At 33.8% G+C, this 72,089-nt stretch overlaps 1 pseudogene; it reads right to left on the bottom strand.

The window, feature by feature from the left end:
* Window positions 1–33,605: 33,605 nt before the first annotated feature.
* Window positions 33,606–56,212, bottom strand: LOC127546663 (group 10 secretory phospholipase A2-like; annotated as a pseudogene).
* Between the last annotated feature and the right edge of the window lie 15,877 nt (window positions 56,213–72,089).

Below are 72,089 nucleotides of genomic sequence, written 5' to 3'. Positions count from 1 at the left end.
TACCTTCCATTTTGTCAAATGGCAGTGTAAGGATATTGTACTGTATATCCTACTGTTGTAAATCTTTGTACTTTGGTCACCCTCTGAAAACCAAGGAAGAGGTTGCTGGAACTTTGGTTGCTGTTATCAGAAGATGCCTAGACTGTTGAAATCTCAACATCACCTCTAACACTCTGTCTCTCATTCATGGTGGATGACACTAGAGATGGGGAAAGAAGAACCAGTTTGAAATAATCCATCAGCAGTGTTTGCTTTATGAGTTGTTTGTGATCCTTAAAGGTCTTAAGAGTGGGAGCAAAGCAGAGATGAATCGTTTAAAGTTGAGGCTGTGATTCATGATAGGATCAGCAACCTCAATGTCTCTAGCCAAAGGTCGATTAGGCCTGTAATAGAGGCAGACATTCTGGCACAAAATTTATCTAATAACCTTTTTTTCTCACTAAGCCACATCACTAACTTTGCATGTTTGGGCTTAGAGCCCAAAGGATTACACTAGAGATGTACATAATTGCAACACAAAATAAGTTGTTGGTTTTTTTCTTGGTATTTAGTTATCCCCAATTAACATGTAAAAACAAATTTTAGCATTCATTTTTAAAACTTTGAGTTTTAAATTAATTTCTTTCCATTCATTTCCTTCATTTGCTCCCCACCATCCTCAGTGAGAAGGCAAAGAATTCAATGTAGGTTATACATGTGTACCCATGCAAAACCTATTTCCATATTAGTCACATTGTGAAAGAAAGTAGACCAAAGATTTTTAAAACCTCAAAAAAAATTAAGAAAAAATTTTAAAAATATACTTGCATCTCTAATCAGATACTATTAGTTTTTCTCTGGAACTGGATGGCCTTTTTAATCATAACTTGTTATTATTATCTTGGATCAATGTATTGTTGAAAATTGCTGTTATTTATAATTGATTATCTTACATATTGCCATTACTTTGGATGCAGCACATTTTACTTTGTATAAGCTTGTGAAAGTCTTCTCGAGTTTTTCTGAGGGCATTCTGCTTATCATTTCTTATAGCACAATTCTATCACAATCACATACTGCAATTTGTTCAGCCATTCCTCAATTGATGGGAATCCCCTTAATTTCTAATTCTTTGCCCCCAGAAAAGAGCTGCTATAAATATTTTTGTGTTTATAGGCAATTTTACTTTTTGTTTTTTTTTTTTTTTATCTCTTTTAGGATACAGACTTAGAAGTAGTATTACTACATCAAAGGATATGCATTGTTTTATAACTCTTTGGACATAGCTCCAAAATGCCCTACAGAATGGTTAAACTAGTTCACAGCTCTATCAATAATATATTGCTGTTTCATTTTCCCCACACCACTTCCACCATTTGACATTTTTCTTTCTGTACTATTAGCCTATCTAATAGGTATGAAATAGTACCTTAGAATTGTTTTAAGTTGCATTTCTTCAATCAATAATGATTTAGATTATTTCGTTATTAGACTGAAGTTAGCTTTGATTACTTCATTTGAAAACCATTTGTTATCTTTTGATCATTTATCAATTAGGGAATGTTTCTGTTTAGTCTATGCTCTCTTTCCTTTTACCCTGTCCCTCCTCAAAAGCATTTTGCTTCTGACCACTAGCTTTCTCAATTTGTCTTTCCTTCTATCATCTTCCCCTCCCTTCCAGCAATAGCTTTTTCTTGCCTTTTTGATGGGAAATAATTTACCCCATTATATCTCTCCTTTTCCTTTCTTACAGTGAATTCTCTTCTCACCATTTAATTGTTTTTTTTTTTTTTTAAGATAGCATCCTTTCATATGCAACTCAGACTCATGCCCTCTAATTGCCCTAATAATAAGAAAATTCTTATGAGTTGTAAACATCATTTTCCCATGCAGGAACATAAATGGTATAACCTTATAAAGTCCTTTATGATTTCCCTTTCCTAGTTGCTTTTTTATACTTCTCTTGAGTCTTGTATTTGAAAGACAGATTTTTCTATTCAGCTCTGGTCTTTCAATCGACAATACTTGAAAGTCCTTGATTTCATTGAATATCCATTTTTTCTCTTGAAGCATTATACTCAGTTTTACTGGGTAGGTCATTCTTGATTGTAATCCTTGCTCCATTACTCTCCAGAATGTCACACTTCAAGCTCTCTAATTCTTTAATATAGTAGCTACTAAATCTGTGTTACCCTGACTATGGCTCCAGAATATGGGAATTGTTTCTTTCTGGCTGCTTGCAATATTTTCTCCTTAATCTGGAATTTGGCTATAATATTCCTGGAAGTCTTCATTTGGGGATATCTTTCAAAGATGATTGGTGAATTCTTTCAATTTCTATTTTACCTTCTGATTCTAGAATATCAGGGAGTTTTCTTTGATAATTCCTTGAAAGATGACATGCTAGACTTTTTTTTTTTTTGGAGTATGCCTTTCAGGCAGTACAATAATTTTAAAACTTAACTCTCCTGAACTTATTTTACAGATCAATTGTTTTTTTTTTTCAGTAAGATGTTTCATATTGTCTTCATTTTTTTTTCAATCTTTTGGTTTCATTTTCTTACTTCTTGATTTCTCATAAAATCATGAGCTTCCATTTGTTCAATTTTTAAGGACTTATTTTCTTCAGTTAGCTTTTGTACTTCTGTTTCCCATTTGGTGAATTCTACTTCTTAAGGAGTTTTTCTTTTTCCTTCAGTGAATTTTTGTAAATAATACTGGGATCTGTACCATCTGATATTTGATATTATTTACAAAAACAAAACAAAACAAGAAAACTACCAAATCAAATTTAAAAAAAACAAACAAAAAAGAAAGTATAAAATAATGTAAATGTCTTCTTATTGGTAGGAAGCAATATAAGTCGGGACTCTTCTTAACTCAAGAACCTTGGAAATAACAATGCTTCCATCCTAGTGGCCCTAGACTTTATCCTGAAAAGCAATTTCTATGGAGATATAGCCTGGCAACTGTTTCTGCAGATCCTACGGTCAAAACTATTAAAGATTTCCAAAAGGAAGGCCACTGAACTGTCAAATATTTCAATATTAGAAACTGATATAATTTTATCAGCTGAAATGACATTAAAGAAGATATTGGGAAGGAGGGATACACAATGAGAGAGTAGAAGAAGCACTCAGCTGAGATATCCCAACATTTTCCCCTAGACAATCAAACACTTCAAAATTGAATTCTAAAGTGGCAGAGCACTTCACTTAGGTCAGGATGGTACATTATTCCAGGCTACAAAAACTTTGGGATAAGAAGAAGAAATGTGTGATACTTAACCCAGAGACCATGTGGATGAAGTACCAGTGGTAGAACTAGTTGGTAGTGATAAAAGCAGAGCAGATTTGAATACTTTAAAGCCAGAAATGGTAAGGGGACCTATCAACTTTATTGTCCCCAACCACCAGCTTAGTTCTGGCACAGCTCAGAAGCTGGGAAAGAACACTTATAGACAAGAGAGAGTATGGTCCCTGAAGAGTAGTATTATCTCTGGCCCCATGGAATTAGGGATCCTAAGGAACAGCAATTTTTTTCAGACCCAAAGAACTAGGGACCCTAAGAACCAATATTAAAAATTATAATCTCAAGGAATCAAGGACCCTTCCTGAGTAAGGATCAAAGTATGGATAAAGAGAATGACCACATCTCTTCTTACATCACACAATGTTGGAAGCACCCAAAACTTCCAAACCTCCAGAAGTAACTCTTAAAAACAAGCATGAAAAAGCCTAAAGCTGGGAACCATGCCCTCTCCCTTACCCCATGCCAAAGTCAGTCTGTTTTTAAGGTTCAAAATCAAGAAACAGAATGTAAATATGATCATGCAACAAAAAATATACACAAAAAAGAACCTAACCATAAAAAGTACTGTAAGGAGAGGGAAAATCAAGACACAAAATCAGAAGGCAATGAAGTCAAAACAATTACAAGCAAAGCCTTGAAGAAAAAAATGTGAATTTTACACAAGGTCAAAAAGAATTCATGGAAGATCTAAAAATTGATTTTCAAAAATAAATAAGCCTGGTAGAGAAACAAAGTAGGTAAAAATGGGAAGAAATTATGAAATTATGAAAAAACAGTTAACAGTTTGGTAAATGAGCTATCTTAAAAAACAGAATTGGCTAAATGGAAAGCAGGTTTAAGACTACACTGATGAAAATAACTCCTCAAAAAGCAAAAATAGCAGAAGGGTTATGGGAAGATAGTGAAGTAGGTCAGTGAATTTCAATCTCTTCAGATTTTGCCCACAAGCAAAACAAATTTATACTTCAGGACAAACAAAGACTGATGAAAAATCAAGAAAACTTGAGGCAGAAATAGGGGTCTTCCTGGAACAATCCAAGAAGAACCCAAAAGATCCCATCCTGGGGATATGATATGCAAACACCTCCAGGCTAGCTCCACAGAAACACCAAGTAGGAAACCCTGGGGCTAGTCAGTTTGACTAGAGCTGAGCAAGAATCACATAAACTCACTTCCCAGACTGCATGAAGAGTCAGAGGTATGAATTCTAGAAGACAGAAGGATTCTCTCTCCTGATTAGGAATGACAGATCCAGATTTCTGCAGAGATGCAACGGAATGAACAAAGGCAAGAAGGAACTAACACACCTGGATGAGTACAGAAGTAGTGGGATACTTTTTGTAGTGGCAAGAAACTGGAAACTGATTGGATACCCATCAGTTGGAGAATGGCTAAATAAGTTATTGGTATGTGAATGTTATGGAATATTATTGTTCTATAAGAAACAATCAACAGGATCATTTTAGAGAGACCTTGAGAGACTTATATGAACTGATGCTAAGTGAAATGAGCAGAACCAGGAGATCATTGTAAATAGCAACAGCAATATTATACAATGATAAATTCTTATGGACGTGACTCTTTCCAAAAATAAGATGATTGAGGCCAGTTCCAATGATTTTGTGATGAAGAGAGCCATCTACTCCCATAGGGAGGACTGTGGGAACTAAGTGGGTATCACAACATAACATTCTCACTTTTTTGTTGTTGTTAACTTGCATTTTGTTTTCTTACTCATTTTCTTTCCTTTTTGATCTGATTTTTCTTATGCAATAAGATAATTGTATAAATGTGTTTATATATATTGGATTTAACATATATTTTAACATGTGTAACATATATTGAGTTGCTTGCCATCTAGAGGAGGGGGTTGGGGGAAGAAGGGGAAAATTTAGAACACAAGGCTATGCAAGAGTCAGTGTTGAAAAAATATCCATCCATATGTTTTGAAAATTAAAAGCTTTAATAAAAAAGAAGAAAAAAGGAAACAGTGGGACAGGGATGCTGCTGGTTATTGGCAGTTGCAAGAGGGTAGAACTTTTGGTTTGGGTTTCCAGATTAAAGGAGAGAGCTGAAGTGAATGTAAAGGCACTATTCCTGCCATCCCATGGTTAGAAGTGCTTACACTAAATAGTTTTCATTTTAAAAAAATGAATTGGCAAAGAAGAAATAAATCAACCATTTAAATTTACTATGAGAAAAGGGAAAGTCGGGGTTCATTTCAGAGGCCAGTGAAGTGAAAAAAGCTCCTTCTACCCCAAAGACTAATGTTAAATGGCTCCTGTCCAGAAATAATTTATACATGAATGCAAAAAAGACTTTAAAAATCAAATGAGAGAGATTGAGGGAAAAAATAAAAATAAAAACCATTCAAAAAACCAATAAGATTATGGGGGAAAAGTTAACCAACTAGAAAGGGAGATACAAAATCTTAAAGAAACTAATTCTTTGAAAATTAGAATTGGGCAATGGGAAGCCTGTGAAGCAACAAAAGACCAAGAAATAACAAAATAAAATATAAAGAATGAAAAAATATAACAGAATGTGAAACATCTTATAAGAAAAACAACAGACCTGAAGAAGAAATCAAGAAAAAATATAAGAATAATTGGACTATCTGAAAGCTGTGACCAAAAATAAAGAACCCTGACATAATAATGCAAGAAATAATCAAAGAAAAATGTCCTGGAGTGAACATAGGAATATTATTGCCAAATTTCTTTTTTTCCCCAAATTTATTTTATTTGAAGAAACAGAATAAGCAACAAGAAAAACAGAAAAGCAATTCAAAACAAAATGAAATAAAACAAAAGAGAACATTATCATGTGCCCAGCAGAATATCAGGGAGGATTCAAAATATATAACAATAAATGAAAATTTAAGAAAGTATATATATGTGTGTGTGTGTAAAAGAAATTCTATTTATGAGTATTTCCTTATAAACTGTACTTCTGTTCTCTGCTATATATCTTATTTACTTTATTCTTTTTCCTCCCTTTCACCCCTCCCCCATCCCAGCAGGCTATAGTGAAGAAATTATATATTTATATATAAAAATGTAGATATATACACACATACACAAAGATACACATATCTCCTTTTCATCACCTCCACCCCCCAAGCAAATTACAATTAAGAAAAAATATATTTATGTATACATAGATAGATACACACACACACACACACACACATACACACACACACATCCCAGATACACACGTTTTTTCTGTCCCTAATAACTCTTTCATTAAATTCTGCTCCATAACTTGGCTTACTATTACTTAACCTCCTCCTACTCAGGGATCCCTCCCTTGTCTTCTTCCCTCATCCTTTGCTTCCCCATCTACCTATTCCTCCCTCCTTATGTTTTTATAGATTTTGGAGGATCCTATACCCTTTAAGGTATATATGTAGTGTTGCCCATTGAACTCATTCCTGATGTAAGTAGGTTGTCAGAACTATGAGTCCTTGTCCCACCTCTAATGCCTCTTTGTCTATCCTTCCTCTGTATCTCATTTGTATGATTACTCTTTTTCCTTCGCTCAGCCAGTCTTTCTTTTGAGCTTATCCTATTGTTGATATAAATCTTAAACATCAAATATACATTTCTCATGTAGAAAAACATAAACAATATATCCATATTTAAACAGTTTGTTCATGCTAAGTTTCTTAAAGTTGCTCTTTGATATTGGCTCTTATATGTTAAATTTTCTGTTAAGTTTGGTAGTCTTGAAAATCTGCAAGTTCATTGAATGTCCTTTTTGTCTCATTGAAAACTTTAGATAATTTTGCTGGATATGGTATTTTTTGTCACAAGCCTAGTTCTTTTGCTTGCCTATAGATATAATTATTGCCAAATTTCAAAAACCCCAGAGCAAGGAAAAAATTTTGCAAAAAAAAACCCAGAAAAAACAATTCAAATATTCTGGAGCTACAATTAGAATTATATATGACTTATTAGCAGCCACAATAAAAGACTTCTGGTTTTTGGAGTCATACATACCAACCATCAAAAGACTTAGAACTGTAGCCAAAAATATTATATCTAGAAAAAAAAATCCATAAAATTAAATGAAAAAAAAATGGACATTCAAAGAACTTGCAGATTTTCAAGACTTTCTCTCAACACATCTCAAACTTAATGGAAAATTTAATATATAAGAATCAATATCAAAGATTAATTTAAAAGAACTTAACATGGACAAATTGTTTATGGTTTTTACATGGAAATACTATTCGTTTAAGATTGACATCAGTAATTGGGTAGCTCAAAAGGAAGATTGGGACAAAGTTGAGTATAATCTGACTCTAAAAAGCAAAACTGTTCTAGGAAGAGGTAAAAAATAATAATTATGTTATACAAATGAAGTGTGGAGGAAGAATAGACACAGAGGAATTAGAAGAGGAGAGGAGAGCTCATAGTTCGAAACCTACTCACATCAGGAATAGATTGAATAGGCAATATAACATACATATTGCGAAGGGTATAGCACCCTCCAAAATCTATTAAGAAATAAGAGGAGATGTGGGATGGGGGAAAGGAATAAGACAAGGAAAGCATCCAGGGTTAGAAGTGGGTTAAATAATAGCAAGGCAAATTAAAGAGCAAAAAAGAAGAGTAAGTAGAAATAGGAAAGAAAAGATATGCATACATACTATAACAAGGACCAGGAGTAGAATTTATTAGAAAAAAAAGTAGGGCTAGTAATCACTGATTTTAGACAAAGTTAAACTTAAAGAGTCAATCAAGAAATAACTCTACATTATATCTCAGCCACACTAATATTAATTTAGATGCATGTTTATATATTGGTAAATGCAAGTGTATATAGATATGTGTATGTATGGATATGGGTGAGAATACATATACAGGTATAGAGGCAGGTAGCTCTATGTATGTATGTATATATATATAGATATAGGTATATATGTGTGGGTCATTGGGTGTGAATATATAAAGTAAAAAATGTATTCAGCAGAGAACAAAAGAAACAACATACAAGAAAGCATAGAAAGGATAGAAAGGAAGAAATATAATTTCTTCTATTATTATATATACTTTATTAAAGTGCAAATTTATTGTTACAAATTTTGAATCCTTCCTGATATTCTGCTAGGTACATGACAATGTTCTGTTTTGTTTTGTTTTGTTAATTTCCGTTTTATGCCTTTCTTTTTTCTGTCCCATATTTTGTATTTAGTGCAATAAATAGCTTTGTTTGCTTTTTTTTTTTTAAGCAAAAATGGGAAGTAAAAGGGGAGGTACAAAAATTCACTGAAGAAAATCATCCTTAAAAATTAGAATTAGGCAAATAGAAGCTAATGATTCCATGAGACATCAGGAAACAATAAAACAAGATCAAAAAAATGAAAAAAATGGAAGAAAATATGAAGTATCTCACTGGAAAAATAACTGACCTAGAAAATAGATACAGGAGAGGTTAAGAATTATTGGAAGACATGATCCAAAATTAAAAAAAAAAATAAGAGCTTAAACTTCATTTCAAAGGAAAAGTTAGATGAATTATAAAAGGAAGTATCCAGCAAAACTATATTAGTGGAGGACTTCAAGTTGTCCCTCTCAGAATTAGAAAAATCTAACCATGAAATTAATAAGAAAGAAGGCACAGAGATAAATAGAATCTTAGAAGAATTCAATACGATAGACCTCTAGATAAAACTGAATGGGAATAGAAAAAAGTATGCCTTTTTCTGAGCTGTATACAGCACCTTTACAAAAATTGACTATATTTTAGGGCCTTAAAAATCTTACTAACAAATCCCAAAAAGGCAAAAGTATAAACTGCATCCTCTTCAGATTATAGTGCAATAAAAATTACACTCAAAGGGCTGTTGAAGCATAGATTAAAAATTAATTGGAAACTAATTCATACTAAAGAATGAATGGGTCAAAGAATAAGTCATAGAAACAATTTAGAAGATTTCATTTAGAAGAATGATAACAATGAAACAACATGTAAAGCAGCATTTAAAGTGCCTAGGTCAATGAAAGAGAGAAAGATCAGAACAATGGATTGGGTGTACAACCAGAAAAAAAAAAAGCAAATTTCAAATCTCCAATTAAACAACAAAATTGAAAGCCTGAAAATCCAAGCAGAGATGAATAAAATTGAAAGGAAAAAAACATTAAACTCATAAATAAAACTAGGATTTGGTTTTATGAAGAAACCAATAAAACAGATAAACCATTGATTAATTTGATTTTAACAACAATAACAACAAAAAATTACCAGCATCAAAAACAACAACAACAAAAAAGAGTATACAGCAATGAAGATGAAATTGATGCATTTATTAGTCTGTTTTGCCCAATTATTGGCCAGTAAGACTGAGAATCTAAGTGAATTGGATGAATATTTTACAAAACAGCAAACTACCCAGATTAAGAGAAAAGGAAATAGAAAACTTAAATAACCCTATCTTAGAAAAAGAAATTGAATAAGATATAAATGATTGCCTAAGAAAAAAATTTTTAGGACCAAATGAATTTACAAGTGAATTATACCAAAATTTAGGGAATAATTAATCCCAATACTATCTGAAAATAAGATAAAGAAGGAGTCCTACCAAATTTCTTTTGTGACACAAATATGGTTTTGATATCTAAATCAAAGGAAGCAAAAAAATAAAAAAATCTATAAACCAATTGTTTTAATGGTGATGCAAAAAATTTAAATAAAATGCTAACAAGGAGATTTTATCAATATTTCCCAAAGATCCCAAAGCTATTACCAGGTAGGATTTATGTAAGGAATGCAGAACTAGTTTAATGTTAGGAACATTATCAACATAATTGACCCTATCAATAATAAAAATGACAAAAATTGTATGATTATCTTAATAGACACAGAAAAGCTTTTGAAAAAATATAACATCCATTCCTATAAAACACACACACACACACACACACACACACACACACACACACACAGCACAGGAATAAAGAAAATTAGAAAGCTTTCTAAAGCTATAACTACCCTTTGACCCAGAAAACTATAGAAGTATTAGTTCTATATCCCAAGGAGACAAAAAAAAAGAGGGGGAAATGTGTATATGTAAATATATAGAGAGATATTTCTATATCTATATGTGAAAGATATCCACATCTATTTTCCTAAAGATTATGAGACTTTTTCCATATGATTTGATAGATGGTATCTTCCCACTTGAATGGAAGCTCCTTGAAAGTTGGGATTGACTTACTTTTCTAATTGCATTGCCAGCACTTATAAGCACAGTACTTTATAAACAATAAGCATTATTGTCACTCTTTCATTATCTTTTTTTCCCCAATCCTTCATTTCTTTCTAATTTTTCTTTTACTGTCAAAGGCACTATCATTTTGCCATTCACTCAGGTTTCGCAATTAGGTGTAATCCTCAACTCCACACTCTCTCTCTCTTTCTCTCTCTCTCTCTCTCTCTCTCTCTCTCTCTGTGTATGATCTTGTCTCTCTCACATACACACCTCCTATATCCAACCTATGATCATTTCTACCTTTGCAACATCTCTTCTATAAGATCCCTTCTCTTCTCTGATGCTTCCAACACAGTAGTGTAAGCTATCTTCATCTCCAACTTGGGATATGGCAACAGCCTTCTGGTTAGTTTACTTCTCTAACATTTCTCTTTATTCCAGGCCATCTTCACCTCAGCTATCAATTTCTTCTTCCTAAAATACAGATATGACCACGTCCATCCACCACCACCACCTCTATTCAATAAGCTTTAGTAGTCCATTATTGCATCCAGGATCAAATATAAAATTTTTGTTTGATTTTTAAATTTCTCCAAAACCTACCCCCCTCCTACCTTTCTAGTATTCTTATACCTACTCCCCTCCATGTCCTTCATACTAGCATCCTTACTATTCCTTGCAGTAGGTATTCTATCTACTGACTCCAGTACAATTTCATTAATTATACCCCATGCCTGGACAGTACCCAATCCCTACCCATCTCTATCTTCTGATTTCCCTGGCTTCCTTAACATCTTAGATAAAATCCTACCCTCTTCAAGAAGCCTTCCCCAATCCCTCTTAATGATAATGCTTTCCTTCTCAAATTATGTCCAATTTGTCCTAATGTAACGTGTTTGATGTTTTCAAATTATTTCTTCCATTAGATTGTAAATTTCTGGAGGGCAGAAACTGCCTTTTTTTGTATCTTTAGTATGTAATATGTAGCACAGTGCCTGGGTCATAGTAGGTGCTTAGTATTTGTTGACTTCACACATGTACACACACACATACACACACACACACACACACACACACACACACACACTAAGATAATATACACATACCACATCACTGCCTCTCTCAAATTTTTAATTTGGGAAAGTGACTGTCTTGTTAGATGTTTCAAAATCAGTAAGCTATGTTTTTATGTCCTTAGAGGTAACTGCTAACTGGCTCTTATTAGGACACAGGAATCTTGTGCTACCAGTTCAGACAATGATAGTTCAGGACTTTTGAATTGTTTGCCAGACAAACAGATGTTAAACATGTCTGGATTCCCACTATTTGGCTGACAAATAAATCAACTGAAGTTAGAAGAACTTAAGCATATGGAAAGATGAAAAAAGAAATCTCTTTCAGAGAATTAGAGTAATGGTAACCAGGGAAAGTTATAGCAATGTAGATGATGGGAATCAGTATTCTAATAATGATGCAAATTACCACAGCTGTCAGGCAGAACACACAGCTGACTGGGAAGCTGCAGAGTACTATGAACATACATTACAGGTAACTGGGGCAGTTAAATGCACAAGTGGGGCATGCAGTCACCTCTGCAATATTACATGAGACACTAGAAAAGATTCCTGCCACAAAATCTCCACTAAAAATCTAGTAAATTTTCACACCTGAAATTAATATAAAAATAATTCTTGGCCTCCTGACTTGTCAGTCATTAAGCACTGCAGGAGGGACCTAGAACCAAATAGTAGCCAAATAGACATTTTCCCAAAAGACATGAATAATTTCACTTAAACATGAACTTGAGAATCTAGAAGGGGGAAAAGAGAAAGAGAATTCATATTGATGAGCCAGGCAGAGGAGGTAGAAGGTAAGGAAGAGAATGTGTGTTTGATTCTAGAAATCCCTGTTATTTTCTTCACAACAACTGCCATTTGCTACTGGGGAGGATGGTTATGAGAAGTTGAGAAGCAATTCCTTGGTCAAGAATGGATAGAAATGCTGAATGAAACTGTTACTTAGCAGAAAGGAGAAATTGTTTTATTCTTATGTCTTCAAGATCCTAACTCCCAGTTAAAAGATGGTGAATTGCTTCTGAAACCCACTCTTCCTGGGGAAGAGAAAAAGAGGCACAGGGAAAAAGAAAGGGGAGAGACTAGCATTTTCTTCTTCGATTTCTCTCTCCCCTTCTCTCCTTCTCTCCTTCTCCCCTTTCTTTCTTCCCCTCTTCCCCTTCCTTCTCCCTCCCCTTCTCCTCCTTTCCCCTTCCCTCCCTGTTTCCCTTTCTTTCCTCCCTTTCCCTTCTTTAACCATGTCTCCTCCTCTCCCTTTGTCTCTCCCTCTCCTCTCTTCCCCTCTAGACCCCATGTCTCCCTCTCTTTCCTCCCTCTCTTCCTTTTTTCCCCCTCCTCTCTCTGTCTTTCTCTATCTCCCTCTCTGTCTCCGTCTCTGTCTCTCTCTCTCTCTCTCTCTCTCTCACACACACACACACACACACACACACACACACACACACACAGCTTGATAGCATAGTGAATAGAGTGCTGGGGCTAAAGTCAGAAAGACCTGAGTTCAAATATGACCTTGGACATTTATGAGTTGTGTGACCTTGGATAAGTTAAAACCTTCCTTGCCTCAATTTCTTCATCTATAAAATGAGCTAGAGAAGGAAATATGAAACAACTACATTTTTTTTTTATTTTTGCCAAGAAAACCCTAAATTGGAGTCACAAAGAGTTGGATATGACAAAAATTTCTGGACAACAAAATAGATAGATAAATGCATATGGTTAAAGATGGCAATCGGTGAATTAAGGAAAGGAAGAGATTCTTTTGTTCATTTATTAAAGAGACAGGAAATGCTATTTCTTTACAGCATAACAGTATAAACTGAAAAAAAAAAAAAACTAATCACAAAGTAGGAGATTCCCCCTCATCTCTTTTGTCCACCATACATATCTTTTTAGCATAAATTCTTCTCTCTTTAGTCATTCTATTCCTGAAAAAGGTAACATATTAAGGAATTAATTATAAAGTGCTTTATAACTACTCAAGTGCTACACAAACATTAACTATTGTGACCAGATTGTTTTTACATTTCCACAAATACTCAAAGTTATAATGAAATGAAAACAATAATTTTGTCCATTTCCAGGAAAGGGTTATTAATAATCATAAACATTAATATTTGTTAAATACTACCATGTTTGCTAAGCAAGCAAGTTTTATGAAAGACTTGCCTGCCCAGCAAAAGTTTAGCAAAATGCTTTGAGCATAATACATGGTTTATAAAGTAGGAAATATTGGCAAGAACATTCTGATTATTTCCTTTCCTCTAAATTAGTTGGCAGTTCCCAACTCCAGATGTACTAGAATTTTGAACTGGACTCAGGGGCAGTGAGTAATTTCTGGATGCTTATCCAAGAAATGGTCTTATGGTACTAAAATCCTTCAGTTCTTGAACTGCATGTTAGATAGATATACATGGTGATTAGTGCTTTGCCATGTCTTTGATATTTTAGAATCAGTTAAGTCATAGAGTGGATAGAATGTTGAAGTTGGAGTTGAAAAGAACACAAATTCAAATCAACTTCAGAACTTATTAGCTGTATGATCCTGGGTAAGTCATTGAACTTCTGTCTACCTCAACTTCCTCATCTATAAAAAGTGATAATGACAGCACCTACTATCCACAGTTGTTGTAAGGATAAAATGAAATAGTATTTATAAAATACTTTTTAAACTTTGAAACTTTATAAAAATGTCAGTTGTCAACATTGTCCCCCTTCCAGTGATGTAAATAATCCCTCCAGGGAAACAGACCACAACTCCTCCACACATTCTTGTTCTGTACAATTCTTTTCCATTTTTTCTGATAAATCCTTCACCAAGGACAGGTTACTCTGGAGGGCCTCTAGATTTCTTGATGCTGTATAGATCAATGGAACATTCAAACTGCCTTTCCTCTATTTCTTACTTACATTATATGACTGACCCACAATCTGTTCCAGCCATACATTTCTCTGATGACAGTCTTTATGCTCCTTTACAAATATAGTACTGATTGGTATTATGTAATAGCACAGTCACAACCAACATGGATTTCTAAAATGCTATACAGATAATCTATACTTTTAGTTCTTCAGACATTATGGTATTTCATGACTTATTTCCATATAGCACTACCTGAAGAGGACTGATATTCAAAAGGCTAGACCTCACAAGGAGAGATATGAGCTCAGTGAAAACAGTACATGGTTTCCCAAAAGCAAAAAGCCTATTTGCCTTATCTAGTTCAATAATAAGCCCTGGCTTGCTGTCTATAGATGGAGGAGTACCAAGACAGCACAGTTTTACATAGCTTCTAGAAGAGAGAGTAGATGATGCTCAATAGTGTCAGATTGTTAAGAGAAAGTAAAGTGGATAAGGGTTGATATTTGATTTGGTGATTAAAAAATCATTTGTGATCTTAGAAAGAAGAGTGGTGACAAAAACCAAATCAAACGGAGTTGGAGAATGAGGGAGGTAAGCTATACTTGAAAAAGTAAGTTTAGCAGAGAAGAGAGATATAAGATGATACTTGAGAGGATAGCAAGTAAAAAAAAGGTAATTGTGTTTTGTTTAGTTTGGTTTTTGAATGAATGAAAAAAATAATTATTAATCACTTAATATTCTAGAACTATGCTAATTAAGCCCTTGGAGTAAAAATTGAAAAATGTGACCATCCCTGTTCTCACTAAGTTCAAATTCTAATTAAGAAAGAAAATACATGTCATAGATTGTATAGCAGGGTTCAGAGATCCTTCAGCTGAATAAACATGGCAAATGGCAATATCCAGGTCTCTGTAAAGTACTGAAGTCCAGATGATAATATACAGTTATCTTTTATCTTATGAGCAGAGTTATAACCACTAAGTCCCTGTTTATTGAATCAGTGAGAGTATCTATCCTGTTCTCTCCTAGTTGATGGACTAGTGTTCCAGACCCATATCCACTCAAAAGAAAGTAAACTAAAGGTCAAATTGGAACATATGCTCTGAGTTCTCTGAAGAGGATGAAGAAGAGAATATGGTTGAGAAATAATGGTGGGAGAGAGATTACAAATACAATCCAAAGAAGAGGTGAGCTGTGGTAAGATTTCTCATGGCTTGCACCTCAACCCTCAGCATCAAGATCTGAGCAGAGAGCAGGTGAGGGGTTGCCTCAAATAAGGGGGAAGAGAATTTATCACTTAAAAGGAATAAGATGATTTCTTCCTCTAACTGGAGGGATGGCGAAGAAAATCAGTGATGATTCCAAGAATATTTGAGGATTGGGATAAAGAGAACAAACTGCTCAGATTGCCACAATTTTGTCAGTGAATAGTTTTACGTGTCAATGTGAGGACAAGGGGGAGGGAAGTTGCCTGGGAACTCAAGGAGAGGAGATGTTTGGAACAGTCTCTGTGGGAAACTGAAAAGGGACTTGCTTCACAATTTCCCGTTAGTTTGAATTCTCTGAATTTCAGAATGTGCTCTGGATGAAATTATTCTTCATATTCATTACCTTCAAAAGGCCATTTCAGTTAAAGCTTTTACTTCAGTATGAACTCTCTTATATTGGATAAATATAGTTTCCTTGGAGTAGGCCTTCCCATATTCATTACATATATAGTGTTTCTCACCAATATGAATACTCTGATATACTATAAGCAGTGAGTTCTCTTGGAAAATCTAATTTCCTTACATTCATAAAAATTTTTCTCCAAAATAAGTTGTTTTGGCATTTGTTATCTTGTATTCCAACTGCAGTCTTTTTTGTCTTCCTTTTTTTTCTCCAAGTCTCCAAAGGATTAAAACCTAAGCATTAATGTCTTTAATCATATGCTTCCTTTCCCTTTCAACAGATAACTTGTTCCACCAATTCTGTGCATAATCAATTTTAGTCTCTCCCTCCTTTCTTAACAAACAAGCTTTGGGATACTAGAGAAAAACCTTATTAATGTAATAAGTATAAAAAGAAAATTATATATACTAGAAAGGAAACCAAAGAAGGTCTGTTGATGGATCTGTGAATGGCATAACCCTTCTGAAAAGCAATTTGAAATTTTATCCAAAAATACTAATAGTTTACTATTTGGTTTACTAAACTGTTAGTTTACTCAATAGTTTGACCATCTTTGACCCAAGCTCTGCCACTATTAGGCCAAAATAAAAAAGATAAGAGAAGATTTGAAATATGAAAAATAGAAGATTAGGAACTTCACTATGGTTAACCTCAAAGTATAACACAGCAAGTAGAATAGCATGACACAGAGTCAGGAAGACCTGGACTCAGTCATGCTTTATTTACAAAACAAATTACATTTACTAGACTTGTGAACTTGGATAACTTCCTCCTATTAATCTTTTAAAGCCCAGCCACTCTTAATATTAAGGTTACCATTGTAACCTCAATTTATCAATCTATCCTTAGATTACCCTCTTCTCATTTCTTGGCTAAATCGGTTTCTTTTCTGTCATATTGTCTTTTATGGCATTTCTTACACTCAAGTCTTTGTGGGTAATATGCAGCAATCTACTTATACTCATCATGTATATTTTTATTTCCTTTTAGATCCCCAGCAATTTTTATTCTTCTGACATCATGACATTCCATGATTCACAGGCATATTGCATCACAGGGAGAATATTCATGTTAAAAAGGTGATTTTTTTTTTTGTATAGTGCTTTATAAATCTTAAAGTTTATAAATGAAGTTATTATTATCAAATAAAAGCTCACTTTTTCTGGCTATTTACACAATAACACAATGAAGTAAATAACATAAATAAAATAAGTTATTCTCATTTCTTGAATGTTGAAACCAAGTCTTAAAAGAAATTAGGTGGCATGTCTACAGCTAAAAAGCTAACAAATGATAAACAGAGTTGGGATTCCAACCCAGATGCTTCCAAATTCAAGTCCATTGGTCTTTCTATTACAATGTACTTCCTTTACAAATACATTACTACTTGTATTGAAAATGTGAATATAATTTCATTTGTAGTAGTTCTGATAACAACATTGGGCATCATTCCTCCTGGCACACAAATAGCACAGGCCTGAAGGCTGACCACAAGTGAAAGCTAAAGAATGACATGGGGACTTGGCATCTATCGCTTGACCTCTTGATTGGATATAGTAACTGCGGGGTCAAGATAATACAGTCAATGCAGGGAATTCAACAAGGGCCCACGGCAACAAAGGCCCACTTGAGAACAATATAATCCTGTAAATTGCCTTCCTTGCTTCCTTCAGGGACTAATAGCATCTGTAATTTGGCCTCAGATGTTAAACAGTAATTGTATATTCAACAAAGTCCCACTTAAATTCAACAATTTGAATTTTCTTCTGTCAATTGGCCCACCTCCATATGGCCCACCTTGCTACAAATCATTCTTTAATTATTAGAGGGTCTACTCACTTATTATGAAGTGAGAAATTCCTAAGGCTACTTTTCCCCTATAAAAGATCAATTTATGATGAAGAACTTTGCTAAGCTCTCTTCAGGATTAAGCCCACTTTGAAGTAGTCTCTTTCTCTCCCTCTCTCCTGGTTAATTATGAGTTTCCCCAGGGGAACTTATCTTTTTTTCTTGTCTCTCCTGGTGTGCCTGCTGAGGGGAGCCCCAAAACTCTCTAAATTTCCTTAAAGGAGAGATTCGCCTTGAACCCTGTCTCTGTGAGACCCGCCCCAGGGAATCAAGATAAAAGTGGTTTGTCTTGGTGGGATTAGTTGAAGTAATCTCATTTATCTGGGGATTTAGATTTCTATGGCCCCTACTGTTGGTTCAAAACCATTCCCAGTAAGTGATATCATCTAGACTGGGGACAGTGACAGTATTGAGGGAATCTCATTCAATTGAAACTTCTGTCTCAGATTTCCTTATAAAAATGGCAACCTGGGGCTCAATCCTTGCAGAGGACCTAACATACCGTGCCAAGAAACTTTCCACCCACTGAAATGATATTATCTTTCAGCGTTCCTCTCTCTTTATCTCCTTCACCTATTTCCCTAACAAGACTTTATACATCTCTGTCCAGATTTCTCCACTAGAAACTTTACTTCTCTGTCAGACCTTGCCACTAAGGAATTCAGTCTATTCATGCATAGCAAAGGCTGACTTCCCAATGACAATAATAAACCTCTTTTTACCAGTCCAGCTTTTTGGGTTTGTAAATACCTTTATAAAGGACCTCTGTGCCACCAAAAAGGGTTTCCCACAACTCCCTACCTTGCATCGAATCCTAAGGGGATTTAGGGGAGCCAAACTCCTTCATTTGGTTCCCTGAACCCCAAACCTAACACTAACCTCATCATCTAACTCCCTGACCACCAGGAACCCTAATCTTATCATTTGGTTCCCCAAATCTAATCTCATCATGCCTATTTTATCTCTGATTTTTGTTTGTAAACTTTTCTCCTAAATAAAACTTTCTTTCTTCTTAAAATAAACCTTTTGGCAAAGCCATTGTGAATTTGTCACTTGTTTATTTTGAACTGGGTTTTGCTATCTTGACCTCACCAACAGAACATAAGAGAGGGAAGTGGCTTAAAAGGGACAATTTATTTTCCTTTAGGAGAAGCAAAGAACTTTCAAGAAAAAAAGAAAGGAAAGGGGAAAAAAGCTAAAAACTGTCAAAAAGCAAATTATTGATAGATAATTGCCTTGTCTTCAAAGGCTGTATGTTCTTAGAGGCAACTGAAGCCTAGAAATAGTTTGAAGCATACTGCAAAAAGCACTGGATTTGGAATTTAAGATCTTGATCAGATTTCACCTTTCTTCTTTCCTCTCTGTGTGACTTTTGGAAATTCCCTTAACTGCTCTGGTCTTCCATTTCCTCAACTACAATGAGAGAGTTGAATTAGGTGGCCTCTTTGAATTTCCAAAACTATGATCTCCGAGGCCCCCTATAATTAAACTAATTAATTACTCATTAATTGATTATAATATTATTAATTACCAATTAAAATGTATTTGAATATATTTTAAACATTTAAAATTTCCAGAACTGATTCTTACTGAATTCCATCTCAGATGGGCCACAGCTTTTAATAATAAAGATCTCTAGAAGAGAAACTTCCCTTCAAGGTCCTAGTTTCTACAATTACTAGGAGCCTCACCTTAATTCTTGTTATTCATACCATTATTTTCAATTGAAAAAGTCAAAGGGTGTTTCTCTTAGCCTGAGGGTTGAAACTAAGAGCAGAGCAATCATTAATAGGTGGTAAGTTTGCTTCAGTGGGTTTTTTCCCTTACTCAGAATTTTCTGTCTGATTTACTGAGTGATAGTTGCATCATGCAAGTCCAATTTTATTTCAGCTCATCAGATGATTACATGCATTACTCCAAAGAAGCAATTCAAGATTCACTCCACTGCATAATGAGGTAACAAAGGGAAAAGTTCTTGAGTGTAATGACAATGTCTAGTTTGGGGTGTATTTTTTTTAATATGAGAAATTCCCAATAGACAAAGGAGTTTTCTTTTTTTATTTCACTAACCTATTCACATTATATTGTGTGTGGAGCTAGTGTGACTGTCTTTCTTCAGTGTTGACCTAGGCACTATATCACTACTATTTACCTGTCTCTGTTCACCTCTCTATCTCATCTGGTAATCTTAGTCTTTTGGAAAACAAGAGAAAGAACAAAGAGCTAAGCAAAGACTTGCCTCTGAATACTCTGGTCCATGTACTCATTATCTCAAATGCTCATATAACTCAAACATTATATGCACAAGAGAAGCATGCTTTGACTGACTCAGAGTCTCCTCAATACAGGCCTAAAGAAGGATGGAAGTCAGGTCACTATCCAGACGATGCTGTACATGTCTATCCAAGGGGAAAGAAGGGGAGAGAAGGGGGGGAGGTCATGAAAAAGAGCAGAGGTGTTAGTTGTTTGGCAAATTATTCATGGAAAGTAGTCCTGTGCTGGAAAGTAAATGCCCTAATTCAGACATATAAAGGCAAAATTCAAAGTCTGGTTCTGAAAGATAATGCAAGAGTAATAGGAATTGAGGATGTTCCCAATTTCTTATATTGTTTTAAGCTATTTAAAGTTATTAAAGCTTAAATTTTGGTATATGAATGCTATGGAATATTATTGCTCTGTAAGGAATGACCAGCAGGATGAATACAGAGAGGCTTGGAGAGACCTACTTGGACTGATGCTAAGTGAGATGAGCAGAACCAGGAGATCATTATACACTTCGACAACGATATTGTATGAGGATGTATTCTGATGGAAGTGGATTTCTATGACAAAGAGACTTAACTGAGTTTCAATGGATAAATGATGGACAAAAACAGCTACACCCAAAGTAGGAACACTGGGAAATGAATGTGAACTATTTGCATTTTTGATTTTCTTCCCGAGTTATTTTTACCTTCTGAATCCAATTCTCCCTGTGCAGTGGGAGAACTATTCGGTTCTGCAAATATGTATTGTATCTAGGATATACTGCAACATATTTAACATATATAGGACTGCTTGCCATCTTGGGGTGGGGGGGTGGAGGGAGGGAGGGGAAAAAATGAAACATAAGCGATAATGTTGTAAAAAAAATTATCCTGGCATGGATTCTGTCAATACAAAGTTATTATTAAAAATAAAATTTAAATTTAAAAAAAAAAAAGCTTAAATTTGCACTAGGACTTTTGGTATACCCCACATATTAGTCTCATCCATAAAGCATTGATAAATGCTTTTTTAATTGACTTAATTGTAACTGAATTGAATCCAAAGCTGGCTTGTGTTTCTCAAGGAGAATCTCATTGCCTGGACAAGGAAAGTTTTCAAGTTGATCAGGGAGCTAATTGGGAGTTATAGTCACAACTGTTGTTCCAATAGCATCTGTCTGAGCAACATTGGAATTTAATTAGATATTTGTATGCAGAAATGGCCTTGTCTTGGGCAACCTGGCCAAGTCTAAAGGCATTCAGAGCCCTTCATAATCCAGTCATTTTGTTGCCTGTGCCCCCACATATTTTTTAACCTAGACTCAGAATCTTTTATTTCCTCTCCTGAAGCACAAGGTTCCTCCAGCGTTATCCCAATAGGCTGGGGATGAGGAAGTTAACAGACTAACTAGTTCTCCCTTTGAAGCTAACATCACTTAAATCATTAAGCATGAGCACTCAGTACTTACATTAACTTTCAGCCACTTTTTGTTTTTGGTTGTTTTTTTTTTTTTATCAGTTTATAAGTTCAGTGGCTTAACATCTTGTTTAGTACACACAAGAAAATCAACTGCCATTACCTTTCTCTAAGTTTTTGTCCCTATATGGAAATATAATTCTATGAGTTGTTCACATGTGTGAACAAGGAAAAGCTCTTAACTTTTTACAGCCATGAGGAACTCATTAAGACTATAAATTGAAAGGGAGAGTATGTGCATCAATGGAGAGAAGGTAAAACATGCTGGAGAAGGAAATGGCAAATCACTCCAGTATCTTTGTCTAGAATACCCCAAATAGGGTCAAGAAGAGTAAGACATGACTGAAATAGCTAAATGAAGTATATAGATTTTACAGATGACAACTGAAATGTTGCCTTGCTTGTTATATATGTGCTAGCCTACTATTTGTCAGGCACTGTGCTAAGTGCTTTAAAAACTTTATCTCATTTTATCCTCACAATATTATCCTCATATCAATTTATCCTCACAAAATAACTGAAAAATTATTATCCCCATTTCACAGATCAGAAAACTGAAGCCAGAAGATGTTATGATTTGCCTAATGTCATAGAGAACAAGTGTTAGGACAGATTTGAGCTCAGATTTTCCTGAGTCCAAGCCCAGGGCTTTGACCATCATGCCACTCATTGGCTCATACATCATTCTTTCAGGCAGATGATAAACATTAATGAGGGGCTTACTATGTGTCTGATACTAAATTAAGAATTAGAGAGAAAAAGAATGACAAAAATAAAATCCTTACTCTCAAGATCATAATTTAGTGGGGGAGACTACATAAAATTAATTATAGACAGAGAAAAGTGATTAGTAAACAACTAATTATTAACATTGGGGAGATATAGGTCCTCTCTGAAACTTTATTCTCTAGTAGTCTAAGACAGTACCTGAAAGACACTGCTGATAATGATATTGGTTTAACTTTCTTCTTAATCTAGTTCAGACCCCACCCAGGTAAGAAAGCTCATTGTATTTTACTCGAGTTTGGGTGGGGATAATTACTTTGATTAGAATTCTTAGATTGTTAGAGTCTGGGAGTGGTTTGGAAGTAAATAATATGATCAAAGTGATGTTCCCCCAGCCCCTCATTGGAATAGGTCTACTTCTTATTATAATATTCATTCTCTCTCATTACTTATAGGAATACCTATTCTTTCAAAGCCATATAAATGTTCAGGGAGTTCTATGAAAGAGCGTTGGCATTCAAGAGTAGCTCTGATCCTCTTTTATTTAAGTATTGCTAAGTATTGATAAATTGATCATTTTCTCAGAAAACTATGCCTCTTGAACTTTTCACATATCATATGAGTATATGTATATCTATATATATGTGTGTGTATACCTGTATACATGTGTGTATATTTATACATATAAATTATATGTAATGCATGTATCTATATATTCCTATTAGATCTTGCAATAAGAATTCATCAAAATAGGTGGAGAGAGAAGTTTCCATTGAATGTTGAGATTGGAAGCCAAATTGCAGAGTATTTAGACATCAGTAAGAAAATTGGAAGTTTAGGTACCTAATATATTGGTGGTGGTGATAGTAATGATTGTGGCCCTTTGTTCTAGAAGAGTAAATATAAATAACAATTATTTCTCTTTTGACCAAAAACCCTAAGGGTTTTTTCCTCCATAATTGATTTTTTTTTTCCGCCTGGGGAAAAAATATCATTCTTTACAGTGACCCCTGGGTGTGGTGTTCTTCTTCTTTCATATAATATATAATGGTTCTCTCTATAGGAGCAGGTTTCTTGGGGGAGGTTTTCTGGAGGCAGCCTTAGTTTCGGTTCAGAGTAATAATCACTCCAAATACAGCCAGCTAATAAAATCCAAATGTTTATTTCTTATCTCTTTCCTTGGTTCTGAGAGCTCTTGTTGCTAATCTTTTGCCTCTGCCAGCTTCAGCTTCTCTTCTTCCAAATATCTCCAGCCAGCACCACGGTGAAAGTTGAAATGAATCTGTCTTGCTTCTGAGAGAGGGCTTCTCTATCTCCCAGAGTGCTCTGCGTCTGTCGCAGAGCCTCTGTGTCTGTCCCAGAGTGCTCCTGTATCTGAGAGCTTCTTGCTTATATGAGCTTTCTAAAGGTGTGAACACAAGCATTGTTTCCATTAGTTCCACTTAGTACCTTGTTTCAAGTTCTGGCCCATAACATCTCCTTTTAAGATCAGATCAATCATACTGAACCATGCTAAATTAGATAATTATTGTCTCTATCAATTCTAATGACTTAACAGCTTGTTAGGATTCTAATACCTGGGCAATACATTTTATCAATAACCCTTCATACTGAGAAACTGAAACTGAAAATTCTATGCCCCATAAAAAACTGATATAAAATTGTAAGGTCTACTTAAAAACCAGGTGGTAATTGTATTATAAATGTCCTTAGTTATTGCTTTCCAAATTCTGAATCAATGAAGGAGGTGTATCTCATTTGAATAGATCTGTTTATTTCTTTATGTAAATGTTCCTTGCTATATGGACACTAATATCTACATGTATGTACTCTGAAATATACTGTTACTCTGATATTGACAATGTCTTCCAGAAGACTCCCAAAAGAAAAATCACCCTTATTTCAAACTTAATATTCCCATCAGCAAGCATCATATGTAATGGGGATAAATTAGAACCATTCCCAATAAGATTAGGGGTAAAACAAGGTTGCCCACTATCACCATTGCTATTCAACATTGTATTAGAAATGCTAGCCTTGGTAATAAGAGAAAAAAAAAGAGCTTAAAAGAATTAGAGTATGTAATGAGGAAACCAAATTATCACTCTTTGCAGAAGATATGATGGTATATTTAGAGAACCTCAGAGAATCAACTAAAAAGCTTTTAGAAATAATCCACAACTTTAGCAAAGTTGCAGAATACAAAATAAATCTACATAAATCATCAGCATTCTTATACATCATTAACAAAATCCATCAGCAAGAAATACAAAGAGAAATTCCATTTAAAATAACTGTTGATAATATAAAATATTTGAGAATTTATATGCCAAGTGAAAGTCAGGAACTCTATAAGTAAAACTACAAAACACTTCCCACACAAATAAAATCAGATCTAAGCAACTGGAAAAATATTAAGTGCTTGTGGATAGGTCATGCAAATATAATGAAGATGACAATATTCTCTAAACTAATTTATTTATTTAGTGCTATACCAATCAAACTCCCAAAAAACTATTTTACTGACCTAGAAAAAATAACAATAAAATTCATCTGGAAGAACAAAAAGTCAAGAATTTCAAAGGAATTAATGAAGAGAAAAGCAAATGAATGTGGCCTAGCTGTACCAGATATAAAACTATATTATAAAGCAGTGATTATCAAAACCATTTGGTATTGGCTAAGAAATAGAGAAGTTGATCAGTGGAATAGGTTAGGTTTATAGAACAAAATAGCTGATGACTATAACAATCTAGTATTTGATAAACCCAAAGCCTCACCTTTTGGGATAAGAATTCATTATTTGACAAAAACTGTTGGGAAAATTGGAAATTAATATGGCAGAAAGTAGGCATAGCCCTATACCTAACACTGTATTACCAAGATAAGGTCAAAATTGTTTCATTATCTAGACATAAAGAATGATACTATAAACAAATTAAAAGAACATAGTGATAGTTTACCTCTCAGATTTGTAGAGGAGGAAGGAATTTGTGACCAAAGAAAAACTAGAGATCATTATTGATCATAAAATAGATAATTTTGATTATATTAAGTTTAAAAAGTTTTTGTACAACTATTACAGACAAGATTAGAAGGGAAGCAATAAACTGGGAAAACATTTTTACATCCCAAGGATCTGATAAAAGGTGGAACTGTGAACGAATCCAACCATTCTGGAGAGCAATTTGGAATTATGCTCAAAAAGTTGTTATCAAACTGTGTATACTCTTTGATCCAGCAGTGTTTCTACTGGGAGTATATTCCAAAGAGATCTGAAAGGAGGGAAAGAGACCCACATGTGCAAAAATGTTTGTGGTAGCCCTCTTTGTAGTGGCAAGAAACTGGAAACTGAGTGGATGCCCATCAATTGAAGAATGGCTGAATAAATTATTATATATGAATGCTATGTAATACTATTGTATTAATACTGTAAGAAACGACCAGCAGGATGATTTCAAAGAGGTTTGGAGAGATCTACATGAATTGATGCAATGTGAAATGAGCAGAACTAGGAGATCATTATACATGGCAACAACAAGACTATATGACGATAAATTCTGATAGATGTGGCTCTCTTCAACATTGAGGTGATTCAAACCACTTCCACTTGTGCAGTGATGAAGAGAGCCATCTATATCCAGAAAGAGAACCATGGGAATAGAGTGTGGAACACAACATAGCATTCTCACTCTCTGTTGTTATTTTCTTGTATTTTGTTTTCGTTCTCAGTTTTTCTTTTTCTTCCTTCTTGATCTGATTTTTCTTGCATAACAAGGTAACTGTATAAATATGCATACATATATTGGATCTAACATATATTTAATATGTATTGGACTACCTGCCACCTAGGGGAGTTGGTGGGGCAAAAGAGGGGGTGGGGAGAAGGAGGAGAAAATTTGAAACAAAAGATTATGCAAGGATCAATGTTGGAAAAATTACCCATGTATATGCTTTGTAAATAAAAAGCTTTAATAAAAAAATTTTTAAATAGATTTAATTTTCAAGAAATGTTTAGAAAGGTCATACTTTTATAATGAAACACAAACAATTGCCAAGAGACTTCCATTATAGGCCAGAGCAAAATCTTTCACAGAATTTTTTGACTGAGAAAGTAGGAGGTGTCTTTTTTTAAAATTCTACTTCCCAGAAAGAACTGTATCTAATTCATTCTAAATGAACTTCACTTCTTATATCTAAAGCTCTACAGGGGAAAGTTACACTAATATCTTTGGTTATAATACACTACAACCTTTGTAGCCTTTCTCAGTTTAGATTAAACCATTCCTTTACTTCACTGTCTCTGGATTAAGTATTAATTTCCTTTCTTTTCCTTTACTTTCCTGGAACTTAACATAAATAGTTTTGCCAGGAGAGGAGGAAAGATGTAGAAGGCTGGAAATCTGAAAAGGTATACTTAACATACTGACATCAGAGTGCTTCTACTCAGTATGATTGATGAGATAATGATTCTCTAGTTAAGCACATACTTAGTGTGATATGGTAATATAATGGCTTTCCAAACAATTGATGCATGCTCAGTGTGCTGTAGTGATGTAATTGTACTGAGGTATTTAAGAGCTAGTCCAGACTGGGAGACAGGAACACAGAGAAGATTTGGGACTCCATCTTTGACTAGCCTCATGGTGGCTCTCCTGCCTTCATCACTTCTCCATCTAATGACCAAGACCTGTCCAGAAATACTCCAGAGAACTAGCCCAGACATTATAAAAAGATGCAGAATGATAGCCAATATAGATGAGTGGAACAAGTGAAGATTTTTAAAGGATAAGAGAGACTTAAAACATATTTGTAGGGAGCAATGAAGCTAGTAGATAGCAAGCAATATCAGGCAGGTGACCCTTACAGAATTCCATAATTTTATAGTAGGAAGTGATCTCAACAGCTATTTGGTATAGTGTAATATTCTCTTTAAAATGTAATGTTCTCTTATTGGGGTTTTCTTGGGCTCTCTGGAGGCAGCATTCCTTTCAGTTCAGTAATCACCACAAGTACAGCCAGGGATCAAAGTCCAATTGCCTTATTGTCTCTTTCCAAGACTTGTCTCCTTTACTGTGGCTCAGTTAGCTTTCTTAGAGGCCTATCTCTCTCCTTGGTTCCGAGAGCTTAAGCTCCTCCATGGTCTCTGTCTTCCCTAGTTCTGATTCTGGCTGAGCTTGTCAAGCTTATATGATCTCTTATCAAAGGTGTGAATTTTGTAGAACTATAGTAAGTACTAAGTATATGTACTGAACTAGAGAACTGTTAAGATTCCACTGACTTAATACCTTGTAAGAATCCTTTGTTTCAAGTTCAGAGTTTTGGCCCATAACATCTCCCACTTTCTTTTGTTTTAGAACATAGGTGGTCATGACCTCCCTGACTTCTCAAGGAGGTGAGAACCCCAGAAAAGAAGGTGATCATGCCTTCCTTGACTGCTCAAAAAGGGGGGGTAAAAACACCATAAAAGGAGGTGATCATGCCCTCCCTGACATCTCAGGAAGGGAGATGAAAACGCCAAAGGAAATGGGAAATCAAATCAGATTAGTGCGTTTCTGAAGGGGCTCACTCTTTAAACAGGTATACATAAATCCATCAATATGGGAGGTATTACGCATAATTATATAAGCACATAGCAATATAACATAGGCTCGTAGTGATGTAACAAATAACATGAATCAAAATGAGGAATTATACATGTCTATAAGAACTAGAAATAGTCCAAAAGGAATTTATTGTCCATTAGTTCATGTACCAGGAATCCAATAATTCCTGCAAGGTTTGAAGTCCTGCAATAGTCTTATCTTGTCTTAGGGAATCCAGTGATTCCTGATGGTTTTCAAGTCCTGCAACAGTTTTATTATTAGCTATGCTCTTCCAGTGTCAGATGTTTCTTAAGTTTTTCTCCTTTGTTTTGAGGTTTTTCTCTTTGTTCTGTCTCTCTTTGATGGACAAGGCAAATATAAGTCATTGGCACCCATCTGATTCCTTCTCCATCTGTAGAAATATAAGCAAACCCTCTTCCCAAGCAATTAACCTATCTGGTCCCTTCCATTTACCACTTTCTAAATCTCTCCTCATCGTCTGGCAATTACATTGGAACTGATCTCACTGGGCACTGCCTTTCTGTTGGATTAAAAAGCCTGCATGCTCTCCAATTGTAATCCCTTTCTCCCATCTGATTGCTTTTCGGCTGATTTTTCACATTAGAGCCCTGAACTTCTAAAGGTGCAACTTCAGCTGCCATCATGCCCCACTTATCTTTTGTATTATATCTCGGAGCTGGGCCCTGCCTCTCATTTCCCTGGCTCAATCTACATTCTGAGGCCCAGTAGAAGCCCTTGTGGCATTTTGGACATAGGGTTTTAGGTCTTCGCTCACCCTGTCCTCTCACTCTATCGCCATACCTACATTGGGCTCTCAGGTGTCCTATTTTTCCACACTGAAAACATTGATGACTCTCCCTTGCCAAGAGGGATCCTGATTTCCCATGTTCATCATAGTCTGAGTATAATAAGCATTTGTGACCACTATGGCACAGCAACTTATGGTCTCCTCTAAAGGAGCATCTTTGTGTAGTCGCATATAATTCTTCTGCAAACCTTATTAGCATTTTCCTTAGCCAGTTGTCTGATCATTATTTCTGTAGCTGCATTTTCTCCAATGGTTCTTATGACAGCTGTTTGCAGACATCCCACAAAATCCTTAAAGAGTTCATTGGGACCTTGCTCTATTTTTGTGAAGGCTTCCCCCCGATCTTTCCCTGGGAGGGAACCCCAAGATTTTGTTGCAGCAGTAGCAATTTGTCCATATGCTCCTATGGGGTAATTAATCTGTACTGAATTCTCTGCATACTGACCTTCACCTGCTAGTTGGTCAAAGGTGTTTTGTATATTAACTCCAGTTTGCTTATTTGCATTGGGCTTGAATCCTACATAATTCATGATACTCCAAAAGCCACAATAAATTTTGTCCAGGTTCTAAACAATCTTTGCTATGGATTTCCAATCATTAGGGATTAAAATTTCATAAGTCAAACTCTCTAGTAACATCTTAACATAAGATGTTGTAGCCCCATAAAGAAGGCAACCCTTTTTCAAATCCTTAATTTTTTTCACATCAAAAGGAGTGTATCTTCTCTTTTTTGACCTAAAGAGTCAAGCTGTCAAGCTCTTCAATCACAGACTATGTATTTATTAAATCAGATACATCCTGTCCTTCATTTTTTGCCTTAACCAGTGCTTTTTGTAATCTTGTCATAGGCTGCTTCATAGGAGGTGCTGATTGTGTTACTACCTCTCCCCCTCCTCCTTCTCCCTCAATCCATGAAGGGTTAATTGGGGAAAGGGGGGTTCATGAGATAGGGAATGAGCATCAGAATTGTACTTAATTCCTTTCTTATCTAATTCTACATCCTTTTCACCTAGTTTATTTGGCTCCTGCCCCTCCTGCTATTTCTTCTTTTTCCTTATTCTATAACTTATATAATTTCCTAAAGCCAGTTATATTAAATTGTATGTAAAAAAAGTTATATGTAAATTGTATGTATATTAAATTGTATGTGTATCTTTGGAAATTGAGTCAGGTCCATTTTCATTGTAGAATTGACATAGTTGCTCTCCTACTAACTTCCACTCCTCTAGATCCAATTCTTTTTCCTTAGAGAACCAACGATATGTGTGCTATCCAATTTCTAAAAGTTCAAAGATCTGCTCCCAAATTATAATCAATCCTTGGATTTTCATAAGTCTGACAATGCTCTCTACACATTTTCCTTGAATTGGAAAAGAAGGCTGTTTTCTAAACATCTGTCTCATTTTAGCTGAAATACTACTTTAGCCTTTAACAAAGTTTCCTTGTCTATTTTTATACCTAATTTCTGGGTCAAGGAGACTTTTCCACTGAAATCAGTATCAGAGACTTTTCCACTGAAATCAGGATTGTGTTAGCTCCACGTTGGGCACCAAAATGTAATATTCTCTCTAAAATGTAATGTTCTCTTGTTGGGATTTTTTTGAGCTCTCTGGAGGCAGTCTTCTTTTCAGTTCAGTTCAGTAATCACCACAAGTGAAGCCAGGGATTAAATTCCCTCATTGTCTCTTTCCAAGTCTTGTCTCCTTTCCTGCGGTCCAGTTTGCTTTCTTAGAGGCCTATCTCTCTCCTTGATTCTGAGAGCTTAAGCTCTTCCATGGTCTCTGTCTTCCCTAGTTCTGATTCTGGCTGAGCTTGTCAAGCTTATATGGTTTCTTATCAAAGGTGTGAATCTTGTAGAACTATATTAAGTACTAAGTACATGTACTGAACTAGAGAACTGTCAAGATTCCACTGATTTAGTACCTTGTAAGAATCCTTTGTTTCAAGTTTAGAGTTTTGGCCCATAACAGTATAGTCCATACATTAATTCCCTATTGTTATATGTGGGACAAGTGATCTTTCAGCCTCTGCTTGAAGACTTCCAAGGAGAAGCAAACTACTTCTTCTGAAGGCAGTTCATTCGACTTCTGGATAGCTCCAATTTTTAATAGCAGAAATTTTTAATACCTCAAGCTTAAACTAAGATCTTTTCAACTTCTCCCTGCTTCTGACTCTACTCTTTAACAAACTGAACAAGTTCACTCTGCTCCATGTTACAACCCTTCAAATAACTGAAGAAAATTTTCATGAGGCTGTCAAGTAGTACAGTGGATAGAATACTGGCCCTGGAGTCAGAACCACCTAACTTTAAATCTGGCTTTAGGCACTAAACCCTTTCTAGCAAGTTGCTTAAACTGAACTGTCTCCCCGCTTAAACTGAACTGTCTCCCCCACCCAAAGGGAAAAAAACAAAACAAAACTTATCTAGTGTCTACAGAGGAGTTGTTTATTTGTTTATTCCAGGCTATCTATTCCAGATTTCTTCTTACTATTCTGATATGAATGAGAACTCCAAGCCCTTTACTATCTAATTGCCTTAAATTGGAAGGCATAGCACCAGCAAGACTATTGCCTCCTTTTTTCCCTCTTGGAAGTTAAGCCTCTCAGTTCAGCCAAATATTTCTCTCACTAGACCTCTTAGCAGTTAATAATGTCACTTTTTGATTTATTTTGAGATAGCAGTCTGCAAAAACTCTGAAGGCATTTTTAAATAAGTTCCTATATAGCCATATCTCTCACATCTTGTTCTTGAGAAGTTGATTTTGTGAGCCCAAACATAAGATTTGCATTGATCTCTATCAAATTTCTTATTAAAGTTTGCTCCATGACAGCCTGTCAAAAACTTATAAAATCCTTACTTTGTCATCCATTTTATCAACTATCTTTCTCAGCTTTCTGCCATGTATAAATATTAAAGGCATATCTTCTCAAATTTTATCCAAGTCATTGATAAAATTAGTACTTAATCTGGAGAAAGTGAAGGCATTGAAAGAATTCTAGTGACAGGACTACTGGGGTAGCCTGGTTGCAGCAGATTCTGGGCAATACATTTTCATCAATAATACTTCATTATGAGAAACTGAGAGTCGCTGAAAATTTTATGCCCCATAAAAAACAGAAACAAAATTGTAGGGTGCACCTGCTGAAAAACCAATGGATAACTGTATTATATCACTAGTTACTACTTTCCAAATTCTGAATCAGTGAAAGGAGTATATCATTTGAATAAGCCTATTTAATATTTCTTCATGTAAAAGTTCCATACTGTATGGACACTAGCATCTACTTGTGGGTACTCTGAAATACATTGTTACTTTGATGTTGACCCACCTTTATTTTAAACTTGAGTGTTTAGAAATATTTTATAAAATATATTTTACTTTTACAAAAGTTCAGAACCAAATTTGAAGGTTCTTTGAGTGCTCCGAGTATTATGCTGGTATAATTCAACCTAGTTTAGTTGTTAGGATTAAAGGGAAGAAAAAATTCAAGTTATTTTGGTATTCCATTTCTATTCTCTAACTATGTCATGATGAATGAAAATCAGTGTTGTTAAGGGAAGGGGAAGAGGAACTATAATAGAAAAAAAAAAAAAAAAAAGCAATTCTCACCATGCTTTCTTAAATAGGTATTCCTTCTTCAGATCAACTTGCCTTCAGATAGGATTTGCTCTTGTCTGAGGTTTCAATCTTCTGTTATATTTATTCAGTTATTTGATTAAGAGAAAACAAGGCATACAAAGAAAGGGACCAATATAGTCAACTTTTGTATCTTCTGTGGTTGGCCAAGAACTGAACAAATAGTTGAGCTACTAAAAGACAAAATTTAGTTCTGAAAAAAAGCTCCTTGAATTTTTTTATTTAACCTGTTTCAACAGGTACACCCTGTATTTGGAGTACCAGATGCTGTCACTCAGAAAGTTACTAGTTACCCTCAAATCCAGAATCTCATCATTCCAGTTTGATTCAGCACACAGAAAGGAACTACCTTGTTCACATTCTTTCTTGGGCAATCTCTTTCTTTATTATCTTTTTGATCATTATGATGTTTAGTCTTAAGGAAGCAAAAAAAAAATCATATGTAACTATATATAATATATATATATATATACACACATCAGTCTAGAATAGGAAAGTGGTCTATTCAGTTTAGTCACTTGCTTTCCATAGTAAATAATGCCAAGTCCCTCAGAGAAAGCACTGAGCCCCCAGGATAAACCTACATAATACAGTTGTGCAATGACATTCATAGGGCATTTTTTTTTATCCTAACCCCAGTTGATGAACAGTTAACGCCCTAAATGTTCAACATTAAAAAAAAAATACTTGAAATATTATCCCAGCTGGTATGCATATTCCCTCAACTCTTATTGCATCCACTCATTTAAAAAAGAAAAAGTAGCCCATCCCTAATCCAAGGTCTTTGATCACATAAAAATGCCTTGCACTAACTCAGGAACCAAAACAAAACTTAATGAGCAAACCTTCCTGGCGGCCTTTCAGGAGGGGCCTGTTTTTTGTCAGATACTTTAAAAGTGACAATCACTATTATCCATGACAGGGAGAGCTAGTAATTGATGATGGTTAGGAATATAGCCAATTGAATCTACTTCAATCAAAATACCAAATAACTAATAATGATGATAATGACAATTATAGCTTACTTGAAATCCTTGAGAAGGAACATATAAATTACCATGGACCAAAGGCATTTTATGCTCTAAATAATCAGTTGCATAAATCAACATACTCTATAAATAAATCCTCAGGGAATAAAGTTATTTTGGGATTAGAAGGGATTGGGACAGTTCTGATCTTCTTATCACTACTGTGAGTAGAGATAGTGGTTGATGAGATGATGATAGTGAGTGTTTCCAACAAGCCAGGGCCTGTCTAAAGAGAAGGGTATAATCCTAGTTTCATCAGCTGTAAGTTGGAGCTTTGCCATCTAGGTCACAGCTGTGTATAGCCTTGGTATCTTTGGGTGGGGACATCACTCAAAACAGTAGAAATCCTGCCCACTGCTCTCTTTAAGCTATAGCCTTTTTTGTTTAAAGAAAAGGTAAAAAAAAAAAAAAAAAATTATCCTGCCAAAATGTAAGATAATTTCCACATTTAGGAAGATATGTGTTCTATATTATTGCTACCACTAATATCAAAATTTCTGACAAAATAGTATGTATAATGGAAAGAGCACTCATTCTGGAGTCAGATAGAGATTGTGTTAATACACTGCCTCTGATAGCATTTTTATGAACTTGGGCAGGTCTTTTAATTTCTCTAACCTTCAGTTTTCCCATCTATAAAATGAGGGGGTTATGCTAACCACCCTTTAAAGTTCCTCCCAGCTCTGAATCTATGACTAAATGGATGTGTAAGTAGAATAAATCCTCTTCTTGTTTATATTACTATACATAAATGCCCCCAGCAATAATACAAATTTAGTGAATGAAAGAATGAAAAAGAATGTATTAAGGGCTTACTTTTGGCCCTGAAAGCAAAATAAAGCATTGTACTAAATTCTAGTAATAGAAAAACAAGCAAAGTTCCTGTTATCAAGGAGCTTACATTCTAAATTAGCTATATTTAGTGAAATCTATTCCTCTCACTCAGTCAACAGTTTGTTATCATTCTTTCCTGCTTTAGCAACTATAGTCTGAAATTAGAATTTGTTTTGCTAATGACTCATCTCTCCCTGAATTTACTTTCCCTTCTATCTACTTATTCCCTCTACCTTTTCCCACCTGATTCACTACTAAGTATAACACATTTCTGCATCAAAACAAGTGCGTATGCATGTGTGAGTTTATCCATTGGACCCTTCTTTATTTGGTTTCTTATAAAACTGGGATTCATATGAAGCCTCCTCTTTCATCTCTTCTATGTCTATGTAGATAGACATAAGTTCTCTATTTCTTCCCTATTCTTTTCCTTTTTCCTTTTGTTTTTTTCCCCCTCTTAAAATCATCAAAATATAACAAAACTGCTCCCAGGCTATAGGTTTTGGGTTCTGTGGGAACATTTGTTTTTTCTCTCCCTATTAGAATGTAGTATTAGAATTAGAATTAGAATTAGAACTTCATCATATATTTCCTTCCAGTTGTTCAAATGTATTTAGATTTCAATGTTTCTCTTTACTTTGATGTTTGCATTTCAATGTATCTACTGAGCTCTAGTTTCTTCACAGAAATGTTTGGAAATTTGTTTCATTTTAGATCCATTTCTCCCCATAAGTTTATTCTTAATTTTGCTATATAAATTATGATAAATTTGTTAGCATCTTTTTTCCTTCTTTTGAAGGACATATCTTCAGCTTTCCTCTGATTTCTAGTATCAATTGTCAAGTGTTTAACAAGTCAAGTCTTCTATGATCCTGTGGTTCCCTATATGTTAACTTTTTCTTTTATCTGTTTGCATTTTTATATAATCTGGAACTTCTTAATTTTGACTATGACATTTCCAGAAATTTAATTTAAGTGTTTTTCATATGAAGGAGATTAATTGACTCTGTTTTTACCTGTCCCTTTGGTTTTAATTGGTTTAGAAATGTTTTAGTCACTATTTCTTTCTTTCTTTTTTTTTTAAGGATGGGCCATGGGCAAATTTGTTGTTTTAAAAGCAGAATTTACGAAATTACGACTAAGCCTTCATTTTATGGATGCCAAATCTCAGGCCACACATACAGTAAAACAACTAGAACTCCATGTCTGATTTTTTTATTTATTAGGTCTGCTTTCCCTTAAGAAGTTTATTATTTTTGCTAGTTTCTTTTCATTTAAAAATCCTCATCTTTAGAGACCTAGATGGTTTGGTTTTGTCCCTAAAAGACCACTAATCTGCAAAAGTTTGCCATTTTCACAGTAGAACAATTTTGCTTCCTGGATGAGTCCATTGGATTCAAAGTAAAGAAATAACCTCAAAGTAGATTTCAATGCAGATGAAGCATGGCAGTAGATGTGAAATGGACAAATCCCTCCTTTCCGCCTTGGGCCAGCAGAAGAAAGTTTGCTTAGTTAGATTGGGGATTTCTTTTGTATTTCAAAAGACCGGGTCAACAATGCCCTTAAGGTTATCTGTTCCAGGTGGGTGGTGCTCAGGTGGTGCACAAGACTGATCTATTTATGCAGCAGAATACCTACTCCCACCCTGTTGTAAAATGCTAATCACAGATTCCAATGTAACATAGCCGAACAAAGAAAAACGTATATAAAAGCTGTCCTTAGTGTTGTGAGGGTATGGAATTCGATTAGAACTCCATCCAGAGCTCGGTACCAAATAAATCCTAAATCTACCTCATTGTGGCTGTCTCGAATTTTATTGCCTGGGCTATTTCAGATGGAATTCATGTTTTAGGCTTATGAGGGAGAAGTAAGGGAGAATCTTTATTTTGCCCTTACTGGATCATAGATACTGTTTTTTGCTTAGGGTAAAATTATTTTTATATACCCACAGTCAAAAAGAAAATTTCCAAGTTATATCAGTCAAACTTAGGCTTCCTATCTCCACAAAGGAAGTAGAGAAAGAAAATTTACTTTGTATTATATTTTGCTATGACCAAACTGTGAGCAATTTCCTTGTCACATTTGCACATCATTTCTTGGCATTTGTTCAGGTTGGCATCACATTACATCCTCTGGTCTGTGCATTTCTGGTTATAAAGTTCTGTTTTGGGGCCACAACCAGCTTTCTCAACCTTGCTATAACAGCAGTCATGTTTTTGGCAACGTCAGTCAATTTGGTCCCGTGGCCAACCAGTTCCTCCAATGCTACAGTAGCAGCCATAGCTCGCATAAACAAATGCTGAGTGGCTTGTAACACAGTTGAAAGCTTCTGCCAGCTCCAAGAGTTCCTTCTGATGCACATGCGATTTCCCTGAAACAGTTGTGAAGAGCAGTAGCAGTAGTAGCAACATAGACTCCATCTGGTCTGGGCTGCAGGTCTAAGTGTGGCTCCACATGGCTCTTCCCTATTTCTTGAAATATGTGATCTAGGCCTTTTAATTACTGAAGTTTCATGTAGTACCATGGTTTTTACATTATCTCTTATTCACTTGTTTTCCAAGTCAGTTGTATTTGGATAGATGTTATTTTTTATTTTTGTTCTAATTTTTTTTTAAATTTTGTTCTAGTATTTCTTATAATTTCAAGCAGTAATTTATCTCTATTCCAACTAATTTTAAAGAAATATGTTAATGAAGAAAGTTTTTTTTTTACTTCTTCCTATTTCTCTAAGTTTCTTATTTGCTGTCTCATTCATTCCTCTAGAGCTTTCACGTAATTTATATTTCCATTTTGAAACTCTTACTTTTGTCCATTTCAGATTCTCCTTGAGGCTTTACTTATAAATGAATTGGAATAATTCTTTTCTAGGATTATAGATTAGGAATTTTAGTAAAACTCTCATTTTTTTCAAATTAAATATTATCTCTCCACTCCTATTATTTCTTATGTTTAAAAAGTTGGGTTTTTTTTCAAAATATAAGACTTTACATGAATTTATGTAGTTTCATATTTTTAGATTCATACCAGTAGTTTAGCCTTTAAAGATCTTTTAAAATAATCATGTCTTTTTTATCTAGTATTTCAGCTGTACCTACCAGCTTTGTTTTACCTACAAGTTTTTTACATACATAAAGTCTGAATTATTCAAATATTTATTGTGCAAGTATCAAAGTTACAAGATTGTCTTTTTTTATTTTCATCTAGATCTATGATTTAATTTCTTGGTGCAAAAACTAGCAATAAGTTCATTTGCTTTGCCAAGACAAATCAGCATCTGTTCTATACCCTTAAAGTTTAAGAGAGTTCTTTGGAGTTACTGAGAGACTGACTCAACCACACAATCACTATCAGTGGGAAGACTTGAAACTATATTAATACAAAATAAGCTTATTTTTAAGTCTTTCGGTTTTGTTTTCAAGAAAAAGTCCTAATCAAACTTTTTTTCAGTGTGCATTATAAAATATTTGTCCCCATTTTAAGTAGATCTGTTTTAAGTTTTATTTTTCAAGTCCTCAGGGAATTTCTTTATTCAAAACAATAATTCTCTTTTCACTAAAGAATGAGTGGCTAAAGAACAAATCTTAGAAACAATCACCAATTTCATTAAAGAGAATGACAAGAATGAGACAACACATCAAAACCAATGAAATACAACAAAAACAGTAATCAGAAGAAAATTTCTATCTCTAAATGCTTACATCAATACAATAGAGAAAAAGTATAATTTTAAAAATTAGAAAAAGAACTAAAAATTCTGTTATACACTAAATTGAAAATCCTTAAAATTGAAGTGGAAATTAATAAAATTAAGTGTTAAAAAAATCACTGAACTAATAAATAAAACCAGGAGGTAATTTTGTGAAAAAAAATTATAAACCTTTGGTTAATTTGTCTTTTAAAAAAAAAGAGACAAGAAATTGAAATTATTAGTATTGAAAATGAAATATACCACTAACAAAGATGAAATTAATGCAATTACAAGAAGTTATTTTGCCAAATTATATGCCAATGCTTTTAAGTATTTGAGTGAAATGGAATGAGTGAAATTGCCTAGATTAGCAGAAGAAGAAAGAGTGTATCTAGATAGGCCTAGTTTAGAAAAAAACAATGAACAGGCCATAAATGAGCATCCTAAGGAAGAAGAACCAGGACCAGATAGATTTACAAGTGAATTCTATCAAACATTTAAAAATCAACTAATTTCCATATTAAATAAATTATTTTCAATAATAGGCAAAACTTCTAGATATGATACTGATACCTAAATCAGGAAGAATGAAAACAGAGAAAGAAAATTATAGATCAATTTCATTAATGAATATGGATGCAAAAAAAATAAATGCTAGCTAAAGATTATAACAATATATTGCAAAGATTATACATTGTGATCAAGTAAGATTTATTTCTACTTGGAATTCATACAGGAAGGCAGAGATAATTGATATTAAAAGTTTTTAAAAATCATATGATTATACTGATACAGAAAAAGCTTTTGATGAAGTATAACTTTTTTAAACATTTGAAAGTATAAGTATAAATGGATTTTTTCCTTAAATTTATTTTAAAAGTACCTAAAACAATTAAAATATTTATTTTAAAAGTACCTAAAAACATCAGCTAGCATTATTCATAATGGCAATAAACTAGAATCCCAATAAGATCAGCGGTGAAACAGGCATGCTTACTGTCACCAATATTACTCAATATTGTGTTGGGAATCCTAACAATAGCAATAAGAGAAGAAAAAGACATAGAAAGAATCCAAATATAAAATTAGATAATTGTTATTTATTTTTGCATGCAATATAATGATATAATAGGAAAAGCCCAAAGATTCAAAGTAAATCCATAATCATTAGCATTCTTATATATTAGAAATAAAATTCTGTGAGTAAAGATAGTAAGAAATAACTCTAGACAGTATAAAAATGCTTACAAAGACAAACCTAGGAACTATATAAACAAAATTATGAGGACGGGGGACTCTTTATACAAATAAAATAACATTTAAATAAGTGGAAAAAATATTAATTGTTTGTGGATGGGCAGGGCCATATAATATAGATGAGGATTTTACCTAAACTAATTCACATATTCAATGCCACCCCAATTAAATTACCAAAAGATATTGTACTGAATTAGAAAAAACAATAACAAAATTCACTTGGAAGAACAAAAAGATAAGAATATCAAAGGGACTAATGAAAAATTATAAAGGAAGGAGATTTGTCAATATCAGATCTTAAACCATATTATAATGCACTAATTATGAAAACTATCCAGTAGTGACTAAGAAATAGAAGGTAAATCAGTGAAATAGAGTATATGTGTTCTTTTACTCTAAATTTATAACAGCAAATTATAACAGTCTTGTATTTGACAAGTATAGTTTGGATGATAAGAATTCATTATCTGGTAAAAATTATTGGGAAAGCTGGAAAACAGTCCAGCAGAAACTGGCATAGAATAATATCTTACACCATTTACCAAGATAAAATCAAAATGGGTATATGACCTAGATATAAAGAGAGATTACAAGAAAATTTGAAAATCTGTAACATATTAACTCTCAGACTCATAGATAGGTGAACAATTTATAAATAAAAAAGAGATAGCAAAGTTAGGTGTAAAATGGATAATTTCAGTTATAATAAACTAAAACTGTTTTATACAAATAAACCAATTAGAACCAAGATTAGAAGGAAAACAAAAAATTAGGGTAAAATTTAAAGACTGATTTTCAGATAAAGGTATATTTCAAATATGTAAAAAACTTTGTTAAACCTATAAGAATATAAGTCATTCCCCAAGTGACAAATGGTCAAAGAATATGAACAGGCAGTTTTCCAATTAAGAAGTCAAAATAATTTATAATCATATAAAATGCTCTATTATTGATTATTATTGATCAGAGAAATGTGAATTAAAACAAACTTGAAATGTTCTTTTGCATCTATCATTTTGGCTAAAATTATAAAAGAGCAAAACAATAAAATTAGAGGGGATTTGGAAAAAGTGGGGATAATATTACACTACTGGTGAAACTGAATTGACAACTATTTTGAAAAGCTATCTGGGATCTGTATCCTAAGGAAATCATAAAAGAGGGGAAAAGATCCACATGTGCAAAAATGTTTGTAGCAGTTCTTTTTGTGGCAGTAAAGAACTGAAAAAGAAGTGGATCCCCTTCAGTTGGAAAATGGCTGAACAAGCTATGGTACATGAAAGTAATGGGATATTATTGTTTTATAAAAAATGATGAACAACTGTAAGAAATGACCAGCAGGATGAATACAGAGAGGACTAGAGAGACTTATATGAACTGATGCTAAGTGAAATAAGCAGAATCAGGAGATCACTATATACCTCAACAACGATACTGTTTGAGGATGTATTCTGATGGAAGTGGATCTCTTCAATAAAGAGAGCTAATTCAGTTTCAATTGATCAAGGATGGACAGAAGCAGCTACACCCAAAGAAAGAACACTGGGAAATGAATGTGAACTATTTGCATTTTTGTTTTTTTGTTTTTGTTTTTGTTTTCACCTTTTGCTCTGATTTTTCTCTCCCAACATGATTCATAAAGCAATGTGTATTAAAAATAAATAAACCTACTACAATAAAACAATAAAAGCAATCTGGAATTTAGTGCAAAAATATTATTAAACTGTTTATATACTTTGACTCAATGGTACCACTACTAGCTCTGTCACCCAAGAGAATTAGAACAAAAGGAAAGGAACCTAGATGATCTAAAATATTTATTGCAGTTCTTTTTGTGATGGCAAAGAAGAAACTGCAGGGATGCCCATGCATTGAGGAATAGCCAAATAATTGTGGTTTATGATCATAGTGAAATACTGCTGTCATAAAAAATAATGATCTTGAGGATCTTAGAAAAAACATGGATAGACTTGCATGAAATAATGAAGAGAGAAAAGAGTAGAACCAAGAAAATATTGTATACAGTAAGTAGTTTTATTTTAACAACAACTTTGAGTGAATACATCATTTTGGCTAATATAAACACCCAAATAAACTACCTATGAAGGATATATGAAAGGAGGCATTATCGTCATCCAGAGAAGGAAGTGATAGAGGTATGTATAGAATGGGATTTTTATAGATATGTACATATTTGTGCCTAATGGTAGCCACCTCCAGGGAGGGATGGTGGGGAGGAAGAAAAAAATTGGGGAAATAAAGTTATATGACAATTTTATATTTAAAAGGAATAAGTCATATATAATGTTTTCAATTTCATGTGCAATCATTTTTATTTTTATTCTATTGTGTTATGGAAATTTTATTTCTTAAGTTTAGAATAAAATAAACAAAAATTAAAAAAAAACCAATAGTCTCATTATTAAATGTTTTAAAAGGACTTTATAAGTTGTAATACTCCCAAGGAGTTAGAACTCAGTCCTGAACTTTTTGGACTCACCTTCTTTCTACTTTCCTGTTTCTTCAAAACAAAGTCCTTCCTTTCTTGACAGATGATGGTCTACTTAGAACCATCATTTTAGGAAATACCTTAGCCTTGGTGGAATTTTTCTCCAGACTTCTCATTTTCCTTTCCTTACTCACTGTACTTCTCACTCCCTATCCCCAAAAGATACTTTTTTCATATTTTTCTCCTCACTTTCTAGCTCTCAATTTGTGACATTTTGGTTTCTGGTCTTTTGTGTGGAGGTTTTGATTAGTTTGAAGTCTGTTTGCCAAAAGATTGTAAACTACCTTATCCTAGTGAATGAGATGAGGTGAGATCTCTCGAGACAATTGTGAAAATTGAGTAAGGCTTCATCTACTACAGAGTTGAAATAGGTCTGAAGGTTCTTGAGCATTGACTCAAGGGCATATCTAAGTCCCTCTTTCTGCTATGCTCCCATGACATCGTTTTCTCCCTACTTCGATCAAATGTGGGCAATTATGTATTTATTGGCCAAGTTCAATTTCTTAGGTAGTTCCTGCATTTAGAATGTAAGACCCTCAGCCAATGAGGATGAAGGTCAGTGGTGGGAGGTGTTAGGGACTATTTGAAATGTAAAACCTATCTCAAAAGATGCCTTTTCATTACTTGCTCCATGAGAGGGAATGGAAACTTTTGCTTTGCTCCTAGAGATCTCTCCAGTGTTTTTATTAAATAGTGACGACTCACTACTCTGAGCCACACACTAGGTAGTGCAATGCTTACTTATACATAGTTCCACAGTGCCTGGTCTGTAGTAAGATAATGAGGTCTCACAGATCATCACTCAAGGTCAAGAAAATACAGCCTCCATTTGCAATATCAGCCATGCAAAACATCAGATTATCTTTTCTTGCCCTTCCTCCTCAATTATTATATTCAAATATCCCAAAAGATAGATTTGGGGATGAAGGGAACATATCTTTACCAGTTAAAATGCTAGAAAGTGCAAAGCAAAACCAAGAGGCAAGGAAATAAAAAGAATTTCAAAGAGTAGAATTCCTAACATACAATCAAGCAGCTAGACAGCAGCTTGCATCACAAAAATAAGATCAAAATGGTTATATGATTTAGACACAAAGGATGAAATCATAAAGAAGTGAGGAGAGTATGGGGAAAATGACTTATGAAATCAATAAATTAGGGAAGACTTTACCAAACCAGAAGATCATGTATAAATTTGATTGTTGCTATTCAGTTGTCTTTCAATTTGTGTCTTACTCTTCATGAGCTTTTTGGGGGTTTTCTTGGCGAAGATACCAGAGTAGTTTGCCATTTCCTTCTCTAGCTCCTTTTACAGATAAGAAACTGTGAGAGGTGCATAGGGTTAAGTGAATTGAACAGGGTAACATAACTAGTAAGCGTCTGAGGGCAGCTTTGAAATCAGGAAGATGAGTCTTTCTGACTTCAGGCCCAGCACACCTAGCTGCCCAATTTTGCTTACAAGAAATTTTAAAGTTTTCACATAAAGTAAAACACAGCCAAAATTAGAAGGAAAACAGGAAATTGGGGGGAAAAAACTTCATAGCAAGCTTCTCTGATAAAAATCTCATTTCTCAAACATATAAAGAATTAACCCAAACATAAAAATAAAAGCCATTCCTCAGCTGATAAATGGTTAAAGGATGTGGGAAGGGAGTTTTCAGAAGAAATCAAGTCATTGATAATCTTATTTTTAAAAATATTCCATATCACTAATAATTAGCAAAATGCAATTTAAAACAGTTCTGAGGATATTACCTCATACCTATAGGAAAATGACAAATGTGAAAAAAATTAGAACACTGTGGCACTTTTGGTGAAATTGTGAACTACTCTAAATATTCTGGAAAATTAACTTGGACTTATATCCAAAAAGCTGTAAAACTATGCCACTATAAGGTTTGTATCCCAAAGAGATGAAAGAAAAAGGGAAAGGTCCCACACTCATGTTAAGTTGTTTTCCAGTTGTGTTCAACTTTTCACGACTTCATTTGGGTTTTTTTTTTTTTTGGCAGAGATATTGGAATAGTTTGCCATTTTCTTCTCCTACTTATTTACAGAAAAGGAACTAAGGCAAACAGGGTTAAATATCTTGCCCAGGATCACACAGTTAGTAAGATGTGAAGCAGAATTGGAACTCAGGAATACGAGGCCTACTTCTCTATCCACTGCACCACACATAAAAATATTTATAGTCAGATTTTTATTGTTGTTGTGGCAAAGAACTGAAATTGAGGGGATCCCAATCAGTTGGAGAATGGCTAAACAGATTATAATATATTATTGTGATGGAAGACTAATATGCTATAAGAAATGATGAGAGATACTTTTAGGAAAATTGTGGAAGCTACATGAAGATGCAAAATAAAATGAGCAGAACCAGAAGAATATTGTACATAGCAAAAGGAATATCGCAGTGATTATCAACTGTGGAAAAACTAAGTTACTTTGATTAACACAATCATTCAGGGCAGTTCCAAAGGACTCATGATGAAAAATGCTATCCACTTCAAAAGAGTGACTACCAATGAACTCTGGGCAGATTGAAATTTATTTTTCTTTATTTTTTTTTAACTTTTTTTTTTTTGGGGGGGGCACATGATTAATATAGAAATGTTTTATATGACTATATTGTAATACCAGAGAAACTGAGGAGAATAGAGACAAGTTTAATTTTAAATGGAGAATTTAATAAGCTAGCTGACCAAATGGGAAGATGCTTCCAAAGTATTCGGTTCAGAGGAACTGAGGCACAGAGTTTATATAGGCTTTTAGCTAACTAGAGTTTGCAAGCAGGATACAAAAGCGAAGAATGCAATTAGTCTAATAATTTGCAGCTGTTGTTATCTTTACTTCAAAGAGAGAGCAGGGAGAAAGGTGTTAACTTGGCATTTATAGCTTGGGGATTGTGGCTCAGACCCTATCAGACAGGGGAGAAGGACCATTCTTGGATACATAAGGGCTTTTACAAGGGCATAACTTAGATTTTGAGTCAGGGCAGGAGGCAAGATAACATAACTTGGTGTCTTTGTTTTTGACTATACCTCTATTCCCAGGGTAGTTTTGGGCAAGGATGGAGTCAGAAAGGTGGGCACCTGGATATTATTATTTTTTCTATCCTTCATTGTGTCATATTGGTATGTGAAGGGGAGTCGGAGCCTCAAGGTTTAAAGTTTTCTTTTTAAACTCAATTTTCCCCAAGGCTAATTGCAAATAGAAAAGGGAGGGTGGAGGTAGAGCACACTATCCAGCGCCCAACACAGGAAGGGAGATACAGACTGCTATCCAGGGCCTAACAACATGTATATATTGGATATCATTGAGAATTGGCTTCTCAATGGATGGGGAAAGGGCTGAAGGAAAGGAGAAAATTTAGAACTCAAAAATTTTTTTGATATATTTAAAATTTTTTTTCAAAAGAAGCTAGGCCATTATATTTGCTATAATCACCCCACAAGCAAGTAGATACGTAGGTGATGAAGTATTCTTTACAAAATGGCAAATTAAAAAAATTATCTTCCATACAGAAGAAATTAGGAAAACAACTGCTCTAAAGCAATGCTCTTGCTCTTGCTCTTTTTCTAAGACAAGCATTTATAAACTTCAGTAAATTTTATTAGCATATAGAAGGTTTTTTGCTCCTCTACTATATTGGGAAATTAATAGACTAACTCTCCATTTTTCTAGCATTTACTACTAAATGGTGAGAAACAGATTCTCCAATCTACCAAAAGAAAAAAAAAATTCTTGACCTTAGGACAACTCCTCCCTCTCCCCCCTTTTTTTTTTAAATTATTTCAAGGGGAGTATTGCCTCAGGAACTTAGCAGTAATGACCAGGGATTTACAGGGAGAAAGATAGAAAGGAGGAGGTGAGAGTGTCACTAGTCTGAAATCACCAGGTAAGACTGGTGACACTCTTCTATATCTGTAACACCTCTTTGTCTACTCCAAGCTGAGAGACAGATTATAATAGTGTATGGTACTAGAACTGAAATCACTTAACATCTCTGAGCATAAGTTTCCTTACATATAAACTGAGGGTAATAACTACTCCTAGTACTTTCTTCCAAAAAGTTGTTCTTAAAGATCAATGAAAATACCAGTTTTGAACTTTAATAGCCTAAATCTTCACAAAGACTTTGGGGACCCTTACTATATGTAAACTGCTTTGCAAACTTTAAAGTGTTACAAAAATAATAGTTGTTGTTATTGTTACTATTCCCCAAAAGAATTTGGAGGACAGATTGTGGTAAAATAACTTTACCCCACCTCACTGCTTGACCCACAGTTACTAATTTAATAATGAGTTTCCCTAGAACTAGCCTTTGCTCAGAGGCTATGCAAGGAAAGCATATCACATACCAACACATTATTATTGGAACAATACAAAAAATGTGCCTGAGTTTTAAAAAGAACAGAAATATACTTTCACTGAAAATGGATTTGTATTTTTCAACAGTTACATTGCAATATTCATTTCTCTTCATTCACACACACAAACACACTTGGCTTCTTGATAATGAAACTTTCACTCAGTCATAGAGGTTGTAAAGCTTATTTTGCCTCAACAGTCATTCCACCTCAGCTCCCCCAAACCACATTATAATCATATTCATTACTGCTGTAATGATAGTAATAATGTTTTATGCTTCTGCAGCATTTCTTACATGATCTCAAAGCATGATCACATCATGACTGTAAAAGTCAAGACTCTCTCCTTCTCTAGAGCTAGTATTTATAGGGAGGGTGGAGGACTTTCAGACATGCCTGACACCATCAAATGATGAGAATTATGAGGTGTCTTGCACAAGTTCATCTCATTTGTTTTACTAGGAAAAGGGTATTTTTACTGACACAGGTCAAGTCCTGTTCCAGTAGGACCCATCATTATGATAAAGATCCAATTCTTTTTCCACCTCTGACTAACCTTGAACTTGTATTATGATGACAAAAATTAATTTCAATAAGATATCAAAGTCCTGTGGCTCAAATCTATATGGATTTGAACCATTTTAAGTAGGTTCAGATCAAATGACCATCTCTTCATTCCTTAAGCTAAAGCTACAAATTAAGGCAAACACTGAACAATTCTAAAATCTATAAATTATCTTTAATAATTTTTAGATTCCCCTATTCTGGGCATCATGATACACGGGAAAGACCAATTGATCAGAATAAGAATTAGATTCAAATTCAAGGGAGTATTGCCTCAGAAACTTAGAAGTAATGATCAGGGATTTACAGGGGGAAAGATAAAAAGGAGGAGGTGAGAGTATCACCAGTCTGAGTGTCATCAGGTGAGACTGGTGACACTCTTCTATATCTTCTATATATAAGCGAAACGGAAGTTGAAAAGGTGAAGCTTCCTTATATGTGGGAATGATAGAGGAAGACTCCAGGGCAGTCTAAACTCTCTTAAGACCTCACATTTTTGTGCTTGTTTTTAATTTTTAAAGTGAGGGAATAAATGTAATAATCTCTGAATCTCTTATGGCTCAAAATCTATTATCTCATGATCCTATGAGTCATTCTTTTGATGACAGGAGTATCTCTAATAATGTTCCATGGAGACTTTGGGTAAATGGATACAAGATATTCAGATCCCAGTTTGGATCTGAACCTATCTGTAAAGGAATTCTTTCTCTCTCCTAATCTCCCAAAGCATAAGTGACCTGAAAGAATTTCCTATTTCTTGCCACAATCTAGAACAAGCATATTCCCAGAAAGATTTTTAATAGAATAGGCATTTTTCACTTTTCAAAAATTCTACCCATTATGAGATTTTTTTTTAATCCATCCCATCTCTAACATTACAAGAAATTATTCTCTGCCTCTCCCCTATAGTCCAAAAGATCTATGAAAGAATGTGAAAAGACAACTGGTTTTATACTCCTCAATGATTTAGCAATTGATTTGGACTATAGATTTGTTACCTTGATTTCTTTATCTACTGTCACCTGTCCATAATTTGGGTCTTTAGGAAAAGGATAATGTTTTTATATAACTCCTTTCCCTTTGGATTACAGTGTGCTGTATCCTGTCTTGTCTAAGTTCAGGACATTGGACATAACTGTAGTAGTTCTGTTTTCTTATATCTTCCTTTTCTACATCTATTTATCATAGTTAAGTTTTAGACCTGGATACACCCACACACCCATACACATCCATACATATATCACAAGACAGTTTCTCAATGGAAGCAATGCCATATAATCCACTCTTCTCTTCATAGTTACAGGTTTGTCTTCCTAGGCTCTGAGGGTTCACACTGTAGGAAAGGCTTAGAATCTTGCAAATTTAAAACCAATTTTAAACAACCAAATGTCAACTTGGTTAAATAAATTAAAAGTTTTCATGCTTGTCTACAATCACAATTTTTTCAGGGTACAAAAAGTTAATGGGCAAAATATAAGTGCACGAAGGCTCTGGCCAATCAAAAAAGCACACAAAACTTGAGGTGTGCCAAATTGGTGCCTTTGAAATTCTGACCAGTTCAACTGTTCTTTGAAACTTTTTTTAAAGTAAGGACTGCATTCACAAGTGTACCTAACTCTTCAAGACGCTGCCTCTCCCACAAAGGAGAGCCTTCTTCCCACCCCCATTGCCTAACAAGAGTATTGGTTCCCATTCCTAGCCAGCAGTCCCAGTGCTCATTCTGTAGCTACCAAGAAAATTGGCTGATGTGCCTTTTTTTCTGCTTTAACAATCATTCAGCAGTTGGCTTGGTCTCATTGGCTGACTGTAATCCCCATTCAGAAATGTGGCTCGGAATCACAACAGAACAACCCTTGTTCTCTCAGTAGCATTTCATGCCATCATCTGTCTGACTAGAAAATAAGATAAAATGTTTAATGTCTCACCAAAATGATTAGTTAAAAATCATTTTTGATTTTCTTTAAATAATGGATTTGTATTTACCAGGGAATACTTCAAAACTTGCCATCATTTTTTCCATATTCAGACATGAATGTGATCTCAATGTTATACTTAAAATATAGGATCCCAAAGTAACTTTCATATTAATGTGCACTACTATTTTTAAATTCAAACCAGAATTCCAAAAGACACTTGCCCAAATAACCACTTTTATGTTAAAAGCCTTCTGGAGCTATCACCTTTGAATTCAATTTACATCCCTCATTTGGCCTCCAAGGTCCTCCTATTTACTCCAATTTATCATGTCAGTTTGGAGGCAGTGAGGCATAGTGGAGTCAGGAAGACCAAGGTTCATATCCTATCCCTCACACATACTAATTGTGTGGCCATGGACAAATCATTTAACTTTTTAGTGGCCCAGACAACTCTTTAATATAGTACATGACAAAGGAGTTGTTTGCATAATTGGAGGTCACTAAACCAATGAAATCATGTGTCCCCCAAAATGAAATTATCTTTTTTTTCATTCTCTTTGATGATTCACTAATTCACTAATAAAAATTATCCCATGCCTCTTACATGCAAGGCACTGTGCTGGAAAAAAAAAGAATCATCCACTCTTTTTCCTCTTAGTTGGCTTTCAGCTCCAATGTGGAAGACATTCAATGTTCCATAAGTCTAGGATTATTTTGTTCTCCCAATTCATTCATATACCTACATTCCAAAAATCATCTCCTCAGTCTTCTGCAATAAACCTTGATAAGAGAAATCCTTAAAGACATTTGTCAATGTTTTGCTTATTTATCCCTCTCTTAATTTTCTAGTCATTTTGCTTTCAGCCTTGGTTTTTCTACTTCAAATGTCAAAAATAGGAAAGGGGAATGAAATGAAGAGAGGGAAAACAGAGGAAGGAGGATAGGAATTCTTGAGTGGCACATAGAAAACTCTAACGATTGAATGGCTAGATGCAAAGAAATTAGCAAAAAGATTAGCAACAAAACCAAGAAATTCAACATAATAACATATTCCATTGGCACATCACTTCAGTATCCTGGAGGGTAACATTTTTTTTAATTTCTAGTACTTTTATTACTACACGTCAGAGTTCTTATCCTCATTAATTTGACCTCATTCAGGCATATTGTTGTTGTTTTTACTTGTATCTCAAAGTACAGATAGATGCCCTTTAAGATAAAGGTTACTTGGTGCCTCAAATGTTAAGCAGATGGTTCATAGCACTGGGGTCATGTCTTAATCAAGAAATGAAAACAAAGACAGCAGGTTTTTATATTCTCTACCATATCCCAGAACATTCTTCAGAATGAAACAGCCAAAAGTCACAAATATTTCCATTAGTCAAAAAACACCAAGATTTGTCTTTTCAAAAACAGTGAGAATTTCCCCAAGTGGAAACATTTACAAGAAAAATGAGACAATCATTTTTTATACAGCACTTTGGTGAAACATTTTCCCACTAGAGTGGTTAAAATCTGAAAAGGTAAAGGATTTGAAAAGAACGAATTAAGAGGAAAAAGGAAGGGAAGGAAGTAGGAAGAATTCTCATAATTACTAGTTTTTACTATTTTAGTAAATTTAGTAATTACATAATTACTTTTACTAAACAACTTTGTATTTATTTTTGTATCATTTCTATTTGCCTCTAAATACATTTTCACATTTGTTTTGTATCTTTTCTATTTGCCTCTAAATACATTTTCACATACATGTTATGTCTATTCTGATGAGATGTAAATTTCTTGAAAGTCTAGAATAACTACCTGTTGAGGACATTATAAAAGCTATCTTCAATCAGGTAGGAGTTGGAGTGGATAGCTTCTAATCCCTACCAACATAGACCCCAAGTTTAGGGCATTCAAAATAAAATAGATTTTATTCTAGAATGTAATTGCTACATCAACTAGGAATTTGAAGGAATGGCAATTCGGATTTGGAGAGCAGGGAGAAATCACATGCCCTTAACATTCTGAACCACGGTTTTCTCATTTATAGAACAAGAATAATAAATAATATCCCATAGGATCATTATGACATTGGAATAAAATACTTTGTATAATATGTTTTGCAAACTTTAAAATGTTTTTGTTATACATTTATATAAAGCTTTCTCATTTAATCCTCAAAACAGCCCTGTACAGTAGGTAAGACAGTTAATACTACTTTATATTTACAAAGCAATGAAAAGTTATGGAAAGATTAAGTAACTTATTCAAATTTATACAGCTACTAGCTGGCAGAGTTAAAGACCAGAGCCCAAGTCTTGTGACTCAATGGAATATTCTTTTTAATAGCATTATTTTGCCTCCATTAAATTAATTGTAATGTCTGATTTGTTTATTGAGTGTCCACTATTTTATTATTTAACAAGATTAGGAATTATAAGCATTTCTGATCACTGCTCCCAATTTCCCTTTTATTGAGGGGGTAAGGGGGAAAGAGCAAATGTCTATATCCAAATATTGATAGACAAACTTCACATATATTATTTCCTCTAAATTATAACCAAGACTCATATGCTTTATGGGATAACATTTATAATTTGAGAACTACTATTTCAAATGTTATAGGTAAGGGGGAAAAGAACATTCCTGACAATGGTCTGTTGATTACAACTTGTGATATTCTCAGAGTTAATGGTGGAAGCATTATGTAACTTTACATCTTGTTTTGGGTTCCTAGTCTACATCAGTCTTTGATTACTGATTGATGTTTGAAGAATGAGATTCTCCGGGTCAAGATGAGTTGCCAAGAAATTAGAACTGTCCAGAAAGAATATCTTCTTAAATATGAGGATAAGCAGTCCAAAAGGGGGGCTCCTCTCCAAAAAAAAACAAGATTCAGATTCTAAAGGCATTTTGTAGAATGGCTGTTCTCTGAAAATCCAGAGTTTAGCGTTAAAAAAAAAATCCTCTTTAAAAAATACTTTTTCTTTTAAGCTACACAGCAGCCTGATTTGTTTGCAAAATATATTTATTTTTAAAATTTGCTTTAGATATATAAAAGGAAAGGCACACAGTTACCACTCCCAAATAGAAGTCTAAAAACTGGGGGAAATCACATACTGGGCTATGAAAATAAAAGAGATAGATGCATCAGTCTGAACTATCCCATCTTTTTTCATCAGGTTTCACTTAACTAAGACGAAGCATTCAATTTCAGGATAAACAAACAATTCCTAACAGGACAGCCCATCATAGGAGAATGAGAGCATCTCAGTGCTTCTGAACTTCATGTAAGCACCAGCTGCTACTCCACCTCTCTTGAGAAAGCAAGTTGTGAAGCCTCCTGGTGACTCTTATAATTAAAGTGACATGAATTCCTTTCAGATACAATCATGGCACACATAAGAAATGAGAAAAATTTAAAAGACAGAGAGGAAAAAAATACAAAGGAAACAAACCACAACCTCAACCAAAGACTTGATGGCCTGAAATGACACTAGTTATAAGAAAAAAATAGTCTGGATTTTTTTAAAAGTTCACTGGAAAAGAAATCAAAACTGAATTAAAAAATTTCATATACAGAAATTATGACAAGAAGCAGAGTGATCATTTGTAAGTTTCCAACACTGGCAGATTTTAATATAGGTGAAGGACTAAAGAAAGATAGGATTTTGACCCTCAAACATCACTGAAAACATTCCCCCTTCTCCCCAGAATGATGGTCTAAAATGAGTTAGCATTATTTATGTGATTCTCATTAAATTCATTTTGTTAGTACAAGTCAATTTTTTCAATGTTTCTGTCTAATCATCTTGGTGTGCAACACATTTAAACATCACACATAAGGTCTACAGCAATGTATATTTTTTAAAAAACACAAAATAATTAATAAATGAATATTGCTAAATTATAAAGAACAAGCTTGGCCTTAAAGAAAAGATATGAAAAGACATCTGCTTTTGTTCCTTTGCAGAGATAAAGGGCAGGAAGTCCTTATAGATATAAAACATTACTGTAGCCCTTTTCAATGCTTTGCTGACTTTCACTGACTTTCCTCTTCTTCTCTTTTTTTTGTTTGTTTGTTTGTTTTTAGGAATTGTTCTCAGTCAGGGTAAGGAGAGGAACAAAAGGAAAGGTTCTGGATGATGTTAAAAAAATCAACAAAAATCTATTAAATAGGAGAAATTAGATGATACAGTGGATAGATCACTGGCCCTGAAGTCAGAAGGAGCTGAGTTCAAATCCAGTCTCAGACATTTAATATTTACCAGTTGTATGATTCCAGACAAATTAGTTAATTCCAATTGCTTTTCAAAAAAAAAAAAATCTATTAAATAGATGAGGTGATTGCATATGTCTTAAAAGTGAATTTACTAAAATAATTACCAAATAAGTCATTTTAAATTCACATTTGAGGCACACTGTATATTTTCTGTTTCCTATAACTACTCTGAGTTAATAAGATAATTTTCTTTTTTATGAGGTTTTGCTTTTTGGTACTCTTTTGTTCCTTCTTTTTCATCTTGAGAAAAAAAAAATCCTTAACCTATCACATTATATATTCAAAGATCTTCAAAAGAAACATATCTTCCTGAGAGAAATTTACCTTTCCACTTGCAGGCTCTGATTCAGATGAGAAAGTAGCCCAGGATATTGGCATGAACTGTCATCTTTTTTTGAAATGAACTTCTGGGATATAGGAAAACAACAAAGGAAAGATTCTAACAAGGAGGTGGGAGTGGGCAAGGGAAAGTGGAAATGATGTAACAGAATATATTTTTGCATCAGGTTTGTAATCACATTTCATATAAGTCACGTTTATACTGTAAGCTAGCTTACACTAATTGGTTCAACAGCACTGATTATTAAATTTTCATTGTGAGAATTTCTACTTCCAAAATTGGTAAACCCTACAAATTAGGATAAATTTTATGGTTCCATTGATTGTCTAGGCTTAAAATGATGGAGAATATATTAATGCAGATGAAACTTAAAACTGTATCTTTTATTTTGGGATGCTGATTGTTAAACATTTACCAGTATACTTGGTAGAAGACTTTGCAATATGCACTCTTAAGAGAGTTGTCTTGGGGTATCTGCTCAGAATTACAGAATCCTGATAACATAGGTAACATAGATAAGATAAAACCACAGGTTTTCTTGATGCTGAGGCCATCCACTCTGCAATATTGCCTCTAATAATAATAATAATATGTTAGCCAGTAATTGTAAGACTTCTCAGACATACTACCAAGATAGTACAATTGGTCTTAACGAAGTAAGTCTTAACTAAAATAGACCTAGGTAGAAAGAGCCTTTTTTCAGTGTCCTTTTCCTTTATATTTCCACAACTTATGAAATGACTCTGCTACAACATTATTTTTTGTACCTGTCAGCCTTGCATATCTCCCATAATGGTAACTCAACATCATCATTAATAACTTAGTTTATTGCTTAAGTTTTAGTTTCTTAAGGAATCTATTAGAATATACTGGTACGTATGTATACATATAAATAAATAAATAAATATATATATATATATATATATATATATATAAATACATACATGTGTATGCACATATATTTGCTAATAAAAGGTTATTATGGCTTCATTTTCCTGTTAATATCTATTAAGGTCTTAGAAGAGCACTTTAAGCAACTTTCTAAGTTTTCAAATAGAGTTTAGGTCAGAAAAGAAAATTTTATTCAATACATACCTATTGGATCAGGAAAAGTTGTATATATCCTTCAATCTAGATTTTCCCAAAGCCTGTGACAAAGTTCTCACTATTTCTTGTAAAAATAATGGAAAGATGCATACTTAAGTAGATTGCAAATTGATTCAATGGCCAAATCCAAACAGTAGATATTAATTCGATATTAATTTGAAGGAAGTCCTTAGCAGGACAACCCAAGGTTCTCTGCTTGGTTCTATTCTGATTAGTAATTTTTTAAAATCACTGACAGATAAAAGTATCAAAGACAAGTTGATCAAATTTCTAGTAAGCACAAAGCCAAGAAGGAAAACTTATATGCATTTACTCTTGGCTCCAAAAAATCAACTTCGTGCAGAAAAGTGAGGGGAAGCATAACAACAAGCAGTTCATGCTAATGATCAGGGCATTTTTTTTAGGGGACTTCAACATGGATCAATGCTATGATATTCCTGGGAGTTTTTATTAGCAATATCTGACAAGTGGTCATCAGTGGAATCTTTCATTTTTTTTTTATTCCATGGTTCCAAGATAAATGGGCAGTTTTCCTTTTTAATTTCAACCATCCTTTGTATCTTTTTTTTTTCATCAATTCCTTTGATATTATTGAACTTTTGTCCCTAATGTATATCTTGTCACTGAACCCAGACCTTACACAATCCTCCCTCACTCATATCCAATTCACTACCATGTCATGGTATCACTTCCCTGATTTCATGGTTCTCTTTAAGAATGAATTGTAAGACTCAAAATCTGGAATGGAGTTTTACCTCCTGGCCTTCTACATTCTGCATTAAGGAAATGCAACAACAGGGCATTTTAGGGGACTTCAGAGTGATCAACAGTATGATATGATAGCCAAAAAGGTGGAGGGAAATAATTTATTCCTGTTTGTATCAGTTTTTTTTTTTAACCTGCAAAATGAGCTAGGGAAGGAAATGTTTGTATCAGTTTTTCTATCTGCAAAATGAGCTAGAGAAGGAAATGGCAAACCACTTTAATATCTTTGCTAGGTAAAAGCCCCAAATTGGGGAAGGGTGTCATAAACAGTTGGACATAGCAGAAGACTACTGAACAATAAAAATGCCAAGAATAAAGAAGGACATAGTCTAAGCTCTGATCAGTCAAATGACATTTGTGACTTTTTTTTTTTATTCTGTACAAAATTCACTTTAGAGATCAATTTTCATGAACACAACCATAGCATAAATTTAGGTTAAGACACTAATATATATTGCAATTAAACAAGAATTATAAACTACAGGATGGTACAACACTTAACTATAGGCTTTTCATTTGAGTAAGTGAACCGTGGAGTACCTTTTCTGAGTATGCATTGTTGGAGTCCAACTCCTATAGTGAGATGATGGATGTGACATACCAGGGCCAAGTGGAGAAGTCCTGTTTATGGACTCTTCAAAATTTATTGATCAGAGACACAAATGTATTTACCTCAAATGCTCATAGGTTTGATACAAAGTACACTCTTTTAAATTTCCTATAGCCTAACAAAATTCTACTATGATGTAAATGATTAAACCCTTTATCTCCTGGATCTTGGTTACTTAGACAGAGATATAAATAGTTGAGATATGCATCAGTTTATTATACCATTATCTCAGGTATCTTTCTCCCAAATACCTTTAGTTTCTTTGTGGACATTTTTTTCCTGTCCTAAATTCAAGGATTTAGTTTTTAATTCAAAGAATAGTATTTACATTTTGCTTCAGTCGCTAGATTATTAATTTATATTGACAAGCAGTCTCTGCTATTTCAATAAGGGAGTTTTGGTGAGCCAAGTTATTGTAAGACTCAAAATCTGGAATGGAGTTTTACCTCCTGGCCTTCTACATGCATGAGAAAGTCATTCTGAATAGCTATCATGCTCATGAAAGCAAACTTCCATTTTACATTAGGAAATCTTTGCAATTACGAATGTCATGGATTGCTTTTTTTCTTCTTATAACTGAGAACCCATGTTAAAAACTTACTAGGTAACCAGAACCAGAAGTTTAATTTGCTCAAAGAACAAAATGATATGGGGCAAAAGAATATTGAAAGACTTCAGAACTCAAATCACTGCAGTAACCAATTATGAATGACTTCAGGAGCCTGATGATGAATCACCTTTAGGTAGAGATATTAAACTAAAGTCACAGAATGAAATACATGCAGATAGGTCCTGATTAGTGGAAAATAATGAATCCCCTGAAATTATGGCATTATTTGGACTTAACGTATATATTTCCATTGGGCTGAAATGAATTTCCTTATTTTGTGACCACTTCAAATGATTCACTATTTACACTAATAGGGACCTAGATAGGTATAGCCAATGTTTGGGTTTATTTTGCTTAACTTTTGCTTAACTCCATTTATAAGAAAGACTGGACAGGGAGAGATTGTGTGGTAATAAGGAGAAGGGCTAAGGAGAACTGATGAGAAACAAAAGAGAAAAACATAAAAATATCAAGCATTTAAAATGCTCAAAAGAAAGCAGAAGGAAGTTCAGAATAGGAAACAATCAGAGCTGTTTTGTTAATATAAATTTAAAAATTAAATTGTACATAACAATTTCACAATTTAATTCTCAATCCTCTATTCTTTGCATATTCAAATATTTGTATTTATTCTTTTTTTTTCCCAAAAAGCCCAATGAGAAGACTTTACTGTCATTATTAGTTGCAAGTCTTTCTCTAAAATAACTTGCTATATCTATTTCAACATTAGATACAGAAAAATGATAGAATAAAAAGCTATCATAAAACCCTCTACAAGTCAGAAACACCTTAAACTTCTCTGCAAAAGGACTTTATTAGTTACTATTTACAAACTCAGACAAACATAAGCCAAACATATTCATGACATGAAGGACAGTGCAGTACATTAACTAAACCACTTTCAATAACTCAGTTAATTCCACTAAACACACTAAAGGTCTTATAGATTTGTCCAATTCTTAAAGCCAGGAGTAATAATTGTTATTAAATAATGTGTAATGTTAAAAAGTTATTTTCTATCTTTTAAAATATATTTAGTCAAAAGTGAACATTTTCAGAGGTGTATATTTTTTAACTCTCAAAGGGACAAACTTGAATCTCCAAGTTTTAAGATCTCCATTATATTTCCTAGACATTCATAATCATAGACATTAAATGTTATATATCTAGCTGCTTCAGTTATGAATTGCCAAGCAAAACCAATAATTTTAATTAAATGTATTTTATTCATGTATTTTGTTTCTACATTACATTTATTTCTGAATTCTTCCATTCCCTTCTCCATTCTATACTCAGTAAGTCCTTAAACAAAGAGATTGAAATAAAAGAGTTAAAAAAAAATCAAAAGAAAAAAATGTTCAGCAACAGAACAATCACATCTGACAATATATGTACTATGTCATACATATAGTCCTCTAATTCTTTAGTAAAGATAAGAAGGTACTTTTATTCCAAGACTAAATTTTATTATTATAATTGAACAAAGTATTGAGATTCATGTATTGTTTTGTTTGTTATGATAGTAACTACATATGAATAAAGCACACTCCCTGGAATTAGGAAATCCTGCGTTTAAATCCAGCTTCAACCATGTATTCCCTGTATGACCTTGGACAAGTCACTTAATCCTGTTTGTTTCACTTCCTTGTCTGTAAAAAGAGTTGAAGAAGAAAAAAGTTGGAAAAACTACTCCAATGTCTTTATCAAGAAGATCCTAGATGGAGTCATGAAGAGTCAGTCACTACTGAAATGACTGAACAAAACTATGAATATTTCATTTCCTTTTTCTGTTTAACTCTGTAGCAGTTTATGTCTTTCTTGATATGTTTCTCTGAATCTGATATATTTTTAATTTATTACACCACATAATATGTATTCATTTACTTCTGGGATATTCTGTAAGCTTAATAGCATAACGTTTCACTAATACTTTTAGAATATCCTATACTCATGTACCACAATTTGTTTTTGTTTCCAAGTTTTTGCAACCACAATAAATGCTAAAATAAACATTTGAGTTTGTATGGAACATTTTTTGTCTTGTGACTTCATCAAGGTATATGCCTAGCAGTGGGATCTTGGGGTAAAAGAAATTTTAGTCACTTTTTAGTACAATTTCAAATTATTTTCCAGAATGGTTAGAGCAAGTCATTCATTGATATAATCTTTCCACTGTCAACTGTCAATGTCTTTTCACATTTTTGCCATTTTCCATCTGTGACATGAAACCAAATTATTTTGATTTGATTTTTTTTTGTTATTAGTGATACATAGCAGTCTTTCATATGCCATTTAATGGTTTGCAGCTATTCATTTGAAAATGGTTCATGCCTTCATCCATCTATTCACTGAAACGTACTGATCTCTTTAATTGAGTAGATAACTGAGATGGTGACTGACCTTGTTACTAGAGTTGAGAATACATAGTGGGGAGAGTGGGTGGGGGTTGGGGAGGTGCAGTTGAGAATACATATATACAGGAGAAGCGAGGGAATTGTTTAATTTTATGTTAGACCTAAAGAGTTGAACAATGCAGATTAGTCAGTTACCTGTAAAATTCTTATAACAAATATGGTCTTTTAAAGACTAACTTTATGTTATATTTACAGATTAAATAATTCACACAACTATTATGTTTTTGAAGCAGCAAATTCACTGCAATGAGCCCATTTGTCTGATTGTTTAGTATGGTAAAAAAAAAAAAGTTGCTCATAGAAAGAAAGCAGGGGACAATGCTGGCATACAAATGAATGATATTCCAATTCACAAATCACAAAATGCTTTAAAAACATCTCCCTTTTATCTTGGTTCCTTGTAATATCTTCCATATTGATTTACAACCAAAGCAATCACATTATGTACTATTTCCCTCCCATGTTTTATAAAAGATATATAAGTATAAGATATTCCCTATGAAAAATAGTCCACTCATTCATTCTCTCACACTTTCAAAAACTATAAAGCAACTGATCTGTTTTGTTCTTCACTAATACACTAAAGCACTTTATTATGCTTCATTATATACTTTATAATTACTAGAATGCAGGTTCCTTGATGACAAGTACTATGTCTTATCTAAGCCTTGTATTTCCTGCAGTGCTCTGCAAACATTGGTTGAATTGCTGAAAATGAAAACAATTAGAGAATAGATTTTAAAAATTTGTGGTACAGGAATATATAGTAATATTACTGTGCCATAAAGAATAACAAATATGATGGATCCAGGGAAGTATGGGAAAAGTAATGATCTGATGCTAAATGAAATAAACAGAACCAAGAAAATACACACAATATGTAAAAAAAAAAAACATGCAGAATAATTACAATATTAATGGAAAGAAAGAACAGCAACAAAAAACTCAAAAGTTAATGTTGCAAAATTACAAGAATAAGCATGGCCCCAAAGAAGAGATATGGATAAAAAACCCCTCCCTACTCTTTTTGCTGTGACAGCAGATGTATAGATGTGGACTATGACATATATTTTCAGACAATCTCAGTGTATGGATTGGTTGTGCTGATTTTTTTTCCCTCTTCTTTTTCCTCTCAAAATATTATTTGTATTATTTTATAGAGCTAGAAAAAATAATAACAAAATTCATCCGGAAGAACAAAAGGTCAAGAATTTCAAGGGAATTAATTTTTTAAATGCAAATGAAGGTGGTCTAGCTGTATCAGATCTAAAACTATATTATAAAGCAGTAGTCATCAAAACCATTTGCTACTGGCTAAGAAATAGAATAGTTAATCAGTGAAATAGGTTAGGTTTACAAGACACAATACTCAATATCTATAGTAATCTAGTGTTTGATAAATTCAAAAACTCCAACTTTTGGAATAATAATTGACTATTTGACAAAATTTGCAGGGAAAATTGGAAATTAGTATGACAGAAACTAGACAATGGACCCACATCTAATACCCTATACCAAGATAGGGTCAAAACTGGTTCGTGTTTTAGACATCAAGATTTATACTTTAAGCAAATTAGAAGATCAAAAATAGTCTACCTTCAGATCTGTGGAGAAGAAAGGAACTTGCGGCCAAAGAAGAAGTAGAGTAACATCATGGAATGCAAAAAGGATAATTTTGATTATATTAAATTTAAAAGTTTTTGTATAAGCAAAACTAATGCAGACAAGACTGGAAGGGAAGCAGTAAAGTGGGAAAAAAATTTACATTCAGTTTGAGAATTGACTCAAAGTTATAAGAATATAAGCCATTCTCCAACTGATAAATAGTCAAAGGATATGAACAATTTTCAGATGAAGAAATTAAAACAAATTCTATTCATATGAAAAATGTTCTAAGTCACTATTGATCAGAGAAATGCAAATTAAGACACCTCTTAAATTGAATAAGATGACAGAAAAATATAATGATAAATGTTGGATTAGATGTGGGAAAACTGTGACACTAATACATGGTTGGTAGAGCTGTGAATCCAACTATTCTGAAGTAGAGAGCAATGTGGAACTATGCCCAAAAGGTTATCAATCTTTTCATACCTTTCAATCCAGCAGTGTCTCTACTGGGCCTGTATCCCAAAGAGGGAAAAGGACCCATGTTTATAGCAGCCCTTTTTGTAGTGACAAGGAACCAGAAACTGAGTAGATGCCCATTAGTTGGAGAATGACTGAATAAGTTATAATACATGAATGTTATGGAATATTATTGTTTTATAAGAGATGATCAGCAGGATGATTTCAGAAAAGCCAGAAGAAACTTACATGAACTGATGCTAAGTGAAGAAAGTAGAACCAAGAAAAACATTGTACACAGCAATTAGAAGTTTATATGATAAGCAGTTCTGATGGCTCTTTCCAATAGCAAGCTGACTCAGGCCAGTTCCAATGGTCTTGTGATGAAGAGAGCTATTTGCACCCAGAGAGAGAACTGTGGGGACTGAGTATGACCACAATATAGAATTTTCACTTTTGTTGTTGTTTGCTCTCTCATTTTGTTTTCTCTCTCATTTTTTTTCTTTTTTGATCTGCTTTTTCTTGTGCAGCCTGATAATTATAGAAATATGTATAGAAGAATTGCACATGTTTAACATATATTCTTGCTATCTAGGGAAGGGGGTGGGTAGAAGGGAGTGAGAATACAAGGTTTTGCAAAGATGAATGTTGACAACTATCTATGCATATATTTTGAAAATAAAAAAAAAGTTAAACTAAAAATATTTAAAATAAAAGAAAAAATAAAAATATTATTTGTTATATGGGAATGATTCTCTGGAAAGGGGGCAGAAAGAGATATTGAGAGAAATTTTAGTGATTAAAAAAAGATATTGGTCTTTCAGCATAAAGGCAAATGTTCTTGTGTAACCAATAAGTTGCTGTCCTGAAGACATCAATTTCAGCATTTTAGTGAACTCAGAGTGACCACATTTCTGTTGAATTTTGTTGTTTGTTTGCTTTTCCCTTGAGCAGTAGTAACAATATGTTTACAAGTAATAACTCCAGATATATTAGTTGCTGAGTAGATAGGAATGGGCCACCAGCCACAATCTATTCTATACCAGGACTCCCTAAGTACTGCAGAAAGGCAGAAAGAAGGGAGGATGATACATGACATGAAAGTAGATATCAACGTCAGGTAAAGCTTTAAGAACTAATTGCTAAACCACTGAGACTCATAGAGATTTTTTCTCTAACAGATATATTAAAAAACGACAAGGTAGCAAGTAAAAAATCATTGCTTTCCCCTTACCCTTCAGAATCACAGGGATATCTATGACTCTTTCCTCTGCAGAAGAAGATCCGTCAGCTGCCAGTTCTTTCAAATGAAGTTGTCAGAATACAGATTATCTCATGTGCCACCAAAGGGGGTTTCTTCAATGAATTTCTAAAGATTCGACCTCTCAACCCTCTGGGAATTATATATAATAAACTTTTTTAAAGTTTCAACAATAAGTGAAAACTCCAGCAAGAGAAATTCTACATACTTCTAGATTCAGTTAACATGTTGTTTGGTTTTACTGAACTACTTTGTTCCCCTTACTTCTTTTTTTGTTACCCTGGTCAGGGGAAGGATAGAAGATATATTTGAAAGTGAAGGTGACATAAAAATAATCAAAATTTAAGTAAATCAGAAATAAAACTATCCAAGAATCCCAAAGCCATAGCCTATCCCACAAAATGTTCACTAGCCTGTTTTATACTTGCCAGGAACAAGTTGAAGATGGAAATGATGGCAATGAATGTTAGCAGTCTAAAAATAAGCCATGTTCATGCTGTGGGTCACAGTTTCCATTTTTGTGAAAATGGTAATTTATCTATAAATATAGGTTGAAGTTGTTGGCCTTAAACCTATTGCCATTGCTAATCTATGTATTTGATAAAAAATATATATATACTATTTAAATATATGAATAAATGTATATCCATAAATATGTATTTCAAGGAAATACCTCATTATACCTCTAGACACTTTTATATGAATCGTGAATAAAGAATCCTACTATGATGACTATAGATGGGGGGTGGGGAAATACTAAGACACTTTTGCAAATGTGCATAAGTACATGTGTATGTGCTGTCTCTCTGTATGCACATAGTCTGAAAGGAGTTGAAAAGTACTGGAATGAGAATTCTTTTTTAATACTAGTTTCTGCTCTGCCTATTGTAAGACTAAGACGTCACCCTTCAACTCCATTGGGGATTTTTTTTTTGGAGGGAAAGGCAAGCTGAACCTGCAATTGCATCAGTGTGAGGTATTACAAATCGGTAACTTGACTATAACAGTTTTAGAGCTCTGCCTGGGATATTGTAAAGTTAAATAACTTTTTCATAATAGCTAGTTTGAGTCTGAGACTACTGACCTTAAGAGCTATTTAAAAGTGTAATTGAAGGTCTTGGGTAGTAGTGAGTTTCCATTCACTAGAGATCTTCAGCTGAAGCTTGAGTTACCATTTGTGAGGAATATCAAAGAAGAGCTAAATCCTTGTTTAGGTATGGTTTGGACTAAATGATGTCTGATATCTCTTCTAAATCTAAGGATCTAAGATATGATTTTATGACCTTTATATTGCATCTTATTAGCTCTGAATCAACATTCTAGCCTTTCAAGATCTTGTTAGATCTTGACTATCATCTAACATGCTAAAAATCTTTCCTACCTTTGTTTCATCTACAAATTTCTTCTGTGTTTCAAACAGATTGTCCCAAAAGCTTTGTTGCAGTTTTAAACTTTGATGGCATATACCTTTATTCAAATCACTGATGAAAATGTTAAAAAGTACAGGATAAATAGCAGCTCCCTAGATCTGGATCCCAAAGTGACTTCTTTTAAAATTAAACCATTAATGACTACTCTTTAGATGTGGCTATTGAAATTCGTGCTTAATCTATCTAAAGTTAGCCTTTTTATTTCACAGATGAGAGAACTGATTCCTAGACAATCTGTGATTTCTTGAAAGTTACAGAAATGCTAAGTAACAGTATCAGAATTTGAATTCCAGCCTTTGTACTAAGTCAAGTGTTATGTTCACTATGTCATACTGCTTCTATCCTTTGCAATTATAAGGTCAATTAGATGACTAGAATGAATGATAAGCTCAACTATTAATTCAGGGCATGTTGAGGAAAATAAATGGCATATACATCAACACACCATTTATTTACCTCACACATTTTTTCACTGTTTATCAAAAGCAATTGAGTGCAAGCTCCATGTCATCCCAAACAAAAGGTGAGCTTTGGCGCTGTAGGGAAATCTTTATTTGGGAATCTGTACTCCTCATTCTTGCTTAAATATACCTATGTATTTTTATCTTATCAATATGTCAAAGTCATTTCTCCTATCAGTCTGCAATACCTCTTTTCCCTGCTACTTTATAATAAACTTCTGTCCCATAGTCAATCCAAAGCACTTCCATCTTATACCCCAACTGTTCTAGGAATTTAAAGGTCATTCTTTGAAGACTGTGGCACTGTCTTGTTTGAATACTCATCTCTTTCAGTTTATGCATATTTAAAGCTTCCATAAGATATGAAGGATCCATCTCTTGTATAGCTTTGTTAGATTGAGCCAGAACCATAAATACTGCTTCTATTTTATAGTCCCCAAATATCATTTTTCCTTCAAAGATAATAAAGTCAGTGTACCCAACTCTGTCCTCAGTACTAATATACTAACTTCTGCTGAAATCAGCAGAACTTAAGAGCACAAAACTTTGGGCAGATTTTGATCCAGCTTTCTATTTCTATAGAATTTTTATTACCTGGCATATTTTTGATTCCTCTGGATTGCACAGAGCAGAGTGACCCAATTTGGGTGAAATAAGAAATGACCCAAACCACTGACCTAAATCCTGCTTTAGGAATTTTAAAATTACATCTGCTAGGTACAAAATAGGTTTTTACTTTTTCTTTCTTTTAAAACCATTTTCAAATGTTGAAGTTTTACTCCTGAACTTTTCATACAAATTTGAATTAAAAAACCGAAGAGGAAAATGTTTTCCAACTGGGGGAGAGAGGAAGGAAGATCATACTTAATGAATTCATCATCTGAATAAAAGCAGGAAATACCAGAAACTTGATTTAAAAGATTCCCAAATCAGTTTGGCAGACTGGAGAGACCCACCACCCTCAGCACAAAGCTCTTCCAGCTGCAACTCCCCCATATCTCATCTACATTCACCCCAGTCCAAATCCTTTTCAGTCCTTTTAGCCACCCTTTTTACTTTGTAACTCCATCCATTATTAAACATACAACCTTCTTTCATCTTCTATCCTTTTTTCTACTACCTTGCTTTAGCTTAAACCACCCAGCTTTTCCCCCGAGGAGTCCATATTTCTCATATTCTTTTTCAATGCCAGCCATTTCTTTCCCCATTCATAAATGATAAAGGAATTAGAATATTGATTTCTCCTCACTTCCACTCACCAATTATTAATTCTTGTTCAGCCAGAATCACTCAACAACCTCTCCTTTGATATTAATGTCATCTGACTATGCCATCCTTTCCTGAACTTTGGTCCCTGACATCTACTAACTTTAAGGGCATTTGAGGTTAATCACAAAGTTTATCTGACCTTTCTCAATCACTTCAAAACCTGATTTGGTGTGTCTCTCCAATTCTTTCCTTGCCATCAGGATCAGATATTTAAATATCTACAATGATGACTCAAAATATCCTGGACTTTAAGACTCTTCACCTACTTCTATTTCAACTAAGCTCACATGACCACCAAACCATTCTAAGATTTTGAAAGAAATTTCTTGAATTATAAAATCAGAAGAGATCTTTAGATTAACCAGTTTTCTTACTATAATTTTCTAATCTTTTACTACATTCCTATGTAACTTTTCTGTCTTGTCCTTTATTCCTTTCAAAACTTTTGTTTTATCTTATTTGCAATTCTTGGTTATCTTTACTACCAAACTATGATTTTCTTCTACTCCCACTAGAACTAAGAATTCTGCCCTTGACACTCTGGGCTTTGATTGGTAAGCTTTCACATTATCAAGCTTAGCATCCAGCATATTACATATTTCTCATCCTGCCCCAATCCCATCCCAATTTCCTCTTTTAGTTTCTCTTTTTGTGTTGTCTCCTGCTAGTCAAATATAAGCTCTTTGAGGTCAAATGGTAAAGACTGTGTGTGTGTGTGTGTGTGTGTGTGTGTGTGTGTGTGTGTGTGTGTGTGTGTCTGTCTGTCTGTCTGTCTGTTCTCCCTGTTTCCTTCTTTTTCTCCCTCTCTCCTTTTCTCTCTTCTTCCTCCTCCCCTTCCTCCCCTCTCCCCTCCCCCCCCCCCCCCCCCGGTAAATTTCATGACATATAACAAGAATTTAATGGGCACTTTTTTCATCAATTTATCATTATATCTTTTAGTACCTTTATTCCTTTATATTTTTCAGCTCTTTGACTCTGTTGTTACTTCACTTCCCTCTCTAGTTAGCCTTAACCAAATATAGTCAACTGTTTCAGCAAGGTTCTCTTCTGCCACATTTAAATGCTCCTCCTCCAAGAACCTTTATTTATTTTCACTCAAGTTCTGGTTTTAATTTATAAACACTTACAAATTACTCCCATTTTATAAGATTTTCTGTAAATCAAATAAAACAGTTAGGTAAAACTAGTAAAAGTGATTTCATCAAAAAGTGTTATATAATGTTTTACATCTAGAGCACTTCTCTACCTTTTTATTTTTTTATTAGCAGAAACAAATTCTTTCTCCTCCCATCCCACAGCCTATTAAGAAAAATTTCTTGCAACAATTATAGTTAAATGAAACATTCTCATAATTTCTATGTAGAATATAGACATCTATATGAATATGCAGACTATATATCTGTATGTACAAATGTGTACATATGTGTGTGCATGTATATATGTGTGTGTGTGTACATATATGTATATATAATGTATATGTCTAATTCAGAAGCCTAAATCAATCATTTGATTTGAAACAAGCATTTTCTAGATTTGTGAATGGCCATTATTGTGATAATGGTTCTCACAGTTTTCAAAGTTGTTTCTTTTAACAGTGTTGTGACATTTATATTTTTATATGTCTGTGTATATGTCATCTATTCACACAAACACACCAGGAAAATTATGTATCTGTACCTATGGATATACATATAAATGTAGACATATAATTCTTCTTATTCTGCTCATTCACTTTCTATCAGGTTTGTTTGTTTGTTTGTTTTTATAAAAGTCCTCAAAATTCTTCATTAGTATAATACTGCCAGTAGAGTATAAATTATATTTTGGATTTCATTAACTTCACTCTATATCAGGTCATAGAAGTCTTTTCATGTCTTTATAAAAATATTTTTAAATTTCTTTTAGCACAATAGTGTTTCAACACATTAATATGCTACAAATGATGAGGACTTTCAATTAGTTTCTAGTTTTTGCTACCACAAAGAGAAGTGCTATAAATATCTTTATACACAGGACTTGCCCCTGTTTCATTGATGTCTTTTTTGTATGATCTTAGAAGTGAATGGTAATAACTGGATCAGAGGACATGTATTGTCTAGTAACAGTTTGTTACATTTCTGAATGATTATTCCCATTCACAGTTCCATTCAACATGTATCAATGAGTCTGGTTTTCCCAGAATGCCTCCAAAATTTACCATTTTCCCTTTTTCTCATTTCTGCCACTCTGAGTGTCAGGGGAGGAATCTCAAATTTGATTTCATTTTCATCTTTCTAAGTAGTAATGATTTAGAGATTTTTTTTCATATTGCTATAAATACCATATGCTTATTTCCTTTGGAACTATCTATTCATGTCCTAAGACTATTGTCAACTGTGGAATGGCAAATTTTGTTATGAATTTGAATCAGATACTTATATATCTTAGAAATTAGATCTTTATCAGAGAAACTTGCTGCCAAGATTTTCCCAATTAATTATATATCCCTTTTGATCTTAGATTGATTAGATTTATTGGGCAAAAAGAAATCTTCTTTACTTTATATAATCGAAGTTATCCATTTTATCTTCTTTGGTCCTCTCTATTCTTTGTTTGGTCAAAGACTTTTCTTCCTATTCACAGATCTGATAAGATTTTTTTTCTACATTTCTCTAATTTGTTTATGTAGTAACTTTTTGTATCTAGCTCACTTATTCATTTGGGGGAAATCTATATACAAATTATAAGGCTTTAATCTAATTTTCCACCAGTTTTTGTCAAATAATAAGTCCTTATCCCACTAACTATATTTTTTTGTTTATCAAATACTATCTCATTAAATACATTTGCTTTTGTCTATTGTATAGCTAATTAATTACACTAATCTTTTCCTCTATTACTTAATAGCACTAAATTCTTTTAATAATTATTGTTTTAAAATATGGTTTGACATCTTGTACTACTATTATTCAAGTATTAGATGAGTCAATATAATAAAAATGACAATACTATCTAAATTAATTTATTTATTCAATGTCATTGCAATCAATCTACCAAAAGATTACTTTACAAAACTAGAAAAAAATAATAAAATACATATGAAGGGAGGAAAAAGTCAAGAACACCTTAAGAACTTTCATGGTTTCTAATGGGCAAATCTTACAACCTACTTTCCTTGCACCTATCTCTGGATAACTAAATATGACTGGAAGAAATCACAAAGCTGATGGCATCAATTGTGAATATCTGTTATCTAACCCTAACTGGGCCCTCATAACTATACTTATCTCCTTACCTCTAAGATGATCAAGTAGATGACTTTACTGAAACTACAGAAATTATCTCAGCTCTCCTCTTTCTTCCCCCAAATTTTTACACATTCTTACTGGCCATTTCCATTTTTTTTCTCGTATTAAAGAGAAATGGCCCTCTTATATATCAAAGCTAACTCTTTCATTTTTGCCTTTTGCTCCATCCCATATCTTCACTTTTGATCTACTTCTCCTTTAGTCATTTCATGATTCCTCTCTGAAATTTCAGTATGTTCTCACTAACTCCTTCCCTCCTCTCTACAAACATGCTCAGTTCTCAATTACATCTCCTCAAGCAAGCTCAATCCAAGCCTTTCCTGCAATGTCAAATGAACATGCTTCAGAAGTCCCAAGGAGGGGAAGAATAAAGAGAGATTATATCCCAAAATTGCCTACTCTTGACATATTAAACTATTATCCTATCTCTTTTTTCCCCAATCACTTACTGCTAAATCTCTTTAGAAAGAAGTCTACATGGAACACTTCTACATCTTCAGCAAAATTTACTACTAAATCCTTTGTAATCAGGGCTTTCATTTCTACCATTCTGTTGAATCTGTGCTAAGGTCCCACACATCTGTCTTATCAAAAAATTCACTTTAGAGAAAAGATGGTATCATAGATAAAGGGCTGGCCTTCAGTCTGAGAAGACTATGATTAACATACTAGTTCAGGCATATAATCATTATGAAAACAAATCACTTATCTTTTCACTGCTTAACAACTCATTAAGAACACAGATACACTGTGCAAAAATGTTTGTGGCAGCTCTGTTTGTAGTGGCTAGAAGCTGGAAAATGAATGGATACCCATCAGTTGGAGAATGGTTGAATAAATTGTGGTATATGAATGTTATTTATATTGTTGTTCTGTAAGAATGATCAGCAGGATGAATACAGAGATGATTGGTGAGACTTACATGAACTGATGCTAAGTGAAATGAGCAGAATCAGGAGATCATTATATACCTCAACAACAATACTGTATGAGGATGTATTCTGATGGAAGTGGATTTCTTCAACAAAGAGATCTAACTCAGTTTCAATTGAACAAGGATGGATAGAAGCAGCTACACCCAAAGAAAGAACACTGGGAAATGAATGTAAACTGCTTGCATTTTTGTTTTTCTTCCCAGGTTATTTAAACCTTCTGAATCCAATTCTCCCTGTGCAACAAGAGAACTATTCGGTTCTTCACACATATATTGTGTGTATCTGGGATATACTGTAACCTATTTAACATGTATAGGACTGCTTGCCATCTGGGAGAGGGAGTGGAGGGAAGGAGGGGAAAAATCGGAACAGAAGTGAGTACAAGGGATAATGCTGTAAAAATTACCCTGGCATGGGTTCTGTCAACAAAAAGTTATTAAAAAAAAAAAAAAAGAACACACACACACACAAACACACACACACACACACACACACACATCATAGAGAAAGGACTTAGAAGAGGAAATTTCCTCATTTGAGCATTCATTGTAACAAAGAAACCTCAGGTCAAGTTCTTAGTCTTATCTTTGTTCTCCTTGAATTTTCTACATTAATTGACATAATAGGTCATCCTTTACTTCTTTTTTTTTTTTATCAATTTATTATTAACTTTAACATTTTTTTAAATTTGAACTTCCCTCACTCTAGTCTTTCCCCCACCCATTGAAAAGACAAGCAATGATACCAATTACACATGGAAAATCATGCAAAATGTATTTTGGAAAGGTTTAGAATATAGAGAAGGCAATTCTTGAACCTAGAGAATGGGTTCATTACCTTCCTATATGTCATGGATTCTTCTGGCAGATGACGAAACCACATCCCTTACTTCTTGATACTCTTACCTCCCTTGGCTTAGACACTATACTCTCATAGTTCTACTACCTTTATGGCTACTCTTTCTCTGGTTTCTCTTCTGGTTCCTTTTCCAGCTTCAATCTCTTAAATGGCAATTAAGATGCTACTTTAGTCCCCTTTCTCTTTTCTTTATTCTCCATGCAAATTCATTTATTCTTGTGATTTCAATTTATTTCATCATCTCGATTTGCTGCAAATCACTAGAATTATATTTCCAACTATCATCTGAATATCTTCACTAACACGGCTTAATGAAGGCTCAAATTCATACTTTTACTCTCTCTCTCTGGATGTATATGTATCTTTCTGTCCACCTCTCTCTTTCATTTGAAAATGCAATATTATTATGTAATGAATTATTGTTGATTTGAAATGAACTTTTTAATTCACCCATTTTAATTTCTAACAAATTAAATAGCAATAGATATAACCCACATCAACAGAACTTCTTTGGGGGGGGTCCTCAATTTTTAAAATTGAACAAGAGTTCTGTGACCAAAAGATCTGAGAGTTGCTGATCTAAACTAATTCACTCAATTTACAAATAATAAAACAGCCAGAAAAGCAAAGGGACTTATTGGTTTCACAGTTCATTCTTTCCCCCAAAACTTTCCCCTTTCACTAATGTCTTTATTTCTGTCAGTGAAATCAATATCACTATAATCTCCCTGTCTTCCATCAGAAGTATCTTCAATTCTCTCCTGTCCATCATACTCCTTACTTTTACAACATTTTTCTCATCTTTCTCTTCCTTTCCCATGTATATCCAGAGACAAATGTCACAAAAAGAGTACGTATGATATAGGAAATATGATGTTTAGTGGAGAGGGACAGTAATAGACATGTGACAATATCTAAGATGATAGTAAGTAGTCAAATGCATGAACACAGATGTCTATGAATGAATGTGCAGAAAATAGCTAAAAAGAGGAAAAAAAGTTTTGCCCAAGAAGCCTTCTGTGTCTTGGTGAGATATGTTTTATGATAGAAAGGGGACCATGTGCACCTTATTTGTGGCACAAAAAAAGAAGATATATTTATGGGAAGAAATCCATAACCTCAAAAGGAAAATCATGGTAGAGAAAATTTGGGTAGAGGACATCATTTCTTTTTCTTCCATAAATAAAGGAAGAAACAGAAATAATTTTGCTATAGGTACATAACATAGAACTTGCAGTTAGAAGGAGGAAATGCAGGATGACTTTAGGAAACAAATCACAAACTTAAGAGGTACGTATTCACTTTCACTCACTCTCTGCTTCCACATATATATGCATATATACACACCTGTACATATAAGTATATATATAACATATATATAATTGAAAGGAAAATTAAATAATAGCTTCTGGGAAATCATGAAAAAGGGGATAGATAAAATCTTAAAAATCTAATTGTTTATAAATAACTGCTTAAATTTCACTAATGTAATTCTCATTCCACAAGGGATAAATATTTAAAGCAAATGAAAAGGGAATTTCAAAAAAAAAAAAAAAAAGCAATGGAAAATGTCAATAATCACTGGAAGAAATTATCAATTTCACTACCAAAGAAGAACAATTTTAAAAAATCCTGAGATAGCATCTCAAATCCTTCAATTGGTAAAAATAAGTAAAAGTAATGAAATAAAAGGCTTGTTAAGATTATAGATAAACAGGAATACTTAGTCATTGCTGGTGGAATTGAAAACTTGCAAAAAATTTTTGGAGAGCAATCTGG

The sequence above is a fragment of the Antechinus flavipes genome, chromosome 2 (assembly GCF_016432865.1).
Source record: "Antechinus flavipes isolate AdamAnt ecotype Samford, QLD, Australia chromosome 2, AdamAnt_v2, whole genome shotgun sequence".
Classification (NCBI taxonomy): Eukaryota; Metazoa; Chordata; class Mammalia; order Dasyuromorphia; family Dasyuridae; genus Antechinus; species Antechinus flavipes.
This window is presented reverse-complemented; position numbering and strand designations above follow the sequence as displayed.